General features: G+C 33.2%; 3 protein-coding genes and 1 long non-coding RNA gene across 10 annotated transcripts; 2 read left to right on the plus strand and 2 right to left on the minus strand.

Annotated features, from left to right (window-relative positions):
- Positions 1-11425: 11425 nt before the first annotated feature.
- LOC107888075 (uncharacterized) lies at positions 11426-11964 on the plus strand. Its single transcript, XR_001681270.2, has 2 exons — positions 11426-11683; positions 11842-11964. It is a non-coding gene; the product is annotated as an uncharacterized lncRNA (long non-coding RNA).
- Positions 11965-23099: 11135 nt separating this feature from the next.
- On the plus strand, positions 23100-28132 carry LOC107942933 (2,4-dichlorophenol 6-monooxygenase). 3 transcript variants are annotated; one of them, XM_016876670.2, is made up of 11 exons: positions 23100-23395; positions 23642-23724; positions 23810-23945; positions 24108-24601; positions 24691-24738; positions 25066-25240; positions 25556-25668; positions 25759-25855; positions 25982-26201; positions 26315-26498; positions 27519-28132. In XM_016876670.2, the coding sequence occupies exons 1-11, from the start codon at positions 23194-23196 to the stop codon at positions 27933-27935; spliced, it is 2169 nt and encodes a 722-aa protein (XP_016732159.2). In that variant the 5' UTR covers positions 23100-23193; the 3' UTR covers positions 27936-28132. The 3 variants fall into 3 exon arrangements, with proteins under 3 accessions (XP_016732159.2, XP_016732160.2, XP_016732161.2); XM_016876671.2 differs by having other exon boundaries at positions 26345-26498; XM_016876672.2 differs by having other exon boundaries at positions 23253-23395; positions 23629-23724.
- A 314-nt stretch (positions 28133-28446) lies between these two features.
- Positions 28447-31341, minus strand: LOC107886521 (uncharacterized membrane protein YuiD). Of its 5 annotated transcripts, none has more exons than XR_005916894.1 (6): positions 30668-31330; positions 29755-29911; positions 29451-29501; positions 29137-29229; positions 28908-29031; positions 28718-28819 (listed from the first exon to the last, which is right to left on the minus strand). XR_005916894.1 is itself a non-coding variant. In XM_016810513.2 (6 exons), the coding sequence occupies exons 1-5, from the start codon at positions 30763-30765 to the stop codon at positions 28946-28948; spliced, it is 405 nt and encodes a 134-aa protein (XP_016666002.1). In that variant the 5' UTR covers positions 30766-31330; the 3' UTR covers positions 28801-28819; positions 28908-28945. The 5 variants fall into 5 exon arrangements, 4 of the variants coding, with proteins under 4 accessions (XP_016665999.1, XP_016666001.1, XP_016666000.1 ...); XM_016810513.2 differs by having other exon boundaries at positions 28801-28819; positions 28908-28951; XM_016810510.2 differs by lacking the exon at positions 28908-29031 and having other exon boundaries at positions 28447-28819; positions 30668-31341.
- A 3518-nt stretch (positions 31342-34859) lies between these two features.
- Positions 34860-43241, minus strand: LOC107886519 (uncharacterized). The gene is made up of 7 exons (XM_016810508.2): positions 42919-43241; positions 41512-42118; positions 41279-41387; positions 40892-41012; positions 40042-40749; positions 37334-39197; positions 34860-35696 (listed from the first exon to the last, which is right to left on the minus strand). The coding sequence occupies exons 2-7, from the start codon at positions 41705-41707 to the stop codon at positions 35269-35271; spliced, it is 3426 nt and encodes a 1141-aa protein (XP_016665997.2). The 5' UTR covers positions 41708-42118; positions 42919-43241; the 3' UTR covers positions 34860-35268.
- Between the last annotated feature and the right edge of the window lie 28848 nt (positions 43242-72089).

Below are 72089 nucleotides of genomic sequence, written 5' to 3' on the forward strand. Positions count from 1 at the left end.
CCCCAAGATTATTGTGTATCACAATACATCAAATTTGGTCCCCGAATAAAGAGGCGTTAATATTTTCATCGTTATTTACGTCTTCGTCGTCAATATCAATGGGGTCCTCGTCCATATCGGGATCACTATCACTATTAACCTAGTAATCACAAGGACCACTACTATCTATCCATCATCACCAACCACATCAATATCGGGTGCAACATTAAAATCGATATCAATCTCACATATAGTCGATTGACTATCAATGTACGATATTGGAGCCATCATACACGGTTTTTAAGCTCCATGTTCTTCACCTACTGCAGTGAGATCTTCAGTTGGCTCCACACCAACTAACTCAGCAAATAACTAAATCGATGCATTTTGGTCACTCGATTCCCACAATAAAAAGTGATCATTGTTTTCACGTCTTCATCATCTACAAGTTTCATTTCAGTGAATTTGATGGGATCTGTTGAAACTAGGAACTTGTAGAAAAGTTTCGAGATTCTTCTCTCACAATGTCTAACAATTTTTGCGCTAATCATTTCCTTCATATCATCAAACGAGACATTTCTATTAAATCTCATTTCTATTTTTTGGCGACATTCAAATATACATCCAACGGTTGTTGTCAAGATTATTCCATCAAAATAAACGCATACAAAAAACTGATTGAACACCCCTAACCCAAATCTGTAGCTGAAACAGAGTTACAGAGCATTATCAGAGTTTACATATCAAATACTATTAATTCATGTCATTTACTATTCATATTTGAAACCAATAATGTTTAATCATATTGTCCCTTAAATAGACCCTCGATGCCCATTTTATGCGTTAGAAACAACTCGAGACTATATCGGAAACTCAAAAAAATTTTCACAAAATTCCAAAATTTTTCTTAAATACAGGGGTCACATGCCCGTGTGGGTAAGTCGTGTGACTCAGACGATCAAATGACACGCTCGTGTCCTAGGCTGTGTGGGCATTCGATGTAAGGCACATGGCTGTGTGGGTAGGCCGTGTGACTCACACGGTCAAATGACACGTCAGTGTCCTAGGTCGTGTGGGCATTCGATGTAAGGCACATGACCGTGTCCCAGCCTGTGTTCCTACCCGTGAAACTCTCAGACTTGGGTTACATAGCCAGCCACACTCCCATGTGCTAGGCCGTGTGGACAATTTAATTTTTGAAAATTAGGTACAGGATTCACACGGCCAAGACACCTGCCTGTGTATTGGGTCGTATGTTTTACACGGCTGAGACACACGCTTGTGTCTCTGCCCGTGTAACTAATTCTAAGCATTCTATTTCTCAACTTTAAGATGCAGAGGACACACGGTTGAGACACACACCCATGTCTCTACCCATGTGGACAAAATAAAGCTATTTTCAAGCTTTATTTATTACCCAACCTGAAATCAACATATCCAACCAGTTATTGTACCATTACAAGTCACAATAGAACATTCAATTCAAGCCAATTTTAAGTTCAATACATGTCATAACTTCCCATTTAACCAAATATTTGATCTTACCTAAATGACCATATAAACATATAAGTATACTTTACCTATTCATACAACCATTAATATATTTATATATCTTCCATCATTCAACGATTCAATACACACATCAAGCATGATAAGGCCTTATATATCAACTTCAAAATATGATTAACACTAGCCATTCCAATGGCTAGTTACAACCAAAACATTTTATCATTATGTCTACTTAGCTTATACATGTCATTATACCAATACCAAAATTTTCTTGTTTTATATACCGAGAAATCCAAGGGATAGTGTGATGTGTCTCCGACCAAGTTCCAATTTCACGAGCTTCTGAGCACTGTAAAACAAAGGAAGTAAAACAGAGTAAGCATATTATGCTTAGTAAGTTCGTATAACAAGAATTTAACTTACCAATCATATTCATTTAAAGTAAGCATACAAGCATGCATCCAAAACATTGTGGACATTTTCCTAGACACATGCTCTCATTAAACAAATTAGTAATGAAATTTACATAAATATCAAGAAAACAAAGATGAGCTCATCATACAACCATTTCCAAGTATTTTAGGGATATTTAAGACATAATTCATTTAACTCTCATATCTTCTCACATCAGGAGTTTTGTCCATTAAATCTTTGAAATATTGATGGATACTCAGGTAGTACACATAAGGTGTACTTATCACTGATCCGTCAATTCATATACAAGGGTGCTCATTAGAGCACATAACCGGGAATCACACTCTCGAGCCTTACTATGGGAAGTTCACAAAGAACCATATGGGGAAGCTCATAAAGAGCCTATTGGGAAGCTTATCCAGGCTATATAACGAGAAGCTCATAAGAGCCATAATTAGGAAGTTTACAAAGAACCATATCGGGAAGCTCACAAAGAGCAATATAACGGGAGCTCCGGATAGCCATGCATCGGGAAGTTTAAACGAGCACTATCGGGAAGCTCGCAAAGAACCAATTTAACAGGAAACTCACGAAGAGCCTATAATCGGGATGCTCATAAGAGCTCTAACAAATGTAGGATCACAACCTATCGGGATGCTCCAAAGAGCTATAACGGGAAGCTCGCAAGAACCATATAACGTTAAGCTCGAGAGGGCTAATAACAGGACACGCTTTCGAGCAATGGTGTGTCCGCAACATATGCAATACTACAACCAATATGGGAAACTTGCATCCATCGATTTTCATTTGTCTAAAAGGAACTTAACATTTGCTGGGAATTATTGAATATTCAATCAATTTCATATACATGACAATAATATAATTCACATATACAACATTTAATTTAAACATATAAATTTACATAATTTAGTTACACGAACTTACCTCGATAATTGTTCCTATATGAGAATTTACTAATCCGAAACTTTTTCTTTCCCTCGATCTAACTCCTTATTTGGTATTTTCGAATCTATATAAACGAGTTTAATCATCAATTTATTATATTTCACATTCAAATCAATCCAATTCACATCTTAGGCAAAAGTATCATTTTGTCCCTATACTTTTCATTAATTCTAATTTTGTCCCTAGGCTCGGAAAATGATATTAATGCAATTTACTCCTTAATCCAAACCTAACTAAATTTTTCATATAACATTAAAACTCCATATAATTCACAAAAATAAAAAAATTTCCATTAATTTTACATCTTTACAATTTAATCCCTAAATCACAATTTCATAAAAATTCACTTTACAAAAGTTGTTTATGTATCAACAACCTTTCAATTTCTACCATGATTTTTAAAATTTCAGCATATACATCCATGGAAAAATTTTAATACCTTGATAACTTTGCAATGATCCCCAAAATAGATTGTTAGGTTGTTACAATCTCGGAAATATAAAAATTACTAAAAACGGGACATGATTACTTACCCAATTAGGCTTGCTTGATTTTCTTTCTCTTTCCTAGGGTTTCCATAGAATCTGGGGAAGAAGATGACGAAATAAGATGATATTAGGCTATTATCATCTTTATTTATTTCCAATTCCAATTTGGTTCTTTTCTTTTCTTTAATTTTCATGGACGAATCATCATAAATATCAAGTAACTTTTCTTAATGGTATAATTACCATATAAGGACCTCAAATTTTGAATTCTATAGCTATTTTATACTTATAGTTACTAAAAGTCAACTTTTTTGTTTTATGCAATTTGGTCCTTTCCATAATTAAACATGTAATCGGTAAAAAAATTTTATTAAAATTTTTATACGTCTTTTCTCTCGTAATGCAAACCATGCAATATTATTAAAATAATTTTTTTCTGACTCGAATTTGTGGTCTCGAAACTACTGTTCCGATTTCACTAAAAATGCAAATTTCTCAAAACAATTTCGAACAACAAAAAAATACTTACATAAAAAATTTAATGAATAAAAAGAAACCAAAATTATATCAATATGCAAATTTTTTAATTTATAAGCTCAAGACTTTTTCAGTTCTCATTTTATACATGAACAACATTTATATTTACATTTAACCACTTAAATTCATTTCTACGTTTTCTTCCATCTCCGATCTTGTATCTTCCTCTGGGAAATTCTCTATATTAAATTCTGAATTCTCTTCAAATTCATCTTCTACAATCCAATTTGGAAATTCCTTAGGATCTTCTTCCTCTTCAATCTTTATAACGGGTACTGAATTTAGAAATTCTCTTGGTAATTTCCTAACAACTAATTTATCCATCCATGGTATGTTAAACATGTTTTGCTTCCCAGTCAACTTTCTTGAACCTACACTTTGTCTCGTTATTTTCCTTGCTCCATAAGAGATTATAAACTTCACAAAGTATATAACTAGATTCCAATAGGTTCGTGGTACCAATATCTTCCAAAGTTGGTCTAAAATAATTTGATGCTCTCGTTCTATTAATGTCCCTCTAAGTGTTAAGTATTGTACTTATTCTTTCTAATCCATAACATTTTTTACATCTTTTGATTTACGGTAATAAGGTGTTGAACGATGTCTTCTTCTGGTTTCATTCTATAATCTTGTAATTCTCTCATCATCTTATCAACTTTCTCCCTTTTTGCTGAAGTTATTATCTTATCAGGCAATATCAAATTTATTACAATTTCTAGCAATATCCATGACAGAAAATATTTTTATTTCGGTTTTCAATATTTATCTATTTTTTCTATTGTTATCACTAACTAACAATTACTTTATAATAGTTACTAACAAAATAACTTTCAAATATATTAAAATTTTTAAAACATAACATTCATAACCTAACAAATCACAATAAACCTTAAACAAATAATTAATCTAAACACAAGACTTACTAACAAAATAACTTAAAAATTAATATAAATTTACTTTTATAATCTAACAAATCACAATAAACAAATTAACTTTAGAACAAAACATAAAAATAACACTAAACAAACTATATAATACAAATATTTTTTCTTACCATAATCTATTCTATTTGAAAATAACAATAAAAATAAAAATACCTTTTCTTTCTTTCTTTCTTCTCTTTTCTTTCTTTCTTCTCCCTCTCTTCTTTGTTATGTTCTGCTATTTTTTTAACAGATATTTAGTATTGAGCCGAAAGAGGGGGGAAATTAGTATGGTGCCGCCTATCAGATAGGGGTCACCAATGCCGCCTATCAGATAGGCACCATACCCTTGCACTACATCCATATAAAAATACGGGTTCTATACTATTCCGGTACAAATGTGGTGTCGCTTATCAAGTAAGCCACTATTTTTTTTACAGTCAAACATGTCAGATTTTTAGGGTGGTACTGCTTATGCACCACCCTCCACTTGCTTGGATGTAGCATTTCGGTACATACATAATTTGTCTGACATACTATTTAAGTATTTTTTATTTTATAATATAAAGGTAAAAAAGCCTTGTAACTTTCAACAGAATTTTAAAATTTTTGTATTGTCTAACACTTTCGAATTTACTTTTTTCCGTAAATAGTTTATTTTTTACTTCAGTTGTAGATTAATTCAAATATTTTAAAGTTTTTACTATTATTTAAATTGTGTCAATTCCATTAACATTAATACGAGTTGATTTTAAGGGTAGAGACATAGATTTTATGTCTTGAGACAACAAAAACATATATCAATACATTAGTTCAGGTATTGAAATTTAGTTCCTAGTTTTGTAATTTGGGCCCTAAATATTGTTTTAAGGCTTTTTTGAGTTTTTTTTATTATTATTATTTATAGTTGTTCATTAATGTTTATAATGATTGTTTGCATGATATTTTCTCATTTGATCATTTAAATCGCTTTGGTGACCAATGTGATGTCCCTTATTTGATCAGATCTTCAGATCAGATAAAGGTTGTTACAAGCAATCATACATTTTGAAATATAAATTGGATAACTATAAAAAAGAGAAACGATTTGCATAAAATAAGATTACCAGTGCCAAATGGTGAATTGCTTATTTGCATTCTTTCACGTCTGTAGAAATTATAACTTTAATATAAAACAATCTTACAAATTAACCTAAATTTCAAAGAATAAGATCTACTGTGCAATTTTAACGTAGTTGTTAGGATCAACCCGATTAAGCAACGAACAAGAAAAATAGCGGAATAAATTGAGAAATTGAACATACAAATTTAATGTGGAAAAATCCCTCCAAAGAGGATAAAAAACCGCGGGTAAAGATAATTTTACTATAATGGCAAAAGAACGAAGAGTACAAAAGATGGAGATAAAGACTAAACCCTGAAAACCTGAAAACAAAGAACCCTCAAAACGTAAACAAAAAATTTTCTAAATGTGTTATGAGTTCTAATCTCTAATGGGTGTGCTTTTCTAATGTTGTAAAAAAGCCTATTTATAGGCTAAATTCATAGGTCAAATAATAATAAAATAATCTAAACTAATCAGTGTTTGATTGAAACAAGTAAATAAAGTTCAACTGAAAGATTATTTTTCAAATTTAACTAAAAATAGGAGTCATATTTAACAAATCTCCACCTTGACTCATATTTTCACAATGCCATCTTTGCAAAAGCCCGCCACGAGCCTATCTTGAACTATGTAGGGAATTAACTGAGTCGAATTTGTGTTTAGAAACTGGAAGACTTCTAGCCTTCAACTTGTACACTATCAAATCAAAACTAACCTGGGTCTAATTTTCACGAACATAGTGCCCTAACTTTTCAAACCTGCAACCAAAAGAGAACCCTTCAACGAAACGGTCATACCTTTTTCCCTCCTATGACCAAGTTGCCTCTATTACAAACGAGTTGACTTCAACTTCATAACGGACGAGGGACGTTCGATTTCAGCGGTCACTGTAGAACCTTCCATAATATAAAAACTGTCGGTTCTTTTACCTTTTAACAAAACGAGAGCTCCACGAGATACTTTAATGCTGCTCGACTCGATATTAGTTCTACATCCTTTCAAGTCTAAAATACTCAAGGAGATGAGATTCTTTCGTAAATCAGGTACATACCTAACATCTGAGAGTGTCCTAATCGTCCCATTGTGCATCTTAATTTTAATAGTACCAATACCAATTACCTTACTAGATGAATCGTTTCTCATGCGCACAAATCCACCTTCAACTGAACTGTATGTAGAGAACTATTCTCTATTAGGACACATGTGGAAAGAACATCCTGAATCTAGGATCCACTCGGACGTGAGCTTGAAGTTATCGCTTGTTGACACTAACAAGAAATTATCACCATTTTCATCGGCCAAATTAGCACCAGCTACATCTTCCTTGTTACTCTCAGTAACTCTTTTATTTCGCAGTTTATAACAATCTGTTTTGACGTGGCCTAACCTTTTACAATAGCGACACCTTTTGTCTCGTATTTTTTATGCTACCAAAACGGAAGCTTGCCTATTTGTCTTGCTATCCAAATGAAGCTCATTGTCGAGTTTGTCTCTACTCAACAAATGACCCTTCACATCTTCAAACGAGACTTTTCTCTGCCATAAATCAGGGTCTCCCTGAAAGACTTGTATGAAGGAGGTAAAGAGTACAATAATAGCATAGCTTGATCTTCATCATCAATATGAACCTCAATATTTTTTAAATCATTTAAAAGAGTAATGAATTGACTGATGTGATCTCTAAGAAGCTCACATTCGTTCATGCGAAACATAAATAGACATTGTTTCAACACTAAACAGTTAGCCAGAGACTTAGTTGCATAAAGAGTTTCCAACCTTTTCCACAAGGCATATGAGGTCTTCTCCATCAATACCTCCTGCAATACCATATTCGCGAGGCACAACTAGATTGCAGACAAATCCTTTTCATCAAACTCTTCCCATTCTGTTTTATTTAGATTCTCAGGCTTTGTCTCGGTAACAACATTTTTCAAACTGGATTGAACTAGAATTTCCATCATCTGAACTTGCCACAGATTGAAATTTGTCTCACCATCGAACTTTTCAATTTTAAACCTTATTGTTGCCATCTCTGAATAAGCTGATCTATGGAAATTGAATTAGCTCTGATACCACTTGTTAGGATCGACCTGATTAAACAACAAATAAGAAAAATAGCAGAATAAATTGAGAAATTGAACACACAAATTTAACGTGGAAAAACCCCTCCAAAGAGGATAAAAAAACCACGGGCAAAGAGAATTTTACTATAATGGCAAAAGAACAAAGAGTACAAAAGATGGAAATAAAGTCTAAACCCCGAAAACCCAAAAATAAAGAACCCTCAAAACGTAAACACAAAATTTTCTAAATGTGTTATAAGTTCTAATCTCTAATGGGTGTATTTTTCTAAGGTTGTAAAAGAGCTTATTTATAGGCTAAATTCATAGGTCAACTAATAATAAAATAATATAAACTAATCAATGTTTGATTGAAACAAGTAAACAGAGTTTAACTGAAAGATTATTTTTCAAATTTAACTTAAAATAAGAGTCATATTTAATAGTAGTTATAAGTAACCTCCCGACCCCAAAACTATATTGTCCAGATTTTAATCAAGATAATACTTCTCTAATAGATAAAGCATCCGCTACATATGGTTCCATCAACATGGGAAAATGACTAGTGAAGGCCTTTAGAAAAATACTATTCTCGTCTCATTCAACTCATTTATGCATGAAACATCTGTATTAAATTTTAGCCAGGCCACAGCTGGTCTTGTCCAAAACTGTCGAGAATGAATCCAATCGGGGGGACGAGATTAGACAGTGTCAAAAGCATGTTATGAGTCCCTCCAATCTTGAAGGAACCTATCAGTGAATGCAATTAGTTGTGCAGCAGCCAACTCCTAGTTCTGCTAGCAATAAAGGTTGCGATAATACCAAACACTCCACCTAAAAGTCGACAGTCTCTCCATTAGTGCAGCAGTAGAGGATGATAAGAAAGGTATTATAATGTCAGTAGGAGACTCTTGAGTAAATTGAAAATTAGAAAGAGACCATATTGCAACAGTTTTTTCACTCTAAAAAACCATGGTGAAGGCTTTTTATCTCACTACATTGTGGGCAACAACTGGTATAATTTTACTATTTTAATCAAATTTTTATTTATTTTATACATTATTTTTTGGTAAACTATACAAATATTCACTCAACTATAAAAAATTTTCATTTTAGTTACTAAAAATAAAAAGTTATCAATTTAAGTGTCCGCGTTATATAGTTCGGTCATTTTTGTCACTCCCGTTAAAATCACAAACTACAAGTAGACGTGATAGTTAAAAAACAATATAATAACAAATTCAACCCTTAAATTTTACATATTATATCAATTTAGTCATAATTTTAAAATATTAACCCTTAAAATTTACAAATAGTCTCGATTTGATCCTAATTCTAAAAACTTCAAAGAAATGTATAAAATACATAAATATTTTCAAAAAATATAATAATAAATTTAAATTAATATTAATATTAAATAGTATAATTATACTAATATTAAATAAAATAAAAAAATCTCCCTGCCTCAGTCCCTCTCCCCCTCCCCCACCGAACCTCCCCCAACCATCATCCCTCATTTCTCCCCACCCCCGTCCACCATCGCTCTCCTTGTAACACCCTAAAAATCTCAGCGTCAACAATAGTAGTATTTCAAAAGATAAATAGTAATTTTTTTCCAAAAAGTAAGAGTTTATCAATTGAATAATGATAGTAAAGCCAAAATATTGTGTTGGAAAAGAAAGTATTAATAGTAAATTTTAGTGAAGATTATATTGAAAATTTGTGAAATATAAATTAAAAGTTCAAATTTACTATTTTAGAAAAAGGGGCAAAATTTTAAGAAATTTTTTTTATGAATGTGACATGGATACGAATTATAGGTGGAGCTGGAAAATTGAGATATGAACTATATTGAAAAGTAGTGAAAAATTTAGGGACTAAAGTGTAATTTTACCATTTTGTGAGAAAAGGGCTTGATTGCAATTGGAAAAGGGTGAAATGACTATTTTACTTAGGACACACAAGTATGCCATGTGTCAAACAAATGAGTAATTGAAAAGGGTGAAATAACTATTTTGCCCTTATGTCTTAAATATGACAAAAGATATTTTAAAGGGCAATTTGGTCATTGAATATTATTTTTGAATTTTAAATTATAAAAAGGTGTAAGATTTTGATAGTAGAAATTATAACCATTGAATTAAAATTATGTGATTAAATGTGAACCGTTGATGAAATTAATTAAGTAATTAAATGACAAATAAAGAAAAGTAAAGAAAATTATAGAAAGACCCCAAGGTGAGATGCATGAAAGAAAGAAGAGAGGAAAGAAAAAAGTTTTACATTTAATTTAATTTGGTCTTCTTTTTTTTCTTTTTTTTGTTCAAGCATATTTCTAACCTAAAATTCTTTAAAATTAAAGTGAGATATCACATCCAACGTTAATTTAAGAGTGTTATTTCATGTGAAACCAACCACGGAAGCAAGAAGAGGAAGATGGAAGTGAGAGAAAATATGGGTAAGTTGCTTAAGTTATTATCTTATATTTATTTAATTGTATATTTTGATGTGAAATTGTGAGAAATAGGTATGCATAATTATTTTCTATATTTAAAGTGAAGAAAGTATTATGTTTATGCATGAAGTGAATGGTGAATGATGTTATGAAAATTTTGGTGGGTGATTTTATGTGAATAATTGAAAGGAAGAAAGTGCGAGTGATTTTGCTATGATTATTTGAAAGTGGAAATAATTGTTTTGAATGATAGGATTGTGTAGTTATTATGTTGGAAGTGTTAAATATTTATTTTGGCTAATTTGATAAAAATTGAAATAAGGACTAAATTGTAAAAATATAAAAAGTTTGAATTATGAGAATTGAGATGTGAAAATCTAGAATTTAGATGCATAAATTAATTTGTATGATTTCAGGATATAAGAATTTGAAAAGAGAACATTGATTGATTATATTCGAGGTTATAAGGACCGAATTCTAAAGATTTTAAAAATTGAAAAGTTGGGTAAAATGGACTGATTTGTGAAATCTGGAAAATTTGGGCTGTTTTTAGAAGGAATAAGTCCTGTTTATAAGGAAAATTTAGGTTTTAGGAACTAAATCGTAAAACTATAAAAATTTGAACTTCAGAGACTTTTTTGTCAATCCTGAAACATTTAGTTATAAATTTGAACATAATAATTATATACTAATTTTCATGAAATATTTGATAAATAATTATGTATGAAATTAAATAACAGAAATTTATAATTGATAAGTTAAAATTGTTATGATTTGTACGTTATATGAAATATTTGTTTAAATTGTGTGATAATTTTTTGAAGAATTGGTGAGAATAATTAAAATTAAATTTTAACGCTATGAAATAAGTTTGGATGGTGAATATATTATATAAAATTTTATATCAAATACAAAATTAAATTTCAAAGGTTGAAATTAAGTGTAATAATAATAAATTAAGAGTCTAAATACTATGAGAATTTTTGAATTTTTTGTAATGTGACTTCCTTTATCCGAATCTTTTATCGAATCGGATAAGGATGTTACCCTCCCTTTCCCTCTTTCCATCTTCTCCCTCGTCCCTCTCGGCTTTGGCTCTTCCTTAATGGTAGTTAAACAACATCGATTTTTACTTTTTTTTTCTTAAAAATATACACGTGGAACATCTGTTTGGAATTTAAGCAGAAAGAGATGGTCGAATCCAAAGAACAACATGAAGAATTGACGAATTTAGATCCATTGTCAAGGTAAACTCAATTTAGTTTAACATAATTCTCATAGTTTTAAAGCTTTTAGCATATTTCTATGAACTTTTTTCGGGTTTTCTTTTAATCTTTAGCAAAGTTGAAAACTGAATTTGCTTTCTGGTTTAACTTAGTTTTCATTTTTTTCTTTTAACAAATAGGAAGTCCATAAATAGTCAAGAAAAAGAAGTGGATTAAGCATTGAGGCAAAAACAGTGTAACATAGTTAAGGAGCCCATTGCTCCAACATAGAGTGTTGGATTATGAAGAACCAAAGCTGAAGGGACGGCGGAGAATATGGATGGGGGAGTGGGAGGTACGAGGTAGGGTGGCTGGAGTGGTGGGGGATTTTATTTTATTTAATATTAATATAAAATTTAAATTTATTATTATATTTAAAAAAATTTATATATTTAAAATATGGGTAAACTATCAAAATAGTCACTTTTGTTTACCTCAGATTACGTTTTAGTCACTTACGTTAACGTGTTGTAACATTTTAGTAATTGAGTTGTTACTTGTCATTAGGGTAAACTACCAAAATAGTCACTTTTATTTGTCTCAAGTTACATTTTAGTCTCTTATGCTTGAAATGTTAATGTTTTAGTCACTGAACCGTTAATTGTTGTTAGCGGTATAACAGTAAGCTGACATGACACATTAAATCATCATTTCAAACAAAAATTTTAGATTAAATTATACAATTAAATCCTATCTTTTTCATTTTTTCTTAGCCCTGTATAAATCGCTGCTAAAACATAATTCACAAAAAATCAAATATAGTTAACGATTTGTCTCATTCTCCTTCTTCTTCAACGATAATAACAATGGCTGCAGCAGCAACAAGTTGTCGATGAGATCCCTTCTCTTTTTTTTCCATTCTACTAATACGACGACAGGGAATAAAACAACGGTAGTGCTTCCTAAACAGTCTCAATCCATGGACTAGAACCAAATCCCCAAATTCCTTCATGATACTTGTCTCATTCTCCTTTTTCAACTACAACGACAATGGCAGTAACAGCAACAACCAAGTTGCCAATGACGGTGTTTCCTAAATGGTCTCAATCAATAGACCGAAACCATATCCCCAAGTTCCCTTTTTGTTTTGGTTGTTTGTTTATGGTAGAATTAGGCCAAGAAATTGAAGGATAATTAGCTTTGTTTAGGCATTAAAAAAATTAAATATTTGAAATAGATATTTTTTCCCCTTTTGTTTTGGTTTTGTACAATTTGTTTATGTTTGACATTCTCAATTGCACCTATTGGTGGCTCTCCACTTAAACCATGGGAGCAAGCTAGGGACTTCATGAGTTCTGGACCTTTTAAGTCGTCGTCACCTGGCAGCGCCAGTGATGTTGTCAAGGCATCCAGAACAGGAAAAACAGGTGAAATTGTTTCTACTGCTAATAGGATTGCAACTATGAAATTGTTTACTATGCACCATTGACACAGACGTTTGAAGAGAGGTGATGGAGAGGAGTGTTCTGATGGTGCTTGATTGGAGCTCCGACAATTGTAGACGATGATGGCTAGGGTTCATTCAGGGAAGAAGAAAAAAAAAGAAAAAGAAATTGGGAAGAAGTAAAATAGGGAAAAAGAAGGGAAAATGGAAAGAAAGTAGAAATAGTTTTTAAAATAATTTTATTGATTTTTAATATATAATTTTTAAAAAAATATACAATCGTGAGCTCTCATCCCAATATATATTTTAATAGCGCTAGCTTTTCTCATTCTCCCCCTCCTCCTATTGTTCTTTCTCTTCTTCCACGATGATTTTTTTATCGATTCCGGCGTCGACGTCGCCCCATCAACTACCGGTGTCGGTGTCGACTTCCTCCAGAAGCAGAAGATAATGGAAAATAAAGAAAAAGAAGAATATAGAAGAAAAAAGTTATTCAAAAAAATATAGGGACCAATTGTATAATTTAACCTAAAATTTTTGTTTGAAATGATGATTTAACGTGCCAAATCAGTTTACCATTACATCATTAACGGCAATTAACGGCTCAGTGATTAAAATGTTTCAACGTGATAATGTAAGTGACTAAAACATAACATTTCAAATGTAAGTGACTAAAATGCAACCTGAGGCAAACAAAAGTAACTGTCGAAACCATTTTTTTAAAATCGGGTTTTGGAAAATGGGAATCGACTTTAAGAAAAACGAAAACGGGAGTCGCCACCAATCTTTTTAGGTGTGATTGGATCACCTTTAAAACATTTTGTTTTAAAATCATTAGTTTTGGTCTACGAAATAAAAAGAACGGATTCGGGAGTCGGTTACATACGAGGAAGGATTAGCACCCTCGTAACGCCCAAAAATTGGTACCTAATTAATTATCAAATGTCCTTAAGGTCGGAAATTTTAAAAAATTTTAAGATGCAATCCTCTTTAAAATATTTTGATTTTGAAAATTGAGATTCACTTGTATCAAAATATTGACATTAAGTTAACCCCCTTTTTTTTGAAATCCCTATCTCGAAACTACAAAATGCCACATTCAATAAGTTAGGATACAACGCTTTGAAATTCCAAGACAGTTGCTCGTATTTTGAAAATCTTTAAAAAATTAGAAGGGTACTTGCCTATTCAAACTCAACGAAAAAAAGTTGCAACCCAATAAGTTAGGGCACTACTTTTCTCGAAGCTTCCAAATACCAAGCATTGCCTTTTTATTTTTTGAAAAAACTTGGAATTTCGGTTTTAAATTAATGTATGAGGAATCGTATTACATTATAAATAATGTATGATAACATATTATCGTAATAGGTAAATGAAACATGCATTTAAACAAAATGATAGCAATAATATAAAGATCATGGATTAGATACATACGTATAAAAAATATAGCAAATCTTAACAACATATGTACAAAGATATACATAGCATATATTGAAGATGAATAAGCAAAACGTACAAACATACAAAGCAATGATTAAAAAATGTGTGATATACAATTTAAAAAAAAAGTAATATAGTATCAATATACACGTTCATAAAATATAACATCAAATAATAATTATAAAATAACATTTAACACCTAATGATTTATATAATAACATATAAAAGGATTAATATACATATAAATATAAAATTAAGTGAGCAATCGTTAACAAAATATATATAATACAAATAAAATATGATATTTAATAATAATTTTAAAATAGTATTTAATATACAATATATAATATATAATGACAAAAATTTATAAAAGAATAATAAAAAATATTGGTTTAGAAAAATAATGTATAAAACACCAAATATGTAAAAAATTTATATTTATAATAAAATAATTATATAATATCTATATAAATATAAGTTTAGAATAACATGAAATAAGTAATTAATGATGAAATATACGTATTATTATTATATTAAAATATCTTCAAAATGTATAATAATAGAATATAAGTAAAGTAATTATTAACATATAAATAAAAATAAGTATATAATACAAGTTAGAATCTTTAATAATAATAATATATAGATAAAAAAACATAATAGTATAAAAAATGACATAATATAAAATAATTATAATATATAATATGAAAGTATATATGTATATAATATATATAAATAATTAATAAATATATAATACAAGTAAAATATAATAATAATATGTAAATAAAAATGTAAAATAATAATGTTTTGTGAAAAGTAATATATAATAAATAACAATAATATATAAAATAATATATATAATATAAAAATAAGATTAAAAATAAAACAAATAACAATATAAAAAAATTTATATATATAATAATAATAGAAATAAATATATAGGGTTAAATTTAAAGTTCAGCAAAATTACAGAGGCGAATTTAAAAAAAATAAAGCTGAATTAAGGTCCTAATTAAAACACGCGTAAAACAAAAGTGACTCATCGGGCAAATCGCCCTATTCCCAAAACGGCAGCGTTTTAATTCTGGACTTAAAATAGCTATTGCAGGGACTAAATTAAAAAGGAAACAGAATATTAGGGCCAAATCATAAGATAAGATAAACCTAATTTTAAAGGATAAAAATGCGGAAGGACCAATGGGATAATTAGCCCAATAACAGAAAACACGCGGATCCTTTGGCCGGGTCGGGTCGACACGCGGGTCCTTTTGTTTAAACAACGTCGTTTTAATGCTTATTAAATTAAGCAAAACGACGTCGTTTTAATAAAGGTATATAAACTAAAAAAACAGCAAAAATTTCATTTCTAAATCATTTTTTAAAAAAAAAACAAAAGAGAAGAACCCAGAGTGCTCCCCCATTCCTCGGCCTGACCTCCGATGACGATTATCAGCCACCGACTTACGCGCTTCACGCGCCACTACGCACGGTGGTCAGAGGGTTAAAACCCTCATTTTTGCAAGGCGAAAACTCAGGTAACTCTTTCACTTTACAATATTATCAGTTTTTACCGAAGATTAATTCATATATTTACAGAAAAATAAAAACAAAATATAAACTTAAATCACCTCTTAAAGAAACTGCTTGAACTTCTTTTTTATGAATATCTGTATGTATTTTATTCTCTCAACAATCTATCCCTTTACATTGTTCTGTTTCAGGGTTTTATAGCCACTGTTTACAACATAAATCTTTGGTATGTTCCTATTTGCTCGATTTCTTGCCATATGCTGTTGGTACTGTCCCTTTTTGTTTCCTTTTGCAGGTGAGTGAAGAAATCCCAACAGAAGATGCGCCGATGATGGCGTGATGTGGCGCTAAAGTTACGGCGCTAATGGAGGGCTACTGGAACGTCACGAGTTGAAGGGTCACATCGCTTGGAATGCTTGCGACGCAAACCCTAACTAGGGTTTCCTGAAGCTGAAGGCAGATTGGGCCAATTGGGCCGATTAAATCTTGGGTTTAGAGTATCAGGGGTAGGGTGTAAATGGGTCTAGTGGGTAGTTCTAATTTTGGGCCCACGGGCTATTGTAAATGGACTATCAAGGGACTGTTTAATTTTATTTTTTAATTAATTTAATTCTTGCAAGCCCGGGTAAATTTGGGCTATTACAGTAACTATTTTGATAGTTTACCCATTATCGTTAACGGTGACGATAAACTAACGTGACACGTTAAATCATCATTTCAAACAAAAATTTTAGGTTAAATTATACAATTGATCTCCATATTTTTTTCATGTTGAGCAATTTAATTTTTTTCCTTTTATGTTTTTTAACTTTCCTTTTTTTCTTTGTTTTCCATTCTCTTTTACTTCTCCCCTTGTTTTCCTCCCTTCTCCATCTCTTTTAACATAATTTTTCTATGTTTTCCATTTGTTAAAACTTTTTTATGTTTATGAAAAAAAGAAAATGTGAAAGTTGAAACCAAAATAAAACTTGCTTCGTATATTCTCACCCCACAATTACAAACTCTCATCATCCATCATCACTTTAACGAACCAATTTGGATTTCTTAATGACCTAGTCCACAAGCTTACCTCATTTGAAGACCTCTCCAGTCGTGACTTATGGTAGTCCACCCTCAACAAAGTTTCCCGAGCCCGTTCCCCTAACCTCCTAACCAACTCCCATGACCACCTTATCTATCTTGCCTACAGCATTCTCGTCCCCTCGAAACTACATTGTTTCATAGATTCTTCAAACGAGCTCTACAATCTCAATGACTAAAATGACCACTATACAAAACTTACCATCAAATTTACCCAAACTAGTTTGGTTCCATGCTCTCTTTCTCTCTTTAGTTTATCCATTTTTGGCTTCCAATTAAGTTTGCTTGTGAATATCCAAGAAGGTTTAGATCAATTTTATCGTTTACTTAATTTATTCATTAAAAAATAAAAGAAAAGGAAATGAAGAATCTACGTGATTCTGTAGAAAATTGGAAATGAAAAAAATTGTTTTGAATATAAAGAATCCAATCTATATATAGATTTGATTAATGATATGATTTTTTAGATTGATTAGTTAGATTCAATTTTAGTTTCAAATTTAGGTTATATGGAAATCTCGATTTGATTAAGAATGATTGATATTCACTTTAGGAATCATGTGAAAGAAATAAGGACTTAATTTATTTGGTGGGCAAAGATTATGTTTTTGCAGTGAATAATATAAGAAGAGAGAAAAATAAAAGGGAAGAATAAAAGGAAAATAAAGAAAAAAATTGCTTAAAAAATAAAAAGTATAAGGACTAATTTTAACAAATGGAAAACATAGAAAAACTTCGTTAAAAGAAATGGATAAGGGGGGAAGACAGAGGGAGAAGAAGAAGAGAATGGAAAATAAAGAGAAAAAAAAGAAAAGTTCAAAGAACATAAAAGAAAAAAATAAATTGCTCAAAATGAAAAAAATATAGGGACCAATTGTATAATTTAACCTAAAATTTTAATTTGAAATGATGATTTAACGTGTCACATCAGCTTACCATTACATTGTTAATGGCAATTAACAATCAGTGGCTAAAATGTTACAACACAATAACGTAAATAATTAAAACGTAACATTTCAAACATAAGTGACTAAAATGTAACCTGAGGTAAACAAAAGTGACTATTTTGGTACTTTACCCTTAAAATATTTATGTTTTTTTATACATTTCTTTGAATTTTTTATAATTAGAATCAAATTGACATCATTTGTAAATTTTGAGGGTTAATTTTTTAAAATTATGACTAAATTGATATAATATGTAAAAGCTAAGGGCTAAATTTTTTATTATGTAACGCCCCCTTACCCGAGACCGTCGCTGGAGTCGAGCATGAGACAAAACTTATTTTAGCATTTAAACAAGTTCAAAAAATTTTCATAGTAAACTGTCCATCTGCGTCACAGTTGTAAAAAAAATCATATCTCGAGTTATGAAACTCAAAATCCAATTTTTTAATTTTTTCCTGAAACTAGACTCATATATCTACTTAATAATTTTTCTATAGAATTTTTGGTAGGGCCAATTAGTACAGTTTATTAGTTAAAGTCTCCCCTGTTTCAGGGTTCGGCTACTCTGACCCCTGTGCACTACAAATCAAATTTCTTCCTGTACAGAGATCCAACGACTATTCCGTTTATTTTTCTTAAAAATAAACTCAATAAGGAATCCATACATATAAGGTTTGAGTTATAATTATTTTTACACAATTTATGGTGAATTTCTAAAGACAGAACATGGGATCCGGAAATTGCTCTGACCCTGTTTTACCAAAACGTAAATATTTCATAAAATACAACTCTTTTACCTATTTTGTTTCTTCCACATGAAAATAGATTCATTAAGCTTCAATTCCATATTTATTCATAATCTAATTATATCTCTACTATTTTTAGTGATTTTTCAAACTCACGTCACTGCTGCTGTGTGATTCTATTTTATAGCCAATTTCACCATTTTATGGATTTCCATAGATTAGTTAGCACATAAAGCATATGTGTTATCAAATATAATCTCGATTAGCCCTCCAATAGCTAATCATTCTCAAACATTTTCATGCCATCCATGAGCTATATCATAAGATTATATACACAAAAGGATTATAATGCTATACATGTCATATTCCCAAAATATGCAAGCCACCATACCGAGATGGTCCGTTGATAGTGTGAGCGTGCCTCCGACCGTCCTAATCTCCAAAACGGCTTGTAAAAACTACAAGGAATGGAAGGGAGGGAGTAAGCATAAATGCTTAGTAAGTTCACATGCAAATAACAAATAACTTAACAAAGCAATTATACGAACCAACATTAGCATAATATCACCAAAACATATATCACATTTCTATTCATCATTCATTGTCTTACTACATTATTGTTGTCGTATCAAGTCTCAACCCGAGGGTTAAGTACATACCTGTCAAAAGTGCCCATTCCACAACACTTACCAATACATCACTTGCATCTTGAGTATTCTTCCATTTCACTAGAATTTTACCCGTTGAACACATCGTAATATAACTCGGATACATGAAAAGTTTGCACATAAGTGCCACATATGTAGCCAAGCTACCATGTAACCCGCCCATAAGCGAACTCGGACTCAACTCAACGAGCTCGGGCGTTCGCATCCATAAGTGAGCTTGGACTCAACTCAACGAGCTCGGATGCCTAGTTACATCTCATGAACTCGGACTCAACTCAACGAGCTCGAACATTCGCATCCATAAGTGAACTCAGACTCAACTCAACAAGCTCGGATGCCCAAATATCCTAATCTATTCCTAAGGTTCAACGGGACTTTCCTCGTTCGTACTCCTTTACAATTCTCCTTGGAATACCAATGACGATACTTCGGTAGTCTTTCACATTTTTCACATAATTCATAAAATTTTTGCATGTTGTCCAACAATGACCACAAAGCATAGAATTGCATGATAACAATCATAATATCGTATAAATAGCATTAAATGATTTAAAATAACGGTTATATTACAATATTTACATATGAACTTACCTCGATACAAAATGAGAATAGTCGAGTCTATTCCTCGTAAACTTTATTTTTTCCCCGATCTCGACTCGAATCTCTTTTCTCTTGATCTATAATACCAAATTAATTTATTTAATACACACATTCATCAAAACAGCCCCTAATACGAACTTTTGCAAAATTATCATTTTGCCCCTAAACTTTCACATATTTACACTTTTCCCCCAAGGCTCGTAAATTAAACCTCATCCTATTTCTTATGTTTTATGACATGTTGATCATTTTTCCCTTCTATAGCAATATCCAATTCTCACTCTAACATGTATTTATGAACAATAGGTATTTTTACCGATTATGTCATTTTAGTCGTTTTTACGAAAAAATCACTTAGAAAAAGTTGTTTAACACAATCTCAAACTTCATATTCTACCATAAAACATCAAAATTCATACATATCATCCATGGGTAAATTTTTAAATATAAACCCTAGCTCAAAATATTGGTAGAAATAGGTAAACCGAGCTACGAGGATTTCAAAAATGTAAAGAACATTAAAAACGGGCATAGAAATCACTTACAATCAAGGCTTAAAAGTGTTGAAACCCTAGCTATGGTGGAGAGCAAAATTTGGCAGCAACTAATGGAGAAGATGATCATTTTTGTGTTATTTTTCCCATTTTATTTCATTTAATATCCAAATGACCAAAATGCCCTTCCTTATTAAACTTTTAAAAATTTCATCCATGTCCAATTTTTGTCCATAAACTTAGAAATTGGTCAAATTGCTATTTAAGGCCTCCTAATTAATATTTCAAAGCAATTTCATACTAGAAACTTCTAGAATGCAAGTTTTGTAACTTATTCAATTTAGTCCCTAACTTCAAATTAAGCACTTTATGCATAGAATTTCTTCACGAATCATGCAATCATATCATAAACCTCAAAATAATCATAAAATAATTATTTCTATCTCATATTTGTGGTCTCGAAACCACTATTCTGATTAGGCCCTAATTCGGGATATCACATATTATATCTATTTTTTTTAATTGTCACATTAGCTTCTTGTTTGTGAATTTGACGAGAGTGACCAAGATGACCAAATGATGTAACGTGGATACTTAAATTGTAAATTTTTTATTTTAGATGCCTAAAATAAAAAAAAATTATAATTGAATGATTATGTGTGGAATTTGCCCTATTTTTTTTTCACTTGCTTTGTGGATCTATATTTGTTTGTTTATCTGTCCATTAGCTTATTTGACTAACAAACTAGTTTCAAGTTATCGAAAAAAGAAAAAGAAAAAAGCTTGAATTGCTAAACCATTTTTCTAGAAGTTTGTGTTTTTAAGGAAAAGTGGTTGAATTGACAAGTTTATTAGCCTTTGATAGAGAATGGTTTATTAAGGTAAACCATCAAAGTAGTCACTTTTTTTTGTCTAAGGTTACAATTTAATTTCTTATGTTTGAAATGCTACGTTTTAGTCACTTACGCTATCGATTTGTTACAAAATGGTCACTCAACTGTTAAAATATGTTATCTCCCAAACAGTAGTCTAACGTGATAGTTAAAATGAGTTTTAAATGTCAACGTGGATGCTCAACTGAGATGAGAAAAGTTAAAAGTTCTTTTTATGAAAATAGGATACAAAATTTTACCTTAAAACCCAATTTCTTTCAATTTTTTTTTAAAAATGCAACAATTAATTTTTTTTGTTACCATCAGAGAAAAGAATAGAAGAGCGGAACAACAAAAGAAGAAGAAGAAGAAGAAATGAACGCACCAACTTCTATACTTGTTTGCTATTGTGGTTTCCCGGCTATGTTGAGAACTTCGTGGTTAATGAAAATTCAAAGTAGGAGATTTTCCGGGTGTCCAAATTATGGGAATGGGAGAAGGCATTGTTGCCGTTTTTTTTTTTTCTATTGGTTTGATCCACCTATGACACCTCGTCCAAATTTATGGTTTTTTTAGTCAAAATAGAAACTAAATCTAAAAGAAAAAGGAGACCAAGGGTTCTTTTTTTTCTAGTTCAAGGATTAATTTGATGCATTTTTTTATTATTTCGGGAAGCCAAATTAACATTTTCCTTTAATTAATTTAGAAAATTCAATTAATTAAGTTTATTTAATTAAAAATCAATTAACTTACTTGGTTGGACATCCATGTTGACATTTTAAATCCATTTTAAATGTCATGCTGAATTGTCGTTTGCAAGGTAACATATCTTAACAGTAAAGTGACAATTTCATAACAAATGATAACATAAGTGACTAAAATGTAACATTTCAAACATAAGTGACTAAAATATAACTTGAGGTAAACAAAAGTGACTCTGTTGATAGTTTACCCTTCAATTAAAAACATTTTTTTTTGGATTTTTCATGTCAATTTATATTGTTTATGTTTGGGGTTTATTGTTGTCCCTCTCAATAATATCGTTTTTAAAGTTTGAATCTCATTCTTCTATCGGAAGTGCAATGACCCTTTGCATTGCACCTAATATTTAGTGGTCTCAATTAAAAGCATTGTTGTCCAAAACATTAAAGTATAAAGGAAAGGTCAAATATACATTTTGGTAATTGAACTTGGTTTCAAGGTTTAAATTAGCACCTAAGGTTTCTGGGTCCAATTAGGTACTTGAACTTGACTTTAAAATTTAAATTGATACCTAAAGTTTAATTTGGTCTAATTAGGTGATTGAACTTAGCTTGTTGGTTTAAATTGGTACTTGAACTTGACTTTTTGGTCCAAATTGGTACTTATGGTAAATGACTTATTTGAAACAATTTGAACTACGAAGCTAATTTGAACAAAAAAGTCAAGTTTAAATATCAAATTAGACCAAAAAAAACTTTTAAGTATGAAATTGAACCTTGAAGGATCAGATACCAAAATGTATATTTACCCTAAAAGAAAATCATAACTACTCTGGGTTGGGTGCAAATGCATTCGGTTCGTAATCTAAACTCCTAAACACCAAAAGATTGATTTGGGCTAACCCAAAAAAACCTGCTCAAAAAACACTATTGAAAAACCCAGCATTTTGCAAACCAAACCAACAGTCATTAAAGAACGAGAGTCCTCGTGTTTTTCCCACTTTGCTTCAGGTTCAGCTGCTTCTTGTTCATGGGGGTTTCAGGGTTTATCAAGGGCTTTAAACTCCTCCATAGAACCAAACCCAGAATCAGATTACACCCTTATGGTTATATTCAAAGGAGATATTTCTTAGACACCAAAATTCTCAACAGCAGTGACTCTCTTCTTCCTGTTCTGATCGTTGGTGCAGGGCCTGTTGGCCTCGTTCTCTCTGTTCTTCTCACCAAATTTGGTATCGTCTTTAACCTAAAAGTTTCTTTCTTTTTTCATTATAAACCAAAGTAAATAGAGCACATTTTCAACTTTTATGAGGTTCATTTACATGGAATTTGTCTAATTGGTTATAGCGCTTTTATACGTTAATTCACCTTTTCCATTTGTTAATCGAATTTTAGGTCGATCAATGCAACTCATTATGATTTTTTTTTCCTTTTAATATGTTTAAAGTATGTAGCTTGTGACTAGTGATGCCTTGTAGGGATAAAATGCACGGTTTTGGAGAAAAACAAGGGGTTTTCAAAGCACCCCCAAGCTCATTTTATCAATAATCGAACTATGGAGGTTGGTTTTATTTCTCTATGGAAGATTTGAGTGTAATATGTTTAGTGGAGGTATATTGAGCTTAATAGTAACTGTTCATTGTTAGGTGTTTCGGAAATTGGATGGATTAGCAGAGGAGATTCAAAGGTCACAACCACCTGTAGATTTATGGGGAAAATTCATATATTGTACTTCACTAACTGGCTCTATCCTAGGTTCAGTGGACCATATGCATCCTCAAGGTTCGATTCGATTGACTCTATGGTTTTTATATATTGTAGGCTTGCCAGTTGCTGATTCCAGCTCAGCTCCATTAGTTTTAACACTTTTTCTTAAATTTCATGCATTTTTTATTACTATTTTAATGGAATAGTTGTCTAAAGACTATCTGCATCCATTGTCAGATTTTGAAAAAATTGTTAGTCCAGTCTCTGTTGCACACTTCTCGCAATACAAGTTAACTAGGTTACTTGTTAAACTGTTGGAGAATCTTGGTTTCGGTATTCACACGTTAGAAGGTCCTGACAGCCTTGATCATGAGCCACTCAGGGGAGGGGAAATCTTGATGGGGTATGAGTGTGTCTCCATTGACACAACTGATGAATGTGTTACTGCAACTGTTTCCTTTTCAAAGGAAGGTAAGTTGTTGATGAGAAAAATTCAATCTAAAATTCTTATTGGCGCTGATGGTGCTGGAAGTATGGTACGGAAGCTCGTTGGAATAGATTTGAAAGGCGAAAAAGACTTGCAAAAGCTTGTGAGTGTTCATTTCTGGAGCAAAGACCTTGGAAGATACCTACTTAATGAGAGGCCTGGGATGCTATTCTTCATTTTCAACACCGAAGTTATTGGGGTTATTGTTGCTCATGATCTTACTCAAGGGGAATTTGTATTACAGGTATTAGAGGATTTAGGAAATATTCAGTATCTCTGTTACTTTAAAATGCACTATATACTGAAGATGTTTTATTGATCATCATCTTGCAGATCCCGTTCTATCCTCCTCAACAGAACCTGGAAGATTTCAGCCCTGAGGTATTTCTTTTCACCATTGATTTGGAAAATACCAGTTGGATGAAGAATAGCTTACATTTAAGGGGCACTGGCTAGTTCCACCAATTTAGGTCATTGGGACTGGAAACGTAATAAGCTATAGAAAACTAAAAAGTAACGTATCTCTTTGTAGTATAATTTTCTCTGGTAGTTATCACTTATTAGGTGATTTAGGCCTTATGGGATATGCTTACATGGACATCTTGATTAAATTAAGTGCATGGCTGATTTTATAAGATATAACGCGTAAATAACAGCCACTTCACAAACCTTGATAGCAATTTCTTTGAAGTTTGCAACTTTTTGTAGATATGCAAGAAGTTAATACTCAAATTGGTTGGTCAAGAGCTTTCAGATATAGATGTGATTGACATTAAGCCATGGGTGATGCATGCTGAAGTTGCTGAAAGATTTGCTTGTGGCAATAATCAAATAATGCTCTGTGGAGATGCTGCCCACCGTTTCCCTCCTGCTGGTGGTTTTGGTGAGTAGCACTCATTTATGCTGACCAGAAAAATCTGCATATCTATCATTCAGGATTGGCATTTTTTCTCACCTGCAGCTGGCTACTCTATAACATTGATTATGAAATAATATCTCTCTTTTTCCTGGTTGAATGGAGGGAGTAAACAGAAAGAACCTGTTAAGGTGATGGCTTTTAGTGTAGCACAATCTCCGCGTGTTATAAAATAGTTGTATCACAAATAATACTTATTAGGTTTGGTAAAGTGATGTCCCCTTGCATGCTAGTTATGGCATGGAAAGAACTATTTATAGGATTTCAACATGGACTCTGCAGGGATGAATACAGGAATCCAGGATGCTCATAACCTGGCTTGGAAGATTGCTTCTCTACTGAACGGTGTTGCACCAACTTCCATACTTGCCACATATGAAACAGAACGTAAGCCGGTATTGCTTCAGCCTTCTTAGCTTGTCTTCTCATTTTGTTTTATTTGGATTTTCATTGATCATTGACTTCCATGTTTATTGCATTGTCAGATTGCTGTTTTCAATACAGCTCTTAGTGTTCAGAACTTCAGAGCAGCAATGGCAGTTCCTGCAACTCTTGGTCTTGATCCAACTGTTGCAAATTCCGGTAAATTAATGCTGCTATTGCACTGAAAATCCAATTGTTTAACTTGAGCCGTTGCATATCTTGAGGGTAGATATTTTGGTTTCAGCTCACCAGTAATCATTGTTCTTCTTTTTGCTTGTGATGCAGTTCATCAAGTTATTAATAAGGGGTTTGGTTCCATTTTACCATCTAGCATGCAGAAGGCCATTTTGGATGGAATTTTCTCGATTGGCCGTTCACAGCTTTCAGAGTTTATTTTAAATGAAAATAACCCACTTGGGTCATCAAGGCTTGCTAAACTAAGGCATATTTTTGAAGAAGGAAAGAGCCTTCAACTCCAATTTCCTGCTGAGGATCTTGGATTTAGGTATCAATATCGTTTTATAAAATTAATTGAAACTTACAACTATCATAGTAGATGGAATTAAACAATTTCTGAGATTTTTATTACCATATTAATCTTTTAAAGAATGGGTATAGTGTCTCTCTTAATCCATGCACGGGTGTCAGATACCTTGAAGGAGCACTTGTTCCAGATAGTGACGATGTTGTGCCTGCTCCAGAGTTGCCAACTGGCCGTAGAAGGGATTATGTTCCCTGTGCAGATCCAGGGTCAAGGCTACCCCATATGAAGGCTAAGGTTTTATCAAATTTTCCAAGTGAGGTATATATTCTCGCTATGCTCATTTTGGTTTTTGCCTTTTCTTGTTTTCTTCTTTCGCTTATATTTGCTTGTTAAGTTGGAGTTGCTTATTGTGATCTTATCTTGACACCGAGACATAACACAAAGCCCATCTTTCCATCATCCATATAGAAGTATTCTATAAAATCCTATACAAAATTCTCGTAAGTCAAATTTGCATATGAAAATAAATAGGAATTTCCATTTTGTTTACACTTTTAAATAAAGTAGTAATGTTCAATACTAGAGTAGATTCTAAGTTCATCTGAGGGCTCCTGCATTCTAGATTTTTGAGCTCAGGTTATTTGTACAAGTACAAGAAGGAATGAACAGCCACATTCAATAAATATAGTCACACATCAGATCAAGCCTCATTTCAGGGTATCATATAAAATCATCCAATAACATTAATCGATCAATAAGACATGTATGCTAACTGTTAAAGAGTCATTATTATCTCAGTAGGGAATTTCATAAGTTCATAAATCATTGGAAAACATGTGTAATTCTTCCAATAGCATATCAAGCAAATCTTGTATTCAGTATTTGGTCTTTAAAACTCATAAATCTTCATAACTTCTAGCTACTATCACTGTTATAACCTGTGGTCAGAGCTATATCAACAATATCATTCTCATTATTACTACTAACTATTATAATCCCTTAGAGGAGTTGTGTTATAGGGAGCCTTTTGTTATTGTTTAAAGGTCAATATAGAAGAGTAGAATTGATCCCTAAGAACAGGGATAATTACACTAAAAGTAGTTCTGTCTTCTATGGTTTTGCTAATGGGTTATCGCAGTTAGCACACGACCTTGGTAATTCACCACAAAAGATGAAGCTTTATGAGTTGTAAAAAATCTATGATTTGCTTGGTATGATAAATTGTTGGTGAATGATACCTGTTTTTCATTGATTTATGAACTCCGAAGCATGATTGCTGGATGATTTCAAAGCATGCTGCAATTTCGTTTTTAGCTAATTGGCTTAAAATTATTGCAGGAAACCATTTCTACACTAGATCTTGTATCTGAAAACAAAGTCGAGTTCCTTCTTATTATAGCACCAATGGAGGAGTCTTATAATCTTGCTCAAGCTGCCTTTAAGGTTGCTGAGGAATATAAGGTTTCGACCAAGGTATGCATACTATGGCCAGCTGATTCTGTTACCAGAGTTCAGCCTGAGAGCAAAGCAAAATTAGCACCTTGGAAGAATTACATAGATGTTATAGAGGTCAAAAGGTCATTGGATTCATCATCATGGTGGAGTACTTGTCAGATGACGGAGCAAGGGGCCATTCTAGTCAGGCCAGACGAGCACATTGCTTGGCGTTCAAAGTCGAGAGTTGTCGGGGATCTTTATTCGAAGATGAAAATAGTTTTTTCTACTGTTTTAGGTTTCGAGTCAATGAACAGTTGAAGACTCCAAGACTTGGAATACCGGTCAGTTGTATTGCTTCATGCGAAATAAAATACCTCAGCTAGAATATTCTTTATTATTTATAGGGTTTAGAGCTTATTTTGCAACTCTAATGTAATCGTGCTGCAATGGATCTACCCTTTGCTGCATCTGTTTTAATATTATGAGGGTACCTGCAGGTACATTTCCTTAAGAAAATCAAAGCTCAATCACACTTGAGTATCACTCGAGTCCAGCATTGGAATACTTGAATTCAGTTTTGCTTGAACCTGAATTCAAATGTTTTTCAAGCTGAACTCGAGTAGCTTGCAAGTAAAATAATCTCATTTCCATCATTAAAACTGTTGAAAGCTTCTGATTTTCATTTCCCACTGCCATTGCTCATCATTTACGTCTGAACCACAGGTCCCAAATTAACAAATAAGTTGATGTTCCAGTAAAATAACCATGCTAAAAATTGGTCAAGAATGAAAAAGGCTAGTGCTAGAACCCTAGAACTGATAGAGATATATAGCAGAAACAATTTACATTTGATCAGATTTAGCAAGTCCCAGGGTTTCCATTTACATGTAACAAGCTATCATCATTAGACCACACAAATCATTTAAAAGTTGCAACTGCCACTGGTTAAATGAATTAAAACTCCTAAGTAACAACATGCTTTTATAAACACCTGAAAGCTTAGCATTCAAATCCGAGAAATCACCCTTTGGGGGAAAAGGTCAGGGGAGTTGAAGTTTCGCTTGTGTGGCAGTCCAAATTCAAACATCAACGCAATTGCCAAATGATATAACATGCATGCGCATCAACTTTTATCTAGCATCCAGGAAAATAAAATAGCCAACAACAGATGTAACAATACCAAGAAATCCACCAGCAGCAACCTGGAATGGGAATGGAAGGTTGAAATTGTGAGTAGCTATCCTTGTAGATAATTCTTACATTATGAACAACTATCTCGGATGATATTACTCGTAGCGCCTGATGTTATTAGAAGCATATACTGGAGATTATTGCTGTTTAGCATCCACATGTAGATCAATATGTTAAAAACATAACCCAGATTCTATAGCAATTAAGACCTTTGAAACATCCACTGTTCCGAAAGAAAACATAATAAGTCAGGGATTATAACATCTATAATTTGAAGTTATTGCGAGGATCAAGTAATCATTGCCAAAAATCTGCTAAGCAAGTGTACCTGGGGAGGGGTGTGACCAAGAAGTTCACGTAACGGTCTGCTCTCAGCCAGAGGATGCTCAGCAGGCAATTCGTATACAATTTGATTCAGGACCTGAAGAACATATAATTTTGGCAATGATACATGAAAGAAATCAAGTTTAAACCAAGCGATTATGCATCTCATTTTGTAAAGAGAGAATGCAATATACAACTAGAGCTTCCGTAATATCCTAATTACTAGAAAAGGATAGGTAGAGGCATGGCGGAAACTTGAGTTTTGGAGAAGAGATGGAATGAGAATATAAATAGAAAACACCAGCAATAGAATCAAACCTCTGCCTGCCGTCCAGCATGTAATCTCACACCGGTTGCATCATACATTACCTGCAAATCAATCCAACACATCAAAATTCAATCTACGATGTAGGCAGTACCAGTGATACGAGAAACCTACTCATATGATCGTAACTCATAATGCATTTTGCTCAGGTATCAGAAATCGATATTAGAAGAGAACCTAGCTTAGCACCAGCAGGGATGAAGAAAGCAGCATCTTAAAATCATGTCAGACTACACAATTTGATCTTTTATACATAGATTATGAGCCAACCATAAAACAAGAAACAAAAGAACATACGATGCAGGCTAAGATTAATGCGGTCGCAAATAATGCTCCTCCAAAACCTTCTTGGAACCCAATAGCTGTAGCAAGAGCGGTGACTGTAGAAGAATGGGATGAAGGCATCCCTCCAGATCCCACTAGTTGCTTGAGATCCCATTGTTTTTCCTTGTACCTGCAAAACTTTAAACCTTTAACATTTGTACCACAAAACTAATTATAAAGTGTACAGAATAACACGTGCAAATAGCAAAGCAAAAACGGCCACACTATTAATCAGCTCCACAAGCTTGCCACCCCCAAGTCTATGTAATCTATCAATTATCTGCATTAGTAGCCAAAATGGTTCTTTGTGCAAAGTTTTTCTTCCCTATTTCATAACAAAATGCTACCAAATGAGTGATGAAAAGAATGTAAAAGAAAGCATTAAAACTAAAAAAATATTCTATCATTACAGAATAGGAATTGCATCAAGCAAGAGCTGACCAGAATCACATCTTGAAAAATCAAAGAAACCCCAATCGAAGATATATACATATACACATATATATAAATGCCTGAAAATATAGCTGAATTTTGGGTGTATTCCTGAACCAGATCAAATCAATGAAACACCCCCAAGATCTATATATAAAAATAATAATGTCGACATTGGCATATTTGGTAGTTGAAATCAATTAGTTATTATCTACAATTACATAAGCCAGATATAAAAACCAAATCAAAATATGAAGTAAACAAATATGAAGACCCTTTGTTCCATCAAAACAACAATTATCCAATTTAAAAACTCCTTAAAAGATTGTCAAATATTGGAATAGAAAAGGTGGAGAAAGAAAGAAACCCATTAAAGAAACAAACAAAGATCTAAGATTCATTGAAGCCAAAACAAATGTGTAAAAATATATATAATCAATAGAGAGGGGGGTACCAGGAGGTGAAGAACTTGATGGTTTGGGCAATAACGAAGGCAATAAAAGCAGAAATAAGAGGGTAATTGGTAAGAATGGAGGACCAGGAGGAAGACATTGGGAAAGACAATAGCTGTTATTTCATTCAAATTTTAATTGTTGGTTTGATTTGTTTAATGTAGATTCTTTCCTTGTTATCAAGGGAGGGGAGCAATATTGAAATCTTATTGATGAAACAAAACAAAACCAAACCAATAATTAGATTCAGAAAAAAAAAGGAAGAAATGGGGAAAAATCAAAGGTGGGATGTTGGGAAGGGTATATGTATAGGAGGAATGAAGAAAGAGCGGATTAGGTGGCGACTTTGATGAATCCTTTTTGAAAGCAGGGAAGAGAGAGAGGGGTTTGCTTGAATTGAATGGAAGGCGAAATGTGGGAAATAATGGCATGTTTTTGCTGTGGGTTTTCAATGTCAACAAACAACTAACGGTCTTTGCCATCTCCAAGGTTCCAACTGAATATGCCACTTCTTGTTCCTAATCATCTCTGGAATATACCCCCTCCAATCCATTACTCCATCCACCTCCTTATCCCATCCGCAAGTTTTTACCAATTTGGGTCAAACTAAACTCGCGGAATAGTCTTAACCATTCTACACTCTTTCAAATCATTACCCTCCATTTCTCTTACTAATAATTTAAAAACTTATATATACATATATCTCAATTATATGAACACTTTCTTATGGTATTTCACAAAAAAAAAAAACATCTCAATTATATTTGTGGGTTAAAAATTTAGTATACAATTTTTAATAAAAATTTATCTCGCACACTTATGAAGGTTTTTATACTTCATCAAACATTAAGGGTGTAACATATTTTATTAGGTATAATAAAATAAATAAAATTTTAAATATATAAATAAATGAGACTTCTATCGTAATCTTAAATTCACTTAAAGTTTAAAATTTTTTGTTTAAATTTAAAAAAAAACTGCTAAAATTATAAATTTAATCATTATCATTTTTAATATAGTATTATAAAATTATATATTTATAATCTATGTATGAAATATGTATGAACACACTATTGTATTTGTTTCAAATTAATTAATTATAATAACACATTAAATATATATGATATTAAAATAAAAGGTAAACTATCTAGTTGGTTACCTAATTTTTAAGGCGTTTTCATTTTGGTCACTTAAAATAAAATCCTTGCAATTTGGTCAGCCAACTTAACTAAACATTAAATCTCTAACGGCAGTTAACTTTATACTATTTGTACTTTCATTTTAATCACTTAAAAAAAATCTTTTTCAAATATTGATTGGAGTAAAAAAATTCAAAGATTAAAGTGAAAAAAGGATAAAAATTAAAACAATACACAAAAATTATCAAATTGTACTTGTTTATCCCGTTGCCAAAAATTCTAAATTTGAGTTTTGAAATATAAATTTTTAAATATTAATATTCAAAATTATAATAACAAATCGGCTGACATTATCAATAGATAAAAAAATTCAATAATTTATTTAATTTATTTTGATGTTTTCAAATTATTTTACAAAATTATCAATGAAAATTATTGTCTTTAACACTTGGTCTACAAAACCCAATTTTCTTTTAATTATATGATCTTGAATCTTCCATGCTAAGCTAAAAGTAAAAAAAAAATAAAAAAATCCTAACAATTATTTAATTTTATCTCCCATTCTAAACAAAACTCATAATTTTTTCTTCACTTATTTACCCAAACGAAGAACAAGCAATTAATTAAATTAATTACAAGTATTTTTCCTTTACTTTTAGCTTAGCATCAAGATTATATAATCAAAAGAAATTTAAGTTTTATAGATAATTCTTAAAGATAAATCATTTGATTTAATTTCAGTAAGGTAGTCTAGAAAAATAAAATAAAATTGTAAAATTTAAAAGGATATTAAATTAATTAATTTTAACATCATAGTAACAAATTGGTTGACATTATCAATGGGTAAAAAAATTTCAACAATTTATTCAATTCATTTTGATGTTTTAAAACTTAAAATTCAATATTAAAAAAATTTTAAAATTCAGCAATATGATAACAATTTTCGTGAATTATTTTAGTTTCTAACATTTTTTTCACTTTAATCCTTGAATTTTTTTTACCTCAATCAATACTTAAAAAAGATTTTTTTTGGTGATCAAAATGAAAGTAAAGTAAAAGTTGGGTAACCAAAATGGAAGTGCAAACATGACGTGGCATGTACAGTTAACTATCGTTAGAGATTTAATGCTTGAGTGACTAAAATGAAAATACCCTAAAAGCTAGGTGACCAGCTAAGTAGTTTACTTAAAACAAAAAAAAAGATTAAATTATGAATAAAACGAATTTTAAACATGTAAATATATAAGATTACAAGTATTAGATATACTACAATTGTTTATCATGATGTTATTATCAATTGTGAATTAGTATTGAATTAACTTGTAATACCAATTCAATTAACAACATTATTTTTGCATATTAAAACATATTAAAAAAATTTTTTTGATTAAACGGTAAATTTAAAGTTTTACTAATCCAATTAATGTGAGATCAAATTCAACCACATGCATATATACCATTTCTTTTTTAAATAAAAAAAAATAAATATTTTCAAATAATATAACTCAGTTTAAATACAAATAGATAATTTTATAATTTTTCTAATTGATTAAATAATATTACATACTAATATTATAATTTATAATAAGAGAATGAGTTTTCAAATGGAGACGAAACGTGGCTGAACAAACCGCACTCTACACGCAATCCCTGAACCCATCTTGGCTAAGAGATGATTACTTCATAAAAAATCAAGCTGGTAGCCTTCACTATTACTTGCTATAAGTAATGATTAAAAGATATAAATCTCAAATTTGGAATGGATTTTGAAATTTATCTCGTAAAATAAACTTAATCTGCGTTTTTGTTATTTAATGTTTGAATTCACATATTATAATGATTCTTCCAACTCTTCAACATTATAAAAGAAGGAAAAGGAAACTGATCGCATTTAAAAGCCATGAACAGCGTGGCCAATAAACCGACACCATCAAACAATTCCAAATTACATAAAGACGGATCTACTCCAAATCTATAAAATCCATTTTCCTTCAAACCAAAATCAAATAATTGAGTGAGCAACACACTGTCCGCTTGGACAAACGTGAATGTCAATTTGCGATATCTTCCAACTCTTGATCTATACCTATATGATGTATAATTAAAAAAAACAATAATAAAGGAGATTGTATACTAATACACTAAAACCTGTATGAAAAATCTAGATTCCTTTGCTACCTTCTTAAAGTTTAATCAATGCTATGCTAGCCAAGTAAGATCTGATATAATCAAATAAAGAACATATATGATGGTCTGAGCACTCAATTCACTCTCGGTCTCAAGCCCCGCAACAGAGCCAGAACAATATCATATAACGAGTGTAACCCTACTCTCCACATTCAAATAGCTCTAATCATATATATCATATTATAGCAAGGCTGCAGGAAATTTCAAGTTTCAAACTCCAATCATTTCTTTAGATGTCAAGATGTTCAACTGGATTTCCTCTAATGGCTGCTTGTTTCTAATGCTGTTAGGTTACATACCCCACCCCCCAACATAATAAAAAAAACCGATTTATGGAATGCCATGTAAGATGCCAGAAAAAAGTATGTTGACCTAGTTGAACAAGGATGGACTAGCATAGTGGGGTGGGGTCCCAACAGCATTCATTCTCCTTGCATTGTAATTGCTCTTAAGTGTAACTCTGCAAAAGATAAAAAAAAGGCCCATTTGATTAAACCGGATGAAATATAGTGAAACTACAAAACTAGGCAAAAGTACCCTTGATTTTCACAACAAAATCATGCACTGGCTGTTATAAATCTCAAGTTTATATCTGCTTCCAGAAAAGGGCTGCAACCATAGATTATACGTTCTATGGGTTCTGATAAACTCATAATATAACATGAATGAAAAAGTTTTTAAAAATAAATCATACCGGCTTATCATTAAATCCCCCTTTCCATCCATTTTTCCTACATAGATTAAGCCAAGGCCAAAGCTTTTGTATATACCTGTTGTGTTGTGATGCAAAATCCTCTTGTTCATGGACACTCTTTGCAGGAGAGCTATGTGTCAGTACCTGTTGCCAAGGAGATGGGAGCAGAGAAGCTAACCAAATTGAGCTAATATTATTTTCAATAGTCATAATAATTGAATAAGAATGAGGGGGGAGGGTCTTAATTCACACTTTCTCCAACCAAGAACAGGACCCAAAACAAACAGTATTAACTAACAAAGAATTTGGTGAACGGAGCAAAAACACAAATGCCCCCACGCCCCCCACACTGCCTTTTACTAATATCAACCTAAACAACTTTACAATTTATGTCACCACCAACATCAGGTGGCGTTTCTTACAAATAAATTGAAACCAAAGACAACCCATTGCCAACAAATTCAACCACAAAATCATTTTAAAATACAAATCACTTGCCAGTCTCTCCAAATAAGAATGGAATCTGCCTGGAGGAGTAGAACCGAAGTCATGAGGAGGCTGGTGAAGCCCAGTTTGTTCAGTCTCACATTATTGAGCAGTTACACTTGGATTCTAGCTTTGGAGGGTTCATACTGTCCATCTTATTAGGAATACCAACATTGTGAATTGAAGGTTCATAGGCATTCTCATCATTTACAGTCTTGGTAGGCACAGATTTTACATCAGTTTCTACCCGCCTCTGCCTGACCTTATGAGATTTTGAAGTCCATCTACCAACAGTTCGCCCCCGTAGGTCTTTCCTGTCAGAAGTGGAATTCTCCAAGAATGTCACAGTTGGCCTGGAACCTTCCAATGGCACTGAACTTTCCTTTTCAATGGCAATGGTTGCAGCCTGGTAGGCAAGATCATGGATAATGGAACTGCAGAATAGTATTGTATCTGTTGCTTCTTCAAGTGTCAGGCTTCTGCCCTTACTTCCTACACGACATTCTACCAAGACAGTCGATTCCTCTGTAAAAAGGCAAAAAAGTTTCATCAGAGAAAGAAAAATCCCTCTGCCAGTCAGTCACAATTCAGAACCAAATTTTAGCAAAGAATCATATACTGTGCGGCTGTCGGTACTACAGTGTAAAAGCCATGGACATCAAGACATAGCAAATATAAACATTATCCAATATACAAACTGAGGAATAGAATTTTTTACGAAAACACAGGTCAAGTCCATTATATTTCTTAGAATGAAACAGAGTTAAAAATTGCAAAAATAAAATTAGTTCGGCAGTGCAAATATCAATAAAAATATGTTAGCAAATAATACAAAAACAAGTGGACAGAGTCATTCAGCCCAATGCCAATGAAAATAATCACTGCAAATGTTAGTAGCTTTTGGTACAACTATGTTTGATGCACCATTCTCTACACCTGAGAAGTATTGCACTAAAGTGATCTAAAAAACTGGGCTTGTTAATACATGATGGTCCACTGTTTAGATATTCAATGTGCAAGTTTGTCCTTTTTACCTTTTTCGGAGTACTAAGGAAAAAAATTACGGTAATTCCTGACTTTTATGACCATGACTCCATGGTAAAAAAAGATTTAGAGAATGATAATTTTCATGCATATAAAATTATTGGTAATAACTGCCAAGTAAGAGATTTCTCTGTAGATCACAAAATGGAAACATATCTACAAGGGTAATCTAAACTCAAGATGCTTCAAACTGCACATCTCTTATCTCTTGTTGGAGCCACAAAGATTACATTCAAGACAAACAGAGCTTGGAAACAGGCTATCCTCACATCCATTACCAGAACCAGTAACTGCCTTATGCATAGCTTTCCCAAAATATGAGTTAAAGCCTTACAAAGTATGCGACTAAACTCAATCTGAAATTAACAGATTTGAAACTAGAAACCCTGCAAACCATGTCTGACCAGAGCATAACTTTTATTAGGAAGGCCACAAGATCAAAGTAATTTGGCAGTTCCTATATGTTTATCATCATTGTTGAGTTTGATGTGAAACAGCAAAACAGAGATGGCTTGAAAGTGCAAAAGGAAAAAGATAAGGTCCAAATTTACAGATCTAAAAGTGATGGATAAAATTTTCCACCATCTCAGAACAAATGCAAATTTACCACTACTTTAGTTTTATTGAAAATGACAAAAGAACTACAAAAATTATGTATTCCGATATTCCACAGCTTCATGGAATATATCCTTTATGAATTAACTTTTGACCAATTTTAAACAAACCTAAAAGTACAATGTTAAAATTGCTCACATTAAAAGATAACTAGTACGCTTGATTTATAGACCCAACTAGAATGACAAACTTGAACCTTAACCCCAAAGAAAAAGAGAAAAATGGTTAATCATGATGGATAGTCCATGAAAGATTGAATCTTAGTGTTGCTAATTAATGCTCTTATAAATAAAACTGCAAGTAAGCAATCATAATTGAAAAAAGAACAAGTACAGCCAGCTATTCAAATGACTTGCAGGAATAGTTCATGAAGGATATAGATGCATCATAAAATTGTTTATTAGAAATGGTAGATGAAAAGACCTCTCGGGAATGGAAGTGAAATTTTACTTCAAGTTGAATGCCTAAAGTGCATGGAAAACAATAATAAAATAATTACATACCTAAAACACCATCTGTGTGATCTGACATATTACGCTCCTCTACAGCAGTAATATCCACATCTAAAGGTATAGCAACTGACAGGTCCTCGGATCTCTTCTTTTTCCTCTCAGAATTTGGAGACAAGCCATCAAGTTCTGAACTGCAGGAACTCTGGCAGGAATTGTCGATTTCTATTTCTGAGATTGTAGTCAAAGAGTTGTGGCCAGCAGCCTCAGCAGCATCTACTCCATCGGGAATATCATTTCGAATACCATGTTCTTCAAGAGTAGAATCTAGCGTGGTAGCTAATGCTTCAACACTTGAGGTAATCCTGGCATCACTAGGCAAGCTATCTCCATTTTCATATGAAACACAATCTTCATTGGGAGGAAGTGGTGCTGCTGAATTGTCCTCTAATAGCTCAGAGGTTAAAGTATCAATTACTGTACTACTTTCGTTCCACTCGATACAATCGTTCTTGGGAGCAGCAGCAGTAGTTAATGACAGATCTACTTCTAAATTTTCTGAAGCTTTGGCTAGAGAAGCTACAACTGTTTCCTCTGCTTCCTCAAATTTCAGATTACGAATAGAGCCCTCAAAATTTTCATCATTTGTGCTAGATGCAAGACTTAAAGCTTGGTAATTATTGCTTGAACTTTGAGACAAAGTAAAGCTTTGAGGCTTTGCATTCAAGTCATATCTGTAATTCTCCAACTCAGATTTTCTACCATTTAATTGTACACGCGCATCTGTTTGCCTAGATGAGCTGAATTCAGTAGAGGATGATGCAGATACACTCCCATGTCCGACAGAGCTTCTGAAACTGTTAGAACTGTCTCTTGCATAAGAAAGATCTTCAGATGGTATGGTAGCAAAGGTCCTACCTAGAACAACAGGCCCCTTGCTGCTGCCTGACCTCTTTAACAGCACAGAAATACCTACAACTTCTGATGTGTTAACCGTCAAACCAGAATGCTCATCAAAGTAACTCAACTGCTGACCTCCAGTCTCCCTATCAAGTATAGAATAATCAACAGTTGATTGAGCCATCTCTTGCTGATAACCAAGCCTCTGCTCACCTCTGTCCGCTAGAGAACCTCCAAGAGAATTTTCTTGACTGAAATTTTCACTTAGTTTGATATTTTTTTCATGCTGAGAAATCCAGGGTTCAACTGCATCAGTCACTTGTGATAGAGAATCAGACGGAGGAATTGAGGTTTCCAATTCAGGAAAGGGTTTATCCTCTTCAGTAATTTTCATAGACAACCCTGGACAGTTCTCTGCATCAGAAATGTCACCAGAGACAATATCATGTTGCCTACTGCAATCTGTGCAAAGACTGATTTCTTCTTCAACCTGTTCAATAACACGATACCTACAACCACATTTAGAACAAATTTTTGTGTTTTCGAAACTATCAACTTCTGAAAGATCACCCCTGTCACATAGAGCATCAGAATTTGAACTCATTTCCACTTCAAGACTACGGTGACCTAACTCCTCAGAGTGGTCAGGGTCACATTGGATCGCAGAGTCTCTATCAGTATCTTCAATAAGACTATTAAGCGAGTCATTGCGTCTTTCATAACTAGCATCTTGGTTTATTACATCCATCTTATCGAAGGCAAAAACCTCTTCTAGAACATTGCCATAAGGTCCCTTTCCAGATTCACTTGCCATGTCATCATGTTGATGGTCACTTCCTTCAATATCAAGCACAGCACTTGTACCTTGATCAGAATTTGCATTACTGCTAGTAGTAAAAGATGAGTTCTTTGACATCAACGAACGATGTACAGAACTTACCTTCCCAGCATAAAAACCAGTACTTGGAACACTAGATAATAAGGGCCTGAACATATTTGGAGGGCTCTTCCGATGATCCTGTATCAAAAAATTGATTATAATAAACTACAAGGTCAGCATCGATGACCAAGCACCTTCAATATGCATTAATTGTGCACAAAAAGTTTAAATGAGAACAAGAACATGCATGAAATACAACAAGAAACCATGTGAATTTTTCATGACTATCTTAAATTTATTTTTGCTTAGCAGTAAAGATAGACTACGCAGATTGCACTGAAGTTTGCGAGGTATTTAACACATTAAAACATGTCAAAAGAAACCTTACTGCTCCAAAAGTTTACTTAATATGAAACATGGTCTATAGAATGAGCTTTAAACAGGAGATTCTAGAATTTTGACTTTCCTTCCCCACCCGTTCTAGACATACCAAATTAATATTAAACACTAAGTTGTCAACAGTCACCACCAAAAACTTTGTAGTCATATCATTTGGCAATTAATTCCAGCTGTAATTCTCATAAACAATGCTTACTGACTAGTACGAGTACATCAAACCCATCAATCTAAATAACACCATCAAGATTGCCACCTATAGATTTATAGCACTTACACAATTTCACACTGCAATAGAAATGAAAAGACAGTTAAGCACTTGCATTGACCTTCCATACCTCTTTTTCTATTATTACCAGTCTAAATCTATACCATATTGGTAAGAAGGGCTGGAAGGAAAATTAGTTTTTTCTTTACTTTCCTCTGTTGCATGGCATTCGAAAAGGAATTAAATAAACTAATAGCAAATAAGGCAAGGTAGATTCAGAACATTAGAGCAGACAAATTAACTACTTATATTTTAACACTCGTATAAGTGCAAACTGCCATAACAGATGCATATTGCCTTAAAAATGTAATAAAATACCATTTGACGAAGAGCAGAGTCAAAGGAACGTTTTGGAGCAGAACTTGGCGACAACACTCTAGCTGATTTCTTGTTAAAGGTTGGCCCCTTGTTGCTTGGGAATGCACCAACTCTCCTTGAAACAGAATTGGTTGATCCACCAAGAGGAATAGAATGTATAGGGTCTACATCATCATCACCAGAAGATGCTACAGACCCTTTACTGTAGGAACTAAATTGGTCTCTATCATGACTATGAGATGAACTGGCACTTCTAGAGGCAGTCGGGGACATTGATTTCCTGCCAAATCTTGCATCCTTTCCATTTCTAGATGCAGGTGAGGAACCCCTCACATATGATGCTGGTCGATCAGCCAGAGAAGTACGAAGATTAGGCGGTGCATCTAAGGAGAAACCTGGAATGTTTGCCTGCCATGCCCTTATTTTTGGTGATGTAGAGTTTCCCCTATTTGTCCTTATAGGGGAAGTTCCCCTTCCCCCTGTGCTTGTCCTTTGAGGTGTAGGAGTAGAAGACCTTCGAGCAGGCGTTGAACTTTTACTAGGGGAAGGAGATGGTCTCCGAGTCGGAGTAGCTTGCCGTATTGGACTGGTCTGAGGTGCTGAAGACGGCCTTCCTCTAGATTGGAGTGTGCTACTCCCAGACCGAGGCGATGGACTTAAACGATTTGGACTTGCACTGCCCCTACTGCTTCTGTAGCTTTTGTCCATCTGCATATTGTACATAGAGGATAAAGGGCAAAGTTTTGGAAAGAATAAGTTACAACTTTCAGGATAAAACCTAGAATGGATGCTAATGAACTATTTCATTAACAAACATTTTTCATTCCACAAGAGTGATATGATAACTTACCGTGGATGATCTTGATATGGAAATGGGTTGAGTGCGGGGTCTACCACTGCGGGCAGCATTAGCTGGGGGTGGCTCATCATCCAACGAAGGAAAAAGAGGGGTGTCAGGTGGAGTTAATAACCTTCAAAAATCACCAAGAAAGACGATGTGTGAGAACCAAACAAATTCAAGAAGTACAGATACAGATACCATCTCAATAGAATACAATGAATGAAAAAGAAATTATCACATGATTCTAATTTCATGATTAGGCCATTGGCAATGACTTAATTCTAACATACACCAAGCACGAACAGACAGATTTACATGCCAGCTTATATTACTATTTCAACTTAGTTCCAAGCAAAAAGTACGTCATATCACAGTTCAAAAATAACTATGACCTACCATTCATAATCATTTTTCTCGTCATCTGCATCAAGGAGTTCACTAGTCTCCCCTCGAACGGGAACAGATATTCCAAGCTTGAAATCTGAAAAATATTTCAGTTTTGTAGCTGTAGAAAAATTCAAAACCAAAGAAACCAGACATTAATGTTAGTTAGCAGACACTAGTTACATTCCTCTATTCAGGAGCAAATACACCAAACAACTTAGACGACAAGGCAAAGCAGAAATTACAAAATGAGTCCTCTGCATCATCTGATGACTGAAGCAAAAAATTCTCCCTTTCTTTGGACTGCATTTCATTGAACAAAGCAAGGTCATCATCTTTTTCTTGTACATTCAACCCACTCTCCAAACTACGCCATCTTTTGTGGTTTTCCCCTCTCAGCTCCCTCCCTGGAGAGTATCTTAATGCTGGAGAAGGAGGCATCTCTCCTGCCCTAATCTACCCTTCCCAAACAATCACAGCAATCTCTCCAGCAATCCAGTAAGTAAACAGCTAACTTGCCCCATAATTTAACCCCAATTTGCCCCTTCTGTGTTTCCAAGTAACAAATGTAGCCAAATTCAATATAACTCAAAACAAGGGTGCAAGGCCCGGTTCCCAAAATAGAATACTTGATAAAAAAGAGCTTCAGCACCAGTAACTGAGCAATAACCACCACCAAACTGAGATGCTCATGATGGAACGCAACTTCCAACCCCTAAATTTCCATCAAAATTAACTTAAGACGCCTTCATTGACCAAAACCCAAAGTCAAAGTCAAAATTTTCAGCCACCAGAAACCGCCAAGCAAAACCTTTCCAGCGCCGCTCAAAATCAGTGACCGAATTAATTCACCTGTAGGCACACAATTTTATCCATATCATTTGCAATTCATTTCACTAATGGGACTCGATCAAGTTCATCATACTAAATTACAATTTTATTTTTGTTTTATAAAAAAATCTCATTTCCTTGTTTAGATTTTCAAATTTTGATCAATAGGCTCTTGAATTTTGTATTGCACCTGCTACTAATTTGGTTCAATGTATTTTTTTTCTCCCATATTTAGGAAATTCTAAAAACAAATATAAATCAGAAGTTTTAATATCTTTAAAAAAATGAAAAATCCAGGAAAAAAAATAGAAAGAATGATTTTTTAAGGGAAGTTGGAAACTTGAAATCTGAGATCTGAGATTGTAGTTTGAAATAGGGATTTTTTTTGGAATTTTTTGAAGCTGAAAAGGGAACCCGAAAACTTAGGATCAAGAAATTACAAGGAGAAAAAGGAAATAAAACCAAGAAACGGACTTGCTTGGCAGATTCGATCTTCATCAATTTATGACAAAGCCGTTATTTAAACAAAGCAAAACACAAACAAATTCTTATGACCAACATCAACAATGGAAACCAGAAAAGGTCACAATTTCCCAGCAAATCACAAGAATAAACTAGACATTATTTTTTTTCAAAATTTCCTTCCCCTTCCTTCCAGAAAATTAAACACAGAAAATCAACAGAATATACACACACATGTGAATGCGCAAAGAAAAGGGAGAAGAGAACACTATTTCTGGGAGTGAGTTAAGGTTTTTCTTTTGGGATTTGAAGGATAATTGGGGTTGGGTAGTTGTTTCCAAAATCAAAACGGTTAATACCTCGAGGAAGACCGGAGGCAAATTGGTCTTAAATCCGGTGACCATCTAACGGCAGAATGCGGCGGTTAAAGTGTTAGAAACCGCAGGATTCGGGCTTAGATTTAGAGTTTTCGGTGTTGATTTTGAAAAATCTAAGCTGATTTTGGGGTTTACAAGTTCAAAAGGATTGTTGTTGTCAAATTTGGGAAGTTTCTAGGCTTACTGACAGCCGTGAACGGTGGTTGCCGCAACGGACGGCTGAAGCTACAGTGACAGACACACTAGAGAAACTTAGAATAGTAAGCTTTCCTCCTTTTTGTTGGTTAAGAGGTAAGAAATAAATAAAATAAAATAAAAATGAATGTTATAAAAGCTGCTGGAGTCGGGTCGCACAGAATCCGCGCCAGCACCAATGCTCCACCCGACCCGATTGCTTTATTCTTCTTCTCTTTTTTTTTTTACTGTTTTCGTTTTTTGTTTTTTAGGTTAATAAATAACACTATTATTTTATTATGAATGATAATTGGCATCTGATAACTAAATTGGTAGTTGACATTCACGGCAAAAATAAAAGAAGTACACGTAAAGCTCCTTTGACCTACCATCAAATTCCTATTTTTGAAAACAACGTTTTAATAAGGCCATATTATGCAGTTTTTTTCTAAAAATTTATTTTCTCTCCTTTTCTCGGGTTTTTTACCCAATTGAGTTAAAAAAAATTTTAAAATACTAAAATAGGGTGTCAGATACATTATTTACGAAAATGGGTTATTTTTTTGGGTCGAGCCTACCTGACAGGCGCGACCCATTTTTTTAATAATATAATTTTATTTTTTTAAAATATTATTATTTTATTATATTTTAATAATTTTTAAATTTTTAAAATTCAATCGGGTTAAAACCGAGTCGAGCCAAACCCGGAGGCGCGACCATTCGCTCCTGCTGCAGAGGCGCGACTTCCCTGCAGCCCGCCACGTGTCCCTGCCCCCACACCCCCAATCCCACCTGTAGAGACAGAGAGAAAAAAATTAAATTTTGTAATGGGGGACCATATAAGCATCGGTCCCCCAATTTTGTGAATGCAGCAGCAAAGAGAGAAAAGAAGAAGAAGAAGAAGAAGAAGAAGAAGAAGAAGAAGAAGGAGGAGGAGGAGGAGAAAGAAGAAAAAAATGTTAGTAATTTTTTTATAATTATTTTAAGATTAAAATGTTAGTAGTTTAGTGTTATGTGATAATTTTTAGTGTTTGTAATTATTTTAAAATTTAAAAAAAGTACATTTTTAAAAAAAGTAAAATATTAGTAATTTAAGAGTGTTATGTAATTATTGTGCTTGAATATAGTTTATTAGTTGCTAATTTTTGTTTTTGTTTTTAATACTACTTGTCAAGCCTTGCTTTATTTGTTTTTTAATTTAAACTTTTTTTTGTTGAATTTTCAAGTCCATGATTTTTGTTTTACTTTTATCTAACATCCTATTTTGGCGTTTTAATTTTTTTTAACCTAGTTGGGTAAAAAACCCCCATTATTTTGCCATTGATGCTCGATTTTGATAGCTTGATGGCAACCTCCCTTTTAAATAAATATATAAAAAAATCAATATTTTCCCAGTTATTGTCCATTTTCGGATTTACTTGGAATCAATATTTTTTGTATTTTATTTAAAAAAAATTTTACTAGCATTCACTTCATTGTTAACAAAAAGTGAGAAATATAGTGGCTAATACATTCTAAAAAATAAAATAAAAATTTATACATATGTAAAATGTATAAACTTGAGAGTTAATCTTTTCAAATATTCTTAAATTATAATTTAATTTAATTTCAAACTTTTAAAATTAATTAAATTTACCTATGTAAAGTGTTAAAAAAATAATTCTTTTAAATTTTATAAAAATTTAATCAAAACTTAAGGAAAAAATAAAATATTTTTAAGAGTAAAATAGTGTTAGAATTAAGTGACCCAAATTCTTGTTTAAATAAAATACGATGGAAAATAAAATAAAAGTAAAATCCATATAGAACTAGACTTCTTTTATTTTATTTTAGAATAAGGTTTTTTAAACCTTATTAAACTCCATCTATTTTATATTGATTAGGATAAGGTGTTTCAATCCTACTAGAATATGGCTTTACAAGCCTATAAATAGACATAGTCTATTCCTCTTGTATTGATTCAAATTTTCGACATAGTGAATTTTCTTTTCCTCTGCCCGTGGTTTTTTTCCCGAAAGGGTTTCCACGTAAAATTTGTGTGTTCTTTATTTTATTTATTTTATTTTATTTTATTTTTCACAAATTGGTATCCGAGCTTCCGGGTTATTCATCTCGATCACGGTAATGGCATCTTTGAAGTATGAAATTCCGCTGTTGGATCGCAACACCAGATTTGTGTTGTGGCAAATTAAGATGCAAGCAGTTCTTGCACAGATGGTTCTGGAGGATGCACTGCTAGGGATAGATAAGATGCCTTCGACATTAACAGATGAAGAGAAGAAGAGTAAGGATCGAAAGGCATTAACACAATTACATCTGCATTTGTCCAACGAAATTTTGCAGGATGTGATGAAAGAGAAAACTGTCGCTGCATTATGGAAGAGGCTAGAACAAATATGTATGTCGAAAACTCTAACAAGCAAGTTGCATATGAAGCAGCGTCTTTATGCTCATCGTTTGGAGGAAGGTGCGTCTGTAACGAACACTTAACAGTGTTTAAAGAAATTCTCTCAAACTTGGAGGCCATGAAGGTTCAGTATGATAAGGAAGATCTAGGGTTGATTCTACTTTGTTCGTTGCCCCCGTCTTATTCAACCTTTAGAGACACGATTTTATATAGCCGCGAGTCTCTCACAGTTGATAAGGTTTATGATTCTTTAACCTCGTATGATAAGATGAAGCATATTGTGGTTAAACCCGACTCTCAGGGAGAGGGTCTCATTGTTCGTGGGAGACAAGATCGAAATGCTGATGATGATCGTGGTAGGACACAGGAACGGAATCCTCGTGGTAAATCTAAGGGTAGATCGAAGTCTTCAAACAGAGGTAAAACTTGCAACTTCTGCAAGAAGAAAGGGCACATTAAATCTGAGTGCTATAAGCTACAAAATAAGATTAAAAGGGAGGCTGCGAATCTAAAGGGAAAACAACCAGAAAATTCCGGTGAAGCTGATGTTGTAGAAGACTACAGCGATGGTGAACTTCTAGTCGCTTCTGTCAATGATTCTAAAGTAAGCGAGGAGTGGATACTTGATTCAGGCTGCACCTTCCACATGAGTCCCAATCGGGATTGGTTTACAACTTATGAAACAGTATCTGAATGTGTTGTTTTAATGGGAAATAATGCTTCATGTAAAATCGCAGGTGTTGGAACAATTAAAGTTAAGATGTTTGATGGAGTTGTCAGAACACTTAGTGACGTGCGGCATGTTCTAGAATTGAAAAGAAATTTAATTTCGTTGAGTACTCTTAATTCAAAAGGGTACAGATACACAGCTGAAAGTGGAGTTTTAAAGATTTCCAAAGGGTCCCTTGTTGTGATGAAAGGGCAGAGAAAAATTGCCAAGTTATATGTTTTGCAGGGTTCTACTATTACTGGTGATGCAGCTGTCGCTTCCTCTTCCTTGTCAGATGATGATATTACTAAACTTTGGCATATGCGCCTAGGGCATATGAGTGAGAATGGCATGGCTGAATTAAGCAAAAGAGGACTTCTTGATGGGCAAGGAATTTGCAAACTGAATTTCTGTGAGCACTGTGTTTTTGGGAAACAAAAGAGAGTTCGATTCACTAGAGGAATCCATAACAAGAAGGAAACGTTGGAGTATATTCATTCTGATCTGTGGGGGTCATCCAGAGTGCCTTCGAGAGGTGGAGCTAATTATATGCTAACCTTTATTGATGATTTTTCCAGAAAAGTTTGGGCGTTCTTCCTGAAGCAGAAAAGCGATGTGTTTTCCGCATTTAAGTCTTGGAAAATTATGATTGAAAAACAGACAGGAAAACAGATAAAATACCTCCATACAGACAATGGCTTAGAGTTCTGTTCTGATGAGTTTAATAGATTGTGCAAGTCAAAAGGGATCATGAGACACTTGACAGTTCGTCATACTCCACAGCAAAACAGCGTTGCAGAACGAATGAACAGAACGATCATGGAGAAGGTTCGATGTATGTTGTCAAATGCCAACTTACCGAAGTCATTTTGGGCAGAAGCAGCCTCTACTGCATGTTTTTTGATCAACCGATCTCCATCTATTGCCATTGAGAAAAAGACTCCAAAAGAGGTATGGTCTGGTAATCCTGCTAATTATTCTGATTTAAAGATTTTTGGGTGTCCTGCGTATGCTCATGTTGATAATGGAAAATTGGAACCGAGATCCATTAAATGCGTTTTTCTTGGTTATAAAGCTGGTGTAAAAGGCTATAAGTTATGGTGTCCTGAAAATAGAAAAGTTGTGATTAGCAGAGATGTTGTTTTTGATGAAACTGCTATGCTACCTAACTTATCTCTTAAAGACTCTTCCAATAAAGAAAACCAAAAGCAGGTGGAGCATCAGATTAATACAGAATCAACTCCTCAAGCCAGTACAAAAATTGAGAATAGAGTTGCTTCTTCACCGTAATACTCTATCGCCAAAAATAGAACAAGAAGTGAAATTAAACCTCCAAAGAAGTATGCCGAGGCTGATCTAGTTGCTTATGCTTTAAATGTGGCTGAAGATATAGATGCGAATCAAGAGCCATTTAATTATTCTGAGGCGATTAGCTGTGAAGACTCAGAAAAGTGGATGTTTGCAATGCAAGAGGAGATGGAATCACTCTACAAAAACAGAACATGGGATCTTATAAAACTTCCTAAAGGTAAAAAGGCTGTTCGTTGTAAATGGGTGTTTAAAAAGAAAGAAGGGACTCCAAGAGTTGAAAAACCCAGATATAAAGTAAGGCTTGTTGCAAAAGGTTACAGTCAAATTCCAGGAGTGGACTTCACAGATGTGTTCTCCTCAGTTGTTAAGCATAGTTCGATTCGAGCTTTGCTTGGTATTGTGGCCATGCATAATTTGGAGCTTGAGCAGTTAGATGTAAAAACTGCATTTCTACATGGAGAACTTGAGGAGGATATTTACATGCAACAACCAGAGGGTTTTACAGTCTCAGAAAAAGAGGACTATGTTTGCTTGCTGAAAAAGTCCCTTTACGGTTTGAAACAGTCACCAAGACAGTGGTACAATGTAATAGCCCGATTTTAGGCTTAGTCGGAACAGTGGTTTCGGGACCACAAATCCGACGAAAAAAAAATGTAATGGCTTGAATTTTCAGAGGTGTCGGAACGGTGATTCGAGATCACTAAATTCGACAAATGCGTAGAAAATATTATTAATTTAGTAAGTATAAGTTAAATATGAAGTTAGGAAAATTTTTGAAATAGTGAATAGTGCACTAGAAATAAATATTAAAATAATTAGAATCGAAATGAGGTATCAAGACCTCGGGGATTTTAAACTGAGCCATAAATATTTTTATAAATATTTATGGAGTGTTAAAAAGTTAGTATTAAAGTTTCGTTAAGAAATTTTAAAGTTCCGATAATTAATTGAACAAAAAGGACTAAATTGTAACAAATGCAAAATTTTGGGAAATGATTAAATAGCTTAAATGATAAAAGGAAGAGGGCTTAAAAGGCAAATAGACCCAAGGTCTATTTGGGTTGGACGGCAGAGGCATGAAATCAGCAAGAAAGTAAGGAGAATTAAGGGCAAAATTGGAAAATTGCAAAATTTGCTTAATAAAGTTAGGACCCAAGTGGAATTATCTAGATTTCTCTTCATTTTTCTGAATTCTCATCAGCTAAAACACCATGGAAGGGCTTCTTCAAGCTGGTTCTTCATATTTTTATTACAAGTAAGTTCAATTCTTGACTATTTCTTGAAATTTTTGTATTTTTATGACTTTTACAACTAGGTCCACTTGTTAAATCCATTAGTTTTTGATTTTATGAAAGAAGTTGAAAGTTGATATGAATATGTGCTGGAAGTATATGATGATTTAGCATGAAATTAGAGCTTTAAATTGTTCATATGCTGATTTTATTGAAAGAATTGAATAGAAAGTGAATGTTTGGGACCTAATAGTAAAAGAGTTTGAAGATAGAGTTATATGTGGAAATTCTGAATTTCAATAGTTGTGTAACAACTTATAATGTCTAGTAAAGTACTAATTGAGAAAATTAGATTAATTGAGGGGTTAATTGAGAAAGGACCGAATTGTATAAACTGTGAAATTTGGGGCAAAATGGAAATCAACATTTTGCACTAAAGCAGTTTTGGACAGCAGCAGTAGTGTAACTTTGAAAAATCACCAAAAATTGTAGAGATTGAATTAGAGGATGAATAAAATATGAAACTAAAGCTTATTGAGTCTAGTTTCATATAAAAGAAATGATGTGAGCAATGGAATTGTAAATCATGAGATATAATAGATTTTGTGAGACAAGGTCAGAATGAATTCGGGTTCCCCTGTTCTGACTTTGGAAAATCATTAAAAATTTTACAAAAATGATTATGAGTTATAGTTTATATGGTTAGAATCCTTAATGAGTCTATTTTTAGAAGAAACAAGCTAAAACATCATCCGAATTCTGTACAATGAGATAATTAATTTTTAGTGAAGAGTGGTCGGAACTGTCAGACAGCGAAACAGGGGAAACTTTAAAGAATAAACTGTACTATTTGGCTCAACCAAAAATTATGAAAATTTTATGGTATGAAGATATGTGAGTTTAGTTTCAGGGAAAATTAACGGATCTTAATTTGGAGCTCTGTAGCTCCGGATAAAAATAATTTAGTGACTCTGACTCGGATAAACAGCTTTGAATATACATGTTAGTGAATATTGAAATTATGGTTAATGTTGTTTAAGTGTGTTATACACATTAAGGATGTGGAATGGAGAGGAGGAGGAGGAAAATTGGGAAATATATGAATGATTCGTGTATAAATGGTCATATGTTTGATTATAACTCATAAACGATGAAATATGAATGATGCTTATTATTGTGCATTATTGGTCATGGTTTAAGCTCATGTGTGAAAATAAAGTTTCATAGTATGTGTGTATGGTATATTCAGTATATGATTTGGCATGAAATAATACCATGAATGGTTTATGAATTAACACATGTTGGTAAGCCTGATATATGAATAAATGATCAAATTGAGCGGAACGCCGGATTTGAGTACTTCTGATCAAGTGACAAAGTGATAAGTGGTAGCTTTAGCTACACTTATCTGATCAAGTGACAAGTGGAAAGTGATAAGTAATAGCTTCGGCTATACTTATCTGATCAAGTGACAAAGTGATAAGTGATAGCTTCGGCTACACTTATCTGATCAAGTGACAAGTGAAAAGTGATAAGTGATAGCTTCGGCTATACTTATCTGATCAAGAGACAAAGTGATAAGTGATAGCTTTAGCTACACTTATCTGATCAAGAGACAAAGTGATAAGTGGCTACACTTATCTGATCAAGAAACAAAGTGATAGGTGGCTACACTTATCTGATCAGGGACAAGTGATAAGTGATTATACGTAAGACCATAGTTATACTATGGCAAAGTGAAAGTGAAGTACTCAATTTTTCGTGACCGTTCCCTAATTTGATTAAGGATGGTAAGTGACAAATGGGCCCAAAAGAATTAAAGTAAATGGATAAGTGGTAGTGTATTTATATCAGGACGATGTTGTTATTCAAACTAAAGTGATATTTTCATTGCTAAATTGAGAATTTCATAAATGTGTTATTGAATGGTATAATCAATAAACATTGAGTTAAATGGTAAATACGTATTAGTTTTGAATTTGATGTCATTGAATTGTACGTGAATTAAATGGAAATTTCTAGCGATATGATTTAAATTATGAGCATGAGAAATTGCGAATTGAATGAAATGGAAATGAAGCATTAAATTGCATGAGTATGTATCGGGTCTCGCAGGCCCTAATTATTATGATTATAATATTTTGAGGATATATTGTGAAAAGTTATAGAAACACGTTAATTATTTTGAAAGTTTTAATTTGATGAAATTTTATAACTCGGTTAAATACGTTTACAAGTGTATGTGTTTTGGTAATGCCTCGTACCCTATTCTGGTGTTGGATACGGGTAAGGGGTGTTACATACAAGAAGTTTGATTCCTTTATGACTTCTCATGATTTCAAAAGAAGTAGTTTTGACAGTTGTGTCTACTTTAAAAAAAACAGTGATGGTTCTTTTCTGTATCTACTTCTTTATATTGATGACATGTTGATAGCAACAAAAGATAAAGTAGAGATAAGAAAGGTCAAAGCCCAACTAAGTGAAGAATTTGAGATGAAAGATTTAGGACCAGCAAAGAAGATACTTGGTATGGAGATCCTTAGAGATAGAAAAGCAAGTAAATTGTACCTAAGTCAGAAGGGGTACATTGAGAAAGTTCTTTGCAGGTTCAATATGCAGAGTGCTAAGCCTGTTAGTACTCCTTTAGCAGCTCATTTCAGACTTTCATCAGCTTTGTCTCCACAATCAGATGATGAGATTGAGTACATGTCACATGTTCCATACTCTAGTGCAGTAGGATCTCTCATGTATGCTATGGTTTGTTCACGTCCAGATTTATCATATGCAGTCAGTGCAGTTAGCAGATACATGGCGAATCCTGGTAAAGAACACTGGAAAGCAGTTCAGTGGATTTTAAGATACTTACGAGGTACTACTGATGTTTGCTTACAGTTTGGAAGAACTAGAGATGGAGTCATTGGGTATGTTGATGCTGATTTTGCTGGAGACCTTGATAGAAGAAGATCTCTCACAGGTTATGTCTTTACAATCGGAGGTTGTGCAATCAGTTGGAAAGCCACTTTGCAAACTACAGTCGCTTTGTCTACCACTGAAGCTGAGTACATGGCGATTACTGAGGCTTGTAAAGAAGCTATTTGGTTGAAGGGACTCTTTAGTGAACTTAATGAAGACCTTCAAATCAGTACAGTATTTTGTGACAGTCAGAGTACCATCTTTCTTACAAAAGATCAAATGTTTCATGAGAGAACAAAACACATTGATGTTCGGTATCATTTTGTTCGTGATGTTATTGCTCGTGGTGATATTGTTGTGAGCAAAATTAGTACTCATGAAAATCCTGCAGATATGATGACTAAGTCACTTCCTATAACCAAGTTTGAGCATTGCTTAAACTTGGTTGGTGTTCATTGTTGAAGTTAAACCCTTAAGGGGTTTTATGGAAGAGGTGGAGAACTTGTTTATTGAAAGTTCGCGATGAAGAACTTGTTCATTGAGAATTTGTGTCAAGGTGGAGATTGTTAGAATTAAGTGACCCAAATTCTTATTTAAATAAAATACGATGGAAAATAAAATAAAAGTAAAATCCATATAGAAGTAGACTTCTTTTATTTTATTTTAGAATAAGGTTTTTTAAACCTTATTAAACTCCATCTATTTTATATTGATTAGGATAAGGTGTTTCGATCCTACTAGAATATGGCTTTACAAGCCTATAAATAGACATAGTCTATTCCTCTTGTATTGATTCAAATTTTCGACATAGTGAATTTTCTTTTCCTCTGCCCGTGATTTTTTTCCCGAAAGGGTTTCCACGTAAAATTTGTGTGTTCTTTATTTTATTTATTTTATTTTATTTTATTTTATTTTATTTTATTTTATTTTTCACAAATAGACTATTAATAAATTATGCTTATATTTTAACTTGTATAAAACACATAACAAGAGAAATAATATATATTAAAGAATTAAATACATTAATATAAATGATATGTTAAAATGCATTTGGCTTTATGATTGGAAGTAATGTAGTACTTTGCGGTTGAATAGATGCATAATTGACTAGTTGAAAGTGAGTATATGAGAAATAAGTTACTTTGAATATGGAAAGATGCTGAATAAACGATCTAAAGAGAGTAAGAAATAAAATTAAATAATTCTGAAGAGAGTAAGAAATTTTAATGTAATTTTAATGTAATTTTGATATAATGTAAATTTATAATTTTTATTTATTTGATAATTTTAATTGCAGATTTGCAGCAAATGAGTTCGTTGATTGATAATGAAAATAAGGGTCACATATCGAGTAACATTAATGAAATGGTAATGAAAATTTTATTTGATAGTCACATTATTTGTTGAATGAAGTTATTCGTAAATATAATAATGTCAGGTCGAGTACCGCGTATTGAGGGGTCGTATTTATAATGTAGGGTTTCAGCTGGATGAACGCGTAATACCGTTCTTAGAGTTAGCAGGGTTCGGATCTGCAGCATTGATCCGGACTTTTGATCTGCGATATGACTTAATTTCTGCTTTAGTTGAGCGATGGCGTCTGGAGACGCACACATTTCATTTGCCGTGCGGGGAGTGCACCATAACTTTAGAAGACGTTGCAGTACAGCTGGGGCTCCCGATCGACGGGAACGTGGTCATGGGCGTAAGTTCGATCTCAAGGCCGGCTCGCCTTTGCTACGAGTTACTTGGACGCTCCCCAAGTGAGGGGAAATTTGCCACATTGCGGGCCGAGGGGTGGGGGGGCAGGGACACGTGGCGGGCTGCAGGGAAGTCGCGCCTCTGCAGCAGGAGCGAATGGTCGCGCCTCCGGGTTTGGCTCGACCCGGTTTTGACCCGACTAAATTTTAAAAATTTAAAAATTATTAAAATATAATAAAATAATAATATTTAAAAAAATAAAACTATATTATTAAAAAAATGAGTCGCGCCTGTCAGGTAGGCTCGACCTAAAAAAACAACTCATTTTCGTAAATAATGTATCTGACACCCTATTTTGGTATTTTAAAATTTTTTTAACCCAATTGGGTAAAAAACCCCCTTTTCTCTCTAACTTTATTTAATACTTTACTATTACATCCTAAATTATTTTTCTAACTCCAAAATCTTATCAGATTAATATTTGATACACTGATAGTATATTTTTTATTCCAAAATCATGTATGGGTACAGGATCCTTTACATGTAATACCAATTGCTCATGTAATTTGAGATTCTCATTTTGGTTAACAAGCGATAGAAGCTTTTGCTAGAGGGGGCACTCCTGATCTAGTGCATATCGCTTACTCTAATGTTTATCATTGGTGGTATACAATCGGGACACGTACTAATGACGATCTTTATACTTGAGCCTTTTTTCTATTATTTTCTGCTCTCTCATTAATAGCAGGTTAGTTTCATGTGTCTCTTTTTTAAAAATATATATATCTTTAAATTTTACTATACTCTATAAAACACTTTACATTACTTCTGGAAAAAAATTCGTTGACAATATACCAAATACCATTCATTTTATATTCTATTATTTATAAAAATAAATTATATACAATCAAATAAGATATAAAAATTAGATTATATCACACTCACAAAACAAATAAAAGAAAATACTTTATATAAAAATTATTCAATAATGATAATTAGTGGATTGGTAAATAACTTGTGCTTAAATCTATTAAACAAATGTTCAACTCTTGATTTTGTTGCTTTAATTTTCATTTAAAAATTATATAAAAGCATGAAAACACAAAAGTATCACCATAATAACATTTGATTATCATTTAAAAGAAATATATAAATAAATCGTTTTTCAATTAAGTTGGTATTCCGTTAACCCATAACACAAATTCAATTAAACAATTTATAATAAGTATAGATAAATAAAATTTTAATAGATATAATAAAAAATTATAATTTAAAATAAATAATAATTATAAAATTAGAAACAAAAGAATTTTAATAAAATATTTAAAATAGGCAGAGCAGATTTTATCTAAATCTAATCCAAAATTTTGATAAACCAATCCTTATGTAAAAAAAAAAACCTCAATTTTTATAAACTAATATACTAAAAAAGCTCTTCAACTATTATAATTTGTTTAAACAAGTTTTTATACTATTTTTGTAGTTAAATGAGCGTTAATATATATTTTTTATTCAAGAAAGTCATTTATTTTAATATTCTAATATTAAAGTAAAATTATTTTAAAATTTTAAGTTAATTTGCATTTAATGCTTATGTGGATTTAATTAAAATATTTTATTAAGTAAAATAAATTAATATTTTAAAAATTCTTAATCAATTTTTAGAAAATTCTAATTACTCTTTTAAATTTTATGTTGACGTTAAAAATGTATATATTTTTTGTTGCATCAACAAGAAATTAAAATAGAAACTTGAAATTCAAAATATATTTTAATATTAAAATGAAGGTATTTTATGGATAAAAATTGTCAGGTAGAGGTTTATTTAATTACAAAAATAGATTAAGGTTATTTTAGCATAGTAACCATTTTTATAAAAAGGAAAAAACAGCGGTGGATTTTAGATTTTTTTTTTTCATCCCTAGATTGATTGCTATTTAGATCTTAAATTGGAAAGAATAAAAAAACAATTAAAAAGCAAATTACAGTACGGAGAGTGTGGTGCAGCTCAGGTCGGTGACATTGAAGCAAAGAGCGATGGGTTTGGAACGGAGACACCTCGAATTTTCTCACATTTCTCTCTTCTCCAAGAAAATAAGAGAGTAACTTGGAAGAGAGAATAGAACAACTCAAGTTCGCCTTTCCTTTTTGCTTTTTATTTTCTGGCTGTTGTTTGGATTTGCTTCTTTCCTTTGCATCAAGCTTACATTAATCCTTTTCTTTTGTCAGTCTTTCTCTTGCTCTATGATTTATTTTCCTCTTCTTTCTTTTTACTCTATTTTGATTTACTACTTCAGTTCCTGCCATGATCGAGTTTAAATTAATTATTGACTAATATAATCATTATTGTTTCTCTTATAATCTACACAGGTTTTTCTTTTAATTTCTATCTAAAAAATATTATATGTTCCAAATTTTTTATTTTTAAATATAAATTAAATATGTATAACAATTTTTATGCCAAATGAAATAATAATAATCTGAAAGATTTAAACAATGATTTTGAAAAATATAATTATTGTTAAAACTCTAATTTCTTATGTTAATTAGATTTTGGTTATGTTGGTAAAATTTAGATATTAGTCAATTTTTATAACATAATTAAATTTAAATGACGTGTAAGAACAACCTTAACTTAATTAGAATTTATATAAAATTAGTATATTATTTAATTGAGGGATAGTAGTTAAGTCTGCTATGTGGCTACTGGCACCTAAATAGTTAGGTTTGACACCTATTGATATAATTTTTCCCCCAAGTACACAATAATCATTTCAATGGTGAAGCCAATTTTTTTATTTATTAATGAAGCTAAAATAAAAATAAATATACTAATGGAGCCAAGGAGTAGATTTTGTATTTAAAAACTTTAAATTGAATTATATATTTTTATATAAAAATATTTGAACCAAGGGCCAAAAACTCCTGCCTGGACCCTTCAATTCATCCTGTGTCATTTTATTCTTTCCTTCAAAAATTTTTTTTTTTGTATGGAAATTAAAGGAACCTCAAGAATTCAACATTATTGTAGCTATAATCAGTACCAATTCGATCCTGTTCTAAAATCTGCATAACTTCAGTAAGTGGACTAAGAAAAATCCTCATTTATATAAAATTGATAAAATAAAATAAAAACACCAAGGTATCCCACTAGAAAAAAAAATCATTATATTTAGGTTGAAGCTCGTCGAATATCGCCTTTTGAAAACAATCCAAGTTGTAATTTGCTAAAAACATGAGGCATAAGAAAAAAAAATATTGTAATAATTAGGCAAAGATAATAATAATTAAAAAAAAGAAGAAAATAGGTTATGACTAAAAAAAAGGTATTAGAATTGATAATGATTACATGGTTATTGGTAGGTAGGTGCGTAGGACAAATCTTAGATGCCTTTTTCTTTAGTTTCGTCTTCCAATGATGTCCTAACTGCTCTTATATTCCTTCCTATTTATCTAAGTCATCTATTAAATTATTTTTAAACTGCACTTTATTTTATTTAATTAACAGGTATTCACAGTTGGATTAAAATTAATTTAATTTAATTTAATTTAGTCAAAAATCAATTAATAATTTTTTAAAATTTTAATTATTGATTAATACGAATTCAAAATTGGATAATTAATATAAATTAATATATATTTTTTGAACTATTAAAAAAATAAACATTGGTAATAAATTTTTTAATATATTTTATACTTATTTTAGCTAAAAGATAAAAATATATAAATTTCGGTTAATTTAATTAACATAATTCATTTTGATTAATAACCAAATCAACCGTTTCAACACTCTTAACTTCAACCCTAATCTATTAAATAAGTAATCCAACTTTTGTCACTTTATTTGCTCTTAAACATCCCTATAATCTTTTAACCTGTAGGTTGGTTTTATTAATTAGTCAAATATTAATTCAATGAAAAAAATTAAAAATAAAAAAATTGAGTGCTGAAAAAAATTTGTAAAGGTTTTTATGTTTTTCATTAATTTTATATATTTTAAAATTAAATAGCTTAAATTATACGTTGAAAGATTTAAAATCCTTTGATTGCGAATTTGATCTTTAATCTTGATGGTTTTATATATTTTTTTCTTCTTCTGTAACGTACATCTTGTAATCTAATATATATATATATAAGCCATTTGACCAAAAACAACGTTAGCCATTAAACAACAAAGCAATTGAAGTGCATTGCAATTCCCAAAGTGAGCTTTGTGGGTCTTTCTTAGGGTTTATTCGAATTAGGTTTAGAACTGGATGGATTGACATTAAAATAAAATAAGTGATTAGTTATGCAACTTGTTTTAATTAAATATTTGAAGACCAATCACAAAACCCACTACTTTAATCATTATACACATTCTAATCTCAGATTGCGTGTGAATTCTATGCAATGGTTTTTGCTCAAAACATCCTTATTGATTTATTCAATATTAAATCAGTCCAAATTTCACTTAAAATAAAAAATAATAATAATTTACTCTAAATTAATTATTACAAGAATACATGACACATGTCAAATGGTGTTTTGTTGGATTTTTATTTTTTAAATAAAATTTATATAAATATTAAAATATATTTTTTTATAAAAATTCAAAAAACAAAATTAAAATCTATTATAAAATAAAAGGATAGAGAGAAGAGAAAAACAAGAGAAATAGGACAACAAAAGAGAAGAACCTATTTTATTCGTCAATAGGGGATATATACATTCTTCTCCAAAGTCTATATTTATAGACATAAGAAGCATACATGATATAAAACTCTACTTCTACCGGACATTAGAGTTTCAAAGTACGTCAATCTTATTATTCTAATGAACATTCACTTCTATGATAATAATAATATATTTACTCTCTCTCATGACAGCATCATGTGATATATCATATTCTATGTATTCTAATATTAAATACTAGCTTTTCAAATGACTTATTAAACAAATTTACCAAACATTTATATCATCATTTTTCTGAAAGTCTCGAGTGAGGAAAAACTTGCGGAAATATATTTTGATATTTTCAAGAGTTCCAACAATAATCATAACATACTTTGATCACAATCTTTCCATAAAAATACATATTCAATCAATTAAATAAATATTTACTCAAACGTATTGAGCAATTTCTCAAGAATTTCTATATACTTTCAGCATTCTAAATCTTTCGAGGATTTTAATATTAACCTCACTATATATTGATTCATATAAAACTTGTAACAATAATCATTAGACACATATTAAATTTTCATGAACTGCCAAATTAATGAGATCTCTAAAAGTTTATTACATCCACCACAAAAAATACTTTTCAATGTCATGACTTAATGTAAAACTTCATTTTTCTTATTTCATTTTCGCAGAATTGCTCATTTGTACCTTTACTAGCCCTATACCTTTATATCTTTGAACTACTGGTCCATAAACTTCACATATTTTAGTTCTACCTGAATTACGTCTTTCTACTTTGATCAATCTATTCCATGTCTATACTTCTCAACAAATTTATTTAATATCCTAATTTTCATTCATTATTCCAACAATAATATTACATGCAAAATTGTTGTTAACAACTTTTCATTTCACAATTTCATATTTTATCGTGTTAGGGAGTAGTTGTAACACTTGATTCCCAATTAACCTGAAAATTTGAGGTTTAAAACACAAGAGATCGCAAGTTGGCAACCTCTATTGAAAGAAATTGGAAAGCTAGAAACTAAATGAGACATGGTTGAAAACCAAACTTAGTTCGATTAGAAAAGAACGAGCCAGTTCCATTATAGGAGACACAATGATTGTGAATGCATAATTCTCATGAGGTTGGTAATAGAGTGGGAAAGACTATAAATAGTTGGAACATGGCTTCCCAATGATGATTTTCTTCCCAACTTTGTTTCATTTTCTCATCTTCATCTTTTCGGTGGCTTAAAGAATGAATAACCACGGAAGGTCCTGCATGGAGCAGACTTCATGAGGAGTGAGATGGAAAAGTAGGAAAACCAACAAGTTGGTAAGGTTCTTAACCCTTCTGTATGTGTAAGAATAGGTAAATATGGTTACGGATCTTCAAAACCATTTTAGGGGTTCCGCATGCCAATGAAAGTTTAAGCTTTAAAGATGAAGTGCAAGTTTAACCAGTAGGTTTTGGTTGTAATAATTAACCGCCATGAAAACGGAAACTCTAACGTTCTAGAAAGCTAAGTTTTGGAAATGATGAAGCTTCAGGTGAGTTCTAGACTTCAAACCTACTGTTATGATATAAGTTGTTTGAGTATGCCATGTTTGCATAAACATGAGATATGATTGTCGAAACCATTTTTTTTAAAACGGGAAATCGACTTTTGAAAACGAAAAGTTAGGAGTCGCCACCAATCGTTTTTAATAGGGTGTGATTGGATCACCTCAAAACACGGTCGTTTTTAATAAATAAATAAATTTTTCAAAACGATGATTTTGATCTGCGAAAATAGAAAACCGGTTCGGGAGTCAGTTACATACGAGGAAGGATTAGCACCCTCGACACGCCCAAAATTGGTACTTGATTGATTATTTAGTATCTTAATTTCAAAAATTAAAGATTTGGGCAGAGTTCAAAACGCGATCCTCCTTTTATTTGCTTTTAGAACATTTAGGTAAGTCAAATGTGTATTAAAGACCATCTCACCTTAAGGTAAAACATTACATCCAGTACGTTAGGACACAACATTTTTTACCCTCAATTGTGAGCTTGCCTTTAAAACGTGCGTTTAAGCCTTAAGAGAATATTCAAATATTCAAAACAAACAAAGAAAGCGAAACCCAGTACGTTAGGGCACGAATCTTCGAATTCTTTAAATACTGAAAATTGCCTTTATTTTGAAAATTTTTTAGAGTGAACTGGTAAGAGGATATTCGAATATTCAAGACAAACAAAGAAAGCGAAACCCAGTACGTTAGGGCACGATTCTTCGAATTCTTTAAATACCGAACATTGCCTTTATTTTGAAAATTTTTGAGAGAAAATCAATGGATAAATGAATTAAGGACATAGATTTTTTTAAAAATGATGATAATAGACAACATGAAAATAATAATATGAGAATAATGCTAACCATGTATAAATAATAAAAATAATAATAATAGTAATTAATAGAAATAATTAATAAAACAACAGTAATAATAAATACAATAATGTAATAAACATTGTGCTAATAGTATTAATAATAATATTAAAAACATGATGATAATAACAAAAAATATGTTGACGATAACATTAAATATGGGGGATAATAGTAAAAAAAAATATTGGAATAACAATGTTAAATTAGTAATAGTGAGAAATAGTAAATAATAATAATTTGATATAAAAATGGTAACTGATAATAAACAATGGTATAAAAAACTAATATAATAAGTCTATGTATAATAGAAGTTTATATTTAAAATAATTAACTTCGCTTAAAAATATATATATATTTACATAATAAATATATAATAATAAATAAATAATATAATAATATGAAACATAACTCAAATTAATTAAATTAATAGAAAATAATAAAAAACAAATATAAAAATAATGAGAATAAAGATCAAATTAATTAATTTAACAGTAAAATAACAAAAATAAAAAAGGAGTTAAATTGAATTAAAAATGAAACTTTGGGGCTAAATCAGAAAGGAAATAAAGTCAGAGGTAAACTCCCTCTCTTTTCCCTTCTTTCGTTTGTGTAAAGAAAAAATGTGAACGCCAAAGTAAAAAAAATTGAATAATATAAAAAGTTACCTTAAAAATCTGATATGTATTCTCTTTGATTTCGTATGCGTATTCTTTAAAAAATTCCCCCCTTACAATAGTTTTTCCATGGCTTTTATAGCCAAAATTTACAACTTATAACAAGTAGGGTGATGGAGTTAGTGGGGGTGATGAAGGTAGTGGATGGTTTAGTAGGGTGTGGGGGTGATGGAGGTAGTGGATGGTTTAGTAGGGTGATGGAGTTAGAGGTCGGTTTAGTGGGGTGTTTAATTTGGGCTGGTTTGATTGGGCCCGGGCAGAAATTAGGCTTAACAGCTGCCCCTCTTTGCTCGTTGTCATGTAATGGGAACAAAGCAAAGATTACAAAGGCTAATTTTGCCCGGTCCTGTCAGATCTTGGCTTTTTGGTGTAACCTTATCGCAACCCACTGCATCCTATTGCTTCTAAATGAAGATACGATTTGTTGGAACTTTATCTGATCCGCTCTTGCTTAACGAAAATAAGATCTGTAATTTTAGCCTATTACCCTACTACTTAGGGGGTTAAGGCAAGTCTTTGACCTACTCCACCACTGCTCGGAGAGCCAAGATCTGTAAATTTTAGCATGTTACCCTACTGCTTAGGGGGCTAAGGCGAGTCTTTGACCTGCTCCACCACTGCTCGGCGAGCCCAAGTCTGTAAACTTTAGCCTGTTACCCTACTGCTTACGGGGTTAAAGCGAGTCTTCAACCTACTCCGCCACTGCTCGGTGAGTCCAGATCTGTAAATTTTAGCCTGTTACCCTACTATTTAAGGGGTTAAGGCGTCTATCTTTGATCTGCTCTGCCACTGCTCGGCGAGCCCAGATCTGTAAATTTTAGCCTGTTACCCTACTACTTAGGGGGTGAAGGCGTGTATCTTTGATCTGCTCCACTATTACTTAGGGAGATAAGATCTATAATCTTCAGCTTGTTACTCTATTGCTTAGGGAGTTAAAGCGTGTATCTTTGATCTGCTCCACTACCGCTTAATGAGACAATATCTGTAGTTTTTAGCCTGTTACCCTACTGCTTAGGGGGTTAAGACTGGTGGTTTGAATTTGCTCCATTACCGATACATGGAGATAAGATCCGCTGAAATTTGATATGTTCCACTCCTGCTAGTGGGATGAGATCTGCTATATTTAGCCTATTACACTCCTGCTCAGTGGGATAATGCTGGTGGTTTGAATCTGCTCCATTGCTGATACATGGAGATAAGATTCGTTAAAATTTGATCTGATCCACTCCTGCTCAGCGAAGATAAGATCTAGAGTTTAGCCTGCTCCACTCCTGCTCAGTGAAGATAAGGCTGGTGGCTGAAATCTGATCCATTGCCGATACATGGAGACAAGATCCGCTGAAATTTGATCTGTTCCACTCCTGCCAGTGGGATGAGATCTGCTATATTTAGCCTGTTCCACTCCTGCTTAGTGGGATAAGGCTTGTGGCTGAAATCTGCTCCATTGCCGATACATGGAGGTAAGATTCGCCAAAATTTAATCTACTCCGCTCCTGCTCAGCGAAGATAAGATCTGTCGAAATTTGATCTATTCCACTCCAGCCAGTGGGATGAGATCTACTATATTTAGCCTGCTTCACTCCTGCTCAGTGAAGAAGGCTGGTCGCTGAAATCTGCTCCATTGCCGATACATGGAGGTAAGATTCGCCAAAATTTGATCTGCTCCGCTCCTGATCAGCGAAGATAAGATCTGTCGAAATTTGATCTATTCCACTCCTGCCAGTAGGATGAGATCTGCTATATTTAGCCTGTTCCACTCCTGCTCAGTGGAATAAGGCTTGCCGAAATCTGTAATTTTAATCAATCTTGCTACACTGTCTACTAGGGAATCCATCTGTAGAAGTGATTTCCTGTGGTTTATGCTTATGCTAAATGATTAGGATGCTATGATCAACATGAATCAAATGCCCCTAACTAAATGTATTATGAATGACATTTGTACAAATGCAGAATATCATGAAAATAATCCCATTTTAATGCTTGGGCTACCATAACTCGCTGTCTGTTAAGGCTATCGCTTCACTGACATGAGTCTTTCTTATTCAGCTGCTACTTTCTGACAGAAAACTCATAGAAACAATCTATTTTCTTTAACTGGTTTGCCCCACTATAATTTCAAGGTCCAATCCACTGTACTTCATGGGATATAAGGCTTGCACCATCTTCAAACTCTCCTACTGCAACTTGGGGGAATATAATCTAATTCCTCTCCGATTCATTCCCCCGCAATTTTAAGGGTATAGGATTTGACTCTTCTTCCATTAATTTGGTCTGCTACACCATTCCTTATATGTCATGACCAGATGTATATGCTTGATATTTGCATAGATGCAAAATACCATCTTTCTCTCGAGAATGATCCCCTTTTAAAGCTTGGGTTGACATTGCTTGCTATTCGTCAAGATTGTACCTTCGATGCAACATTTGTCTCTGATATATTTGATAAAAAATCTTAAGGGGTAGTCCCTCAGACAATTCCAACCCTTAGGCTCGGTAAATTCTAAACAATAGTCCTGTTTCAGGTTCCCGTATTATTTAGAAACTTCTAGAGTCATAAGCAGAATCTCCTTTGTAGAAATATTTTAATCTATATTTCAATACGAAATGCTTGAAAGAGATCATGGCAAGGGATAAGAATGAAATTAATTAAGAGCATAGCTCGTAACAATTAAAGTAATCGGAGATATCCAAGGTAATAAAATAAAAATGATTGGGGTGTATCTCGAAAAGAATAAGGCAACTAAGGATAGTAAACATAGGTAAGATAGAAAATTAAGTGCCCCAGATATTGCAGCCTGAGCTTCTCTGTACAAACTTCTTGATGACCATTTGAGCTCAACATGTGTTTAGGTGATCCGAAGTACTTTGTCAATGCCCCAAGATGTAGCATACTTCCTCATTGTTAACTCAGGCATAGTAAGACTACTGTATGCCCCACTTTTTATCCAAATTTGAGCCACCCTTTTCGGGTTTTCAACTTAAATCCCTTTTGGTCTCAAAGCGCCCTTTGCGGGTTTTCGCCTTGGCCTCTCCTTTGCTTTTCTTTTCTTTCTCTTTTTTGTTTTTCTTTTCTTTTTCCTTTTTTTTTCTTTCCTTTTTTTCTTTTTTTTTTTGAAAATGAAGTATTCTTCGATTAAATCCAAGTTCACAAGGTCAGGCAAGTTCTTGCCATTTATCTTAATCAACATCAATGCCCCTACCAGGGATAAGGTCATTCCCAATTTGACATCCATTTTCACTGAGATCCTTTTGTATGGGAAGGATCCTTCCCAAAACGAAGTTTCCTTGATGAAATTTTCTGGAATGATCTTTCCATCATCACTTCCTATCATTTGACTGTAACGGATAATTTTCGACCTCCTTTTTCAATCAGGTTCACTTGATCATCGGAATTGGATTTACTCAACTCTGACGAAACTCGTGGAGAAGAGACCTTGCCAAAATTGCATTCATTCCATAAATCAATGAAAAAAGTTACCCCGGTGAAGGTTCTGATAGAGGCTCCCATGATCTTTTTTTTTGTACCGTTCATTTTCGGGCGATATGGTATTTAATATTGAACAGCCTGGATGCTTCAGATAACGTACTGCTATTTAAATTTAGTACATCGTCAGATATGGTCCCTTTCGGTACTCCATACTAACATAGAAAATGTTGGCTATTGACCTCGCATCATTGACATATGAGGCAGCTTCTATCCACTTGGCAACATAATCGACGACCACAAAAAGAATCGATACTCGTCAGAGGCTTTTGGCAAAATCAATCTGACGGTACACATGCCCCATATAGAAGAAGATTATGGGTTTTACTGATTCTTTGCAACATGAGGTTTGCTTCTTATCTTGTTCACCGTCATCAACAGATCAGGAGATAAGCTACAATCTTAGTCATCTTCAAAGTCTTGAGGTCTCACTAAACACATATCTCGCTCAAAATGAGATTCTAAGTTAGCAACAGTGTCACTCATATCATTGATATCTGGAGACCTGTTATAAGGATGAAAGAAAATTTGAAGAACAAGAGAAACTAAGAATATTTACTCGTATGGTATGATCATGAATGAAATGGTAAAGAGCAGATGTTTAAAATAAGAAACAAAAAAATGTATTTCATTGAAATAAAGACACTAGACATAAGCCTATTTCACAAAAGTATTCTTATTGCCTCTAGGCTTAAAGCAACAAGTGTGTTTTAAATATGACTCTAGATTAGCCCTAAAAAATACAGGGATCTTTTCCATCGTCCCATCGTTTAAAACACTCCCAAGTATGCAAAGATGAATGCCTGTCAAATTCTTTTCTCTGCATCATTGATTATTACGTTTACCCTCTCATCAGCATGGTTGGGTAACAGATTTTCTACGCCAGACCTGTTGTCGAACTTCACAATACCCATTTCAACGAGCCTTTCGACTAACTTCTTAAAAGGGATGCAATTTTCTATCGACTGTAACGGGTTTTGAGTAGAATGGTGCTACAACATGTGCATCAAATAATCTTTTGTATAGCTCCTTATATGTCACTGGGATAGGGGTAAATTGTATCATCTCAGTATTTCTCTTTGTGCTGGGCTCTTGCCTTGGTGCAACTTGTTGGCCTGTGACTACCGTTCTCGATTGATTAACGGTGACAGGTTTTGAATAGCCTGAGCTCACATTCTTACCTCACTTTCCTTTTTCTTTAGGGCTGACCCTCTCATGCTTCCCCCGTTTCTATCTTCTCGCACCTTATTGCATTTTCCATCATTTCACCAGACATCACTATGTCTGCGAAACTCTTAGTCGTGCTCCCCAACATATGATTAATGAAATGTGCCTTCAAGGTATTAATAAACAACATAGTCGTTTCTTTTTCTAGCAGTGGTGGTTGGACTTGCGTAGTGACTTCCCTCCACCTCTGGGCGTATTTCCTGAAGCTTTCACTTGACCTTTTCTCCATGTTCTGTAATGTAATCCTGTCAGGCGTTATATCGGTCACATGGCCATACTGTTTCATGAAGGCCTGTGTCAAATCCTTCCATGATTTGACCTGAGCACGGCTCAACTGATTGTACTATTTGGCTGCGGCCCCAGTCAAACTATCCTGAAAACAATGAATCAACAATTGGTCATTGTTGACATATCCCGTCATTCTCCGACAGAACATTGTAATGTGAGCCTCAGGGCAGCTAGTTCCATTATATCTTTCAAGTTCTGGCATCTTGAACTTCGAAGGAAGTACTAAGTCTGGGACTAAACTGAGTTCCTTTGCGTCAACTCCGCAGTAATGATCAGCACTTTCTAGCTCATTGAACTTCTCCTCTATCCATTTGCACTGATCCTCGAGCTGTTTTGGGAGCTCTGCCTTTACTTTTTCCCCTTCAACCTCATTGAAATCAGGGATCATAGGATTTGCTATATTGTCTCCAAGGTTAGAGCACGAGCCCGTTGGGAAGTTTACAGGTGCCGAAGTGCCAGCTTGATATAGAGGTTTAACATTAACAGACACCCTTGGTGGCTGTGTTTGAATGTTTATTGGGGCAAAGCTTGTAGGACAAGCAGAGTCATCATTGTCATTCCCAGTATCACCCATAGGGCCCTTTCCTTTGTCAGACCCTCCCTTCAGCAGCTGTGTCAGCTGGCTCATCATGTTGTTCCATTATATCTTTCAAATTCTGGCATCTTGAACTTCGAAGGAAGTACTAAGTCTGGGACTAAACTGAGTTCCTTTGCGTCAACTCCGCAGTAATGATCAGTACTTTCTAGCTCATTGAACTTCTCCTCTATCCATTTGTACTGATCCTCGAGCTGTTTTGGGAGCTCTGCCTTTACTTTGTCCCCTTCAACCTCATTGAAATCAGGGATCGTAGGATTTGTTATATTGTCTCCAAGGTTAGAGCACGAGCCCGATGGGAAGTTTACAGGTGCCGAAGTGCCAGCTTGATATAGAGGTTTAACATTAACAGACACCCTTGGTGGCTGTGTTTGAATGTTTATTGGGGCAAAGCTTGTAGGACAAGCAGAGTCATCGTTGTCATTTCCACTATCACCCATAGGGCCTTTTCCTTTGTCAGACCCTCCATTCAGCAGCTGTGTCAGCTGGCTCATCATGTTGTTCTGTGACTCCAGCATGTTTTTCCGGGACTCCAGCATTTGATCCCTCATTTCCTGCTGGATCCTAGCCAGCTGTTCTTGCATCTGAGCTTGCAGTTGCTCCTGCATCTTCTTTTGCATTTGTTCTAATTTCTCTAACCTCTGATCCATATCCCTTGTTTTCCTCCGTGTATAGTAACGATGTTCCAAGGTAACTAGATAAATTATCACTAATTAATAGGGTTCTTTTGTGCAACTTAATGTTTATGATGCTATGCAATGCAAATGCATGACATAAATGTAAAAAGGAGACATCGATTCGAATTCAGTTCCATTTAGAAAACTTCACTGAAAAACAAAATCTTTTACATAGAATGAATTACATATACGGTCTTGCCCTAACACCCAAAGCTTTTACTTTCCTAAGAAAGCAAGCTAACTCTCGCCCCCGATCTGACTCTAACTCATATTTAACTCCTAGCACATCTGCTTGGACCGCCAAAGTCTGCAAATGATCAGCCACCTCTCGTATCTGAGTTATAGCTTCGCCCATGAAGTAATCCCTATCTTGGACCTGATCCTGAGATCGGTGAAGTTGCTCTCCTAGTTGCTCATTATTTGCTTCTAATAATTCAATCTGATTCTCCCAGTTCTGAAGTGTAGTCTCAAGTTCTTCTACTTTCCCCTTCAAATTCTCGATCTTTCTAAGGCTATCCCTTAATTCAATCACTGAGTTACGACTCCGATGTTGCTGTAGTGTCGTTTCTAACTCTTCCACCCGAGCTCTTAACATCTGTTTTTCATTCTGGCTATCGTCCAAACTCTTTTTACAAGCGACTTCTCGAGCTTGAGCATCATGGAACTTTTTCTCCCACCAATCAGCCTTAGCCTTTTCCTCTTGGATTTCTTGCCTCCACTGTTCAGACGTTTTACCCAAGCCAGCATTTCTCATTAACTTATACAGCTGCTTGTAATCAGTCTTCAGACTATCCAGGTCCACCTCAACCTCTCTCTTTCTCTTCTTCAAATTCTCAGCCTCGGATTTTTGAACATCAACATCCAGCTTTAAGTACACTTTTTCCTCCTCCAACTGCTCTATTTTTCTTTCTAACTCTGAGGTTTTCTTTTCGAAGTCTCGCTTTATGATTTCCAATTCGGAATGGACCACTCGTAGATATTCCTCTATCGGTCGAGCTTTTTCTAAATTTGGCATCGGGATATTATTGTTAACCCTTCTACTCCACCATTCATTATATTCAGGAGTCACCATTGGATTCACAACAACTCTCTTTATCTGGCAGGTTTGGTTCTAAGCATTATAAATCTCGCGGCTCTTTTTCTTGGAGTCTTTCTCCCTATACGAGAACCCACTCTGAGCTAACCCATGCGTTATCGGTATAAATTGTCTTGATCTATATTGTCTCAATACAAGCAGAGGGGCATATCCAACGGCTCCCCAAATCCCCAACAAAGGGACCCAATCATAACTCCCACATCGGTAGAGAATCTTATCAGAAACCATCTTAGGGATTTTCATTTGACATCCTCCTCTTGGAGATTTTGAAGTATCGCCATCCATTTTTCCTCTGTTATGTCATCTCTTCTCGATATGGTCACTATCTCCTTCAAAGGTAAGTAATCTCCGAGAAAAGGTCGGTAAGAGGCCTTTTCTACCCTCCAAAAGTGGCTGTGAAACCACACTAACAAGAGTTGTGCACACCTAATAAATCTGCCTTCACCTGCCTTTCGACATGCACTCAAAGATCTGAAAGTCTCAGCCAAGATTGCAGGAACATGAATGACTCCCTTACCAAATCGGTCAAATAGATCGACGACTGCTTCATCTATATGCCTTAAAGCTTTAGGAAAAATAACCAAACCGTATATGCTCAAGGCGAATACATCAACTCTTTTCTTCATATCAGGGTGTGCCAGGATCAGATCTCTCAAATTTTCCCAAGGGATGCACTTTCCATTGCCTTTCTGCTAGACTCGAGCTGCAACCCACTGCTCACTCATCCCAGTGATGTTCATAAACCTCTTTACAAAGGTTGGGGTAGTGACAGCTCTAGAATAAATCTTATCAACTTGAAACATCGGACAACGAAGCAAGCTGTATATTCCTCGACAGTAGGTGCTAAATCCACCTTTCCGAAAGTAAAACAACTGTAGGCGGAATTCCAAAATTGAGCCATGGCGCTGAAAAAATACCTATCTACTTTAATACCGAGGAGATAAGGAATATCACCATAATTATAGTAGAGTAGCTGCTTCATCTCCTCATTCTAGCGACTCCATAACTCTTTCAACTCCTGAAGATCATTCTGAACCACACTAATAGGGTAAAGTCCCATAACTCTGACGTGTACTCCTTTGTCAAACTGTCACCTTTCTCGAACTGTGCATTCTCCGACCATCTTTGGACAAACGCGTTGTCTTTCACTTTATCAAGGAATTCGTTCTTCATGAAAAAACTTTCTATTAGTAACTGAACCGTATATCGACACCTCCTTTTATGATGAAAATGCTATGTAATGTGATACAAACATAAACAAAATGAAACACGTTAGTACAGGAGAAATAAACAACCTAGAACACCTATCTGGGTAATCACTAAGGTTTGGCATAGCCCTAACTAGGGTAGGCTTCTAGGGTTTACTATATGTGGTTCAGTTCTAAAGAAAGGGGTACCTGAACCAGCAGATTCCTCGACCCTCGCCCATTATAGGTTCATATAGATCAAGTTCGGTCCAGGGGAATACATTTCCTTATGCCCGTGCGGAGGTGAAAACTTTACGAAGACATAAGTACGGATGTATTCCGGAAGCGATCCCCTAGCGCATGCGGAGGTGAAAACCTCACGAAAGCATAGTTTCTCACTCCCACTTAAAAGGTGTGACCACAACGGTCATGCGATATGATGCGAGAGTATATAAAAAAATTCAACGAAAAAACAAACTCAACAAGGACACAGAAAATGCAAAGCGAGGATCGTGTTTTTAGAAAAACTGAATTTCTAAATTTCACAAGAGGACAGAAAATAATCAATTTACAGCTCCACTCTCTTATTGGTCCCCAGTGGAGTCGCCAAGCTGTTGAAACCATTTTTTTGAAAACGGGGAATCGACTTTTGAAAACGAAAAGTTGGGAGTCGCCACCAATCGTTTTTAATAGGGTGTGATTGGATCACCTCAAAACATGGTCGTTTTTAATAAATAAATAAAATTTTCAAAACGATGATTTTGATCTACGAAAATAGAAAATCGGTTCGGGAGTCAGTTACGTACGAGGAAGGATTAGCACCCTCGACACGCCCAAAATTGGTACTTGATTGATTATTTAGTGTCTTAATATTGAAAATTAAAGATTTGGACAAAGTTCAAAACGGATCCTCCTTTTATTGGCTTTTAGAACATTTAGGTAAGTCAAATGTGTATTAAAGACCATCTCACCTCAAGGTAAAACATTAAGTCCAGTACGTTAGGACACAACATTGTTGACCCTCAATTGTGAGCTTGCCTTTAAAACGTGCGTTTTAGCCTTAAGAGGATATTCGAATATTCAAAACAAACAAAGAAAGCGAAACCCAGTACGTTAGGGCACGATTCTTCAAATTCTTTAAATACTGAACATTGCCTTTATTTTAAATTTTTTTTAGAGTGAACTGGTAAGAGGATATTCGAATATTCAAGACAAACAAAGAAAGCGAAACCCAGTACGTTAGGGCACGATTCTTCGAATTCTTTAAATACCGAACATTGCCTTTATTTTGAAAAATTTTGAGAGAAGATCAATGGATAAATGAATTAAGGACATAGATTTTTTTAAAAATGATGATAATAGACAACATGAAAATAATAATATGAGAATAATTCTAACCATGTATAAATAATAAAAAATAATAATAATAGTAATTAATAGAAATAATTAATAAAACAACAGTAATAATAAATACAATAATGTAATAAACATTGTGCTAATAGTATTAATAATAATATTAAAAACATGATGATAATAACAAAAAATATGTTGACGATAACATTAAATATGGGGGATAATAGTAAAAAAAAATATTGGAATAACAATGTTAAATTAGTAATAGTGAGAAATAGTAAATAATAATAATTTGATATAAAAATGGTAACTGATAATAAACAATGGTATAAAAAAATAATATAATAAGTCTATGTATAATAGAAGTTTATATTTAAAATAATTAACTTCGCTTAAAAATATATATATATATATATATTTACATAATAAATATATAATAATAAATAATATAACAATATGAAACATAACTCAAATTAATTAAATTAATAGAAAATAATAAAAAAATATAAAAATAATGAGAATAAAGCTCAAATTAATTAATTTAACAGTAAAATAACAAAAATAAAAAAGGGGTTAAATTGAATTAAAAATGAAACTTTGGGGCCAAATCAGAAAGGAAATAAAGTCAGAGGTAAACTCCCTCTCTTTTCCCTTCTTTCGTTTGTGTAAAGAAAAAATGTGAACGCCAAAGTAAACAAAATTGAATAATATAAAAAGTTACCTTAAAAATCTGATTTGTATTCTCTTTGATTTCGTATGTGTATTCTCTAAAAAATTCCCCCCTTACAATAGTTTTTCCATGGCTTTTATAACCAAATTTTACAACTTATAACAAGTAAGGTGATGGAGTTAGTGGGGGTGATGGAGGTAGTGGATGGTTTAGTAGGGTATGGGGGTGATGGAGGTAGTGGATGGTTTAGTAGGGTGATGGAGTTAGTGGTTGGTTTAGTGGGATGTTTAACTTGGGCTGGTTTGATTGGGCCCGGGCAGAAATTGGGCTTAACAATGATGATATGTGCATGCATTACATG

Source organism: Gossypium hirsutum, chromosome A03, assembly GCF_007990345.1.
Source record: "Gossypium hirsutum isolate 1008001.06 chromosome A03, Gossypium_hirsutum_v2.1, whole genome shotgun sequence".
NCBI classification, from domain to species: Eukaryota; Viridiplantae; Streptophyta; class Magnoliopsida; order Malvales; family Malvaceae; genus Gossypium; species Gossypium hirsutum.

Excerpts from the sequence above, each read along its gene's own strand:
- LOC107942933 (XM_016876670.2), top strand. The coding sequence starts at position 23,194 with ATGGGGGTTTCAGGGTTTATCAAGGGCTTTAAACTCCTCCATAGAACC. Across the intron at positions 25,669-25,758 it reads ATGAAACAGAACGTAAGCCG|ATTGCTGTTTTCAATACAGC; the intron begins GTATTGCTTCAG and ends TTGCATTGTCAG. Across the intron at positions 26,202-26,314 it reads GCTGAGGATCTTGGATTTAG|TGTCTCTCTTAATCCATGCA; the intron begins GTATCAATATCG and ends GAATGGGTATAG.
- LOC107886521 (XM_016810510.2), bottom strand. The coding sequence starts at position 30,765 with ATGTCTTCCTCCTGGTCCTCCATTCTTACCAATTACCCTCTTATTTCT. Across the intron at positions 29,230-29,450 it reads ATGCTGGACGGCAGGCAGAG|GTCCTGAATCAAATTGTATA; the intron begins GTTTGATTCTAT and ends TATGTTCTTCAG. Across the intron at positions 28,820-29,136 it reads TTGGTCACACCCCTCCCCAG|GTTGCTGCTGGTGGATTTCT; the intron begins GTACACTTGCTT and ends TTCCCATTCCAG.
- LOC107886519 (XM_016810508.2), bottom strand. The coding sequence starts at position 41,707 with ATGCCTCCTTCTCCAGCATTAAGATACTCTCCAGGGAGGGAGCTGAGA. Across the intron at positions 41,013-41,278 it reads GAGAAAAATGATTATGAATG|GTTATTAACTCCACCTGACA; the intron begins GTAGGTCATAGT and ends TGATTTTTGAAG. Across the intron at positions 35,697-37,333 it reads TCACACAGATGGTGTTTTAG|AGGAATCGACTGTCTTGGTA; the intron begins GTATGTAATTAT and ends GCCTTTTTACAG.